Genomic DNA, 72,089 nt, shown 5'->3' with positions numbered 1-72,089 from the left:
TTTATTAGAGCTCACAAACCTCTAATAATAATAATAAATGTAATAATAATATATTATTACATAATAGTTTTATTTCCTGCTTTTATCTTAGGAACCAAGACCCCAGACAGCTCACAAACCTCTGATAATAATGATAACAATAACAATAACAATAATAGATTGTTTAATAGATAATAATAGATGCTTTTATCTTTGGAACCATGACCCAAAGTAGCTCACAGCCTTCTAATACTAATAAAAATAACATAAAATAATAATGACAATAATAATAATTAAAAATAACAATAATAGATTGTATAATAATAATAGGTTTAATAATAAAAATAAAAATAAAAATAATAATAGATGTATACCCTGCTTTTATTTTAGGAACCAGGAGCCAAAGCAGATCACAAACCAATAATAATAATAATAATAATAATAATAATAATAATAATAATAATAATAGATGTATACCCTGCTTTTATCTTAGGAACCAAGACCCAATGCAGATCACAAATCAATATTAATAATAATAATAGATTGTATAATAATAATAATAATAATAATCTTGTTTGCTGTGTCATAATAAAATAATAATAATAATAATAATAATAATAATAATAATAATAGGTTTAATAATAATAGATTTATGCCCTGCTATTATCTTTTAAAACAGATCACAAACAAATAATAATAATAATAAATCATATAATGGGTTTATTCCCTGCTTTTATCTTAGGAACCAAGACCCCAGGCAGCTCACAAACCTATAATAACAACAATAACAGCAACCGCAGCAACAACAACAACAGATGTAACAACAATAACAATTGCGTAATAGATCTATACCGTTTGGCGCCCCCAGTGGCCACATTGGGAATTGGATTCCTCTCTTTCAAGAAACCTCCCTTTGCACATGGACGGTACTTTGCTGCCCCCAGTGGCCACATCAGGGATTGCATGCATGCAAATTCCACACCAATGGAGAGAGTAAGGAACACCGGGATGTCTGTGGTGGAGAAAAAAACAGAGAATCTAGGATCCAATGACCTTGTTAAAGGCCTTGTTTCGCACCTGGTATTCAAAATCTAAGTGTCTAGGACTGTGTGATGTATTATTATTATTATTATTTTATTGTATGACACAGCAAACTAGATAGACATGCTGGATTTCGTATCACAAAATCACAAGTCAAACACGTCCCAAGCGTCTAGGACTGTGTGATGTATATTATTATTATTATTATTATTTTATTGTATGACACAGCAAACAAGATAGATATGCTGGATTTCGTATCACAAAATCACAAGTCAAACACTTCCCAAGCGTCTAGGACTGTGTGATGTATATTATTATTATTATTATTATTATTATTATTATTATTATTGTATGACACAGCAAACAAGATAGATATGCTGGATTTCGTATCACAAAATCCCAAGTCAAACACTTCCCAAGTGTCTAGGGCTGTGTGATGTATATTATTATTATTATTATTATTATTATTATTATTATTATTATTGTATGACACAGCAAACAAGATAGATATGCTGGATTTCGTTTCACAAAACAACAAGTCAAACACTTCCCAAGTGTCTAGGGCTGTGTGATGTATTATTATTATTATTATTATTATTATTATTATTATTATTATTATTATTATTATTTTATTGTATGACACAGCAAACAAGATAGATATGCTGGATTTCGTATCACAAAATCACAAGCCGAACACTTCCCAAGTGTCTAGGACTGTGTGATGTATTTTCGGATGATGCGCTCAAATCCCAGCAGGGTGGCCTTTTGCAGTTGGCAGATCATGATTTTGTCAATGTCTATTGTTTCCAAATGCCGGCTGAGGTCTTTCGGCATGGCACCCAGTCTGCCGATCATCACCAGGACCACCTGCACTGGTTTCTGCCAGAGTTTTTGTTTTGTTGTGCCAGCTGTCAGCTCTAGTTTGTAGTGCGGTTTTCTTGTACTTATGATGATGATGATGATGATTATTATTATGATTACGCAGAGGTTGGATGCCATCCATGCAATGTTTTGTTGCGCCAGCTGTCAGCTCTAGTTTGTAGTGCGGTTTTCTTGTACTTATGATGATGATGATGATGATGATTATGATTACGCAGAGGTTGGATGCCATCCATGCAATGTTTTGTTGCGCCAGCTGTCAGCTCTAGTTTGTAGTGCGGTTTTCTTGTACTTATGATGATGATGATGATGATTATTATGATTACGCAGAGGTTGGATGCCATCCATGCAATGTTTTGTTGCGCCAGCTGTCAGCTCTAGTTTGTAGTGCGGTTTTCTTGTACTTATTATGATGATGATGATGATGATTATGATTACGCAGAGGTTGGATGCCATCATGCAATGTTTTGTTGCGCCAGCTGTCAGCTCTAGTTTGTAGTGCGGTTTTCTTGTACTTATTATTATGATGATGATGATTATTATGATGATTATGCAGAGGTTGGATGCCATCCATGCAATGTTTTGTTGCGCCAGCTGTCAGCTCTAGTTTGTAGTGCGGTTTTCTTGTACTTATTATGATGATGATGATGATGATGATTATGATTATGCAGAGGTTGGATGCCATCCATGCAATGTTTTGTTGCGCCAGCTGTCAGCTCTAGTTTGTAGTGCGGTTTTCTTGTACTTATTACAGTAGAGTCTCACTAATCCAAGCTTAACGGGCCGGCAGAAGCTTGGATAAGCGAATATCTTGGATTATAAGGACCGATCAAGGAAAAGCCTATTAAACATCAAATTAGGTTATGATTTTACAAATCAAGCACCAAAACTTCATGTTATACAACAAATTTGACAGAAAAAGTAGTTCAATACGCAGTAATGTTATGTTGTAATTACTGTATTTATGAATTTAGCACCAAAATATCACGATATATTGGAAACATTGACTACAAAAATGGCTTGGATTATCCAGAGGCTTGGATAAGCGAGGCTTGGATTAGTGAGACTCTATTATTATGATGATGATTATTATTATTATGCAGAGGTTGGATGCCATCCATGCAATGTTTTGTTGCGCCAGCTGTCAGCTCTAGTTTGTAGTGCGGTTTTCTTGTACTTATTATTATGATGATGATGATTATTATTATTATGCAGAGGTTGGATGCCACCCATGCAATGTTTTGTTGTGCCAGCTGTCAGCTCTAGTTTGTAGTGCGGTTTTCTTATACTGGTTTTTTGTCTGCTGTGCTTTATTATTATTATTATTATTATTATTATTATTATTATTATTATTATTATGCAGAGGTTGGATGCCACCCATGCAATGTTTTGTTGCGCCAGCTGTCAGCTCTAGTTTGTAGTGCGGTTTTCTTATACTGGTTTTTTGTCTGCTGTGCTTTATTATTATTATTATTATTATTATTATTATGCAGAGGTTGGATGCCACCCATGCAATGTTTTGTTGCGCCAGCTGTCAGCTCTAGTTTGTAGTGCGGTTTTCTTGTACTTATGATGATGATGATGATGATGATTATGATTACGCAGAGGTTGGATGCCATCCATGCAATGTTTTGTTGCGCCAGCTGTCAGCTCTAGTTTGTAGTGCGGTTTTCTTGTACTTATGATGATGATGATGATGATGATTATGATTACGCAGAGGTTGGATGCCATCCATGCAATGTTTTGTTGCGCCAGCTGTCAGCTCTAGTTTGTAGTGCGGTTTTCTTGTACTTATGATGATGATGATGATGATGATTATGATTACGCAGAGGTTGGATGCCATCCATGCAATGTTTTGTTGCGCCAGCTGTCAGCTCTAGTTTGTAGTGCGGTTTTCTTGTACTTATTATGATGATGATGATGATGATTATGATTACGCAGAGGTTGGATGCCATCATGCAATGTTTTGTTGCGCCAGCTGTCAGCTCTAGTTTGTAGTGCGGTTTTCTTGTACTTATTATTATGATGATGATGATTATTATGATGATTATGCAGAGGTTGGATGCCATCCATGCAATGTTTTGTTGCGCCAGCTGTCAGCTCTAGTTTGTAGTGCGGTTTTCTTGTACTTATTATGATGATGATGATGATGATGATTATGATTATGCAGAGGTTGGATGCCATCCATGCAATGTTTTGTTGCGCCAGCTGTCAGCTCTAGTTTGTAGTGCGGTTTTCTTGTACTTATTACAGTAGAGTCTCACTAATCCAAGCTTAACGGGCCGGCAGAAGCTTGGATAAGCGAATATCTTGGATTATAAGGACCGATCAAGGAAAAGCCTATTAAACATCAAATTAGGTTATGATTTTACAAATCAAGCACCAAAACTTCATGTTATACAACAAATTTGACAGAAAAAGTAGTTCAATACGCAGTAATGTTATGTTGTAATTACTGTATTTATGAATTTAGCACCAAAATATCACGATATATTGGAAACATTGACTACAAAAATGGCTTGGATTATCCAGAGGCTTGGATAAGCGAGGCTTGGATTAGTGAGACTCTATTATTATGATGATTATTATTATTATTATGCAGAGGTTGGATGCCATCCATGCAATGTTTTGTTGCGCCAGCTGTCAGCTCTAGTTTGTAGTGCGGTTTTCTTGTACTTATTATTATGATGATGATGATTATTATTATTATGCAGAGGTTGGATGCCACCCATGCAATGTTTTGTTGTGCCAGCTGTCAGCTCTAGTTTGTAGTGCGGTTTTCTTATACTGGTTTTTTGTCTGCTGTGCTTTATTATTATTATTATTATTATTATTATTATTATTATTATTATTATGATGCAGAGGTTGGATGCCACCCATGCAATGTTTTGTTGCACCAGCTGTCAGCTCTAGTTTGTAGTGCGGTTTTCTTATACTGGTTTTTTGTCTACTGTGCTTTATTATTATTATTATTATTATTATTATTATTATTATTATGATGCAGAGGTTGGATGCCACCCATGCAATGTTTTGTTGCGCCAGCTGTCAGCTCTAGTTTGTAGTGCGGTTTTCTTATACTGGTTTTTTGTCTGCTGTGCTTTATTATTATTATTATTATTATTATTATTATTATGATGCAGAGGTTGGATGCCACCCATGCAATGTTTTGTTGCGCCAGCTGTCAGCTCTAGTTTGTAGTGCGGTTTTCTTATACTGGTTTTTTGTCTACTGTGCTTTATTATTATTATTATTATTATTATTATTATTATGATGCAGAGGTTGGATGCCACCCATGCAATGTTTTGTTGCACCAGCTGTCAGCTCTAGTTTGTAGTGCGGTTTTCTTATACTGGTTTTTTGTCTACTGTGCTTTATTATTATTATTATTATTATTATTATTATTATTATTATTATTATGATGCAGAGGTTGGATGCCACCCATGCAATGTTTTGTTGCGCCAGCTGTCAGCTCTAGTTTGTAGTGCGGTTTTCTTATACTGGTTTTTTGTCTACTGTGCTTTATTATTATTATTATTATTATTATTATTATTATGATGCAGAGGTTGGATGCCACCCATGCAATGTTTTGTTGCGCCAGCTGTCAGCTCTAGTTTGTAGTGCGGTTTTCTTATACTGGTTTTTTGTCTGCTGTGCTTTATTATTATTATTATTATTATTATTATTATTATTATTATTATGATGCAGAGGTTGGATGCCACCCATGCAATGTTTTGTTGCGCCAGCTGTCAGCTCTAGTTTGTAGTGCGGTTTTCTTATACTGGTTTTTTGTCTGCTGTGCTTTATTATTATTATTATTATTATTATTATTATTATTATTATTATTATTATTTCCCTAACCCAGAAGCACTGCAGGGCCCTTCTTTGCCCCTTCCTGGCCCAAGAGAAGCCGTGCTGCGTATAATCCTTTCCTTTTTACGCAGCAGGTTTTTGCACCCCAGGGACTGTGAGTTGGCCCTGGTTGTGCAAGAGAGAAGCTCCCCTTGCTTTCCTTTCCTTTCCCGTTGGTTGCCTGGCCCTTCCTCCTCCTTCCTTGGACGTGGGCCAGGGAACAAGGCCACCCCTCGAAGGGCGGGCGGTCCAGGGCGAGGCCACAAGGAAACGGTTCTTCTTTGGTGGCCTGTTGTGGAAAGACAGCAGCCGACAGGTGAGAAGCAGAGAGACCAAGGAAGGAGAGGCAGGTAAGGAGCCCTTTTCGCTTTCTTTCCCTCTAGGCCAGGCATGGGCCAACTTTGGCCCTCCCTCCAGGTGTTTTGGACTCCAACTCTCACAATTCCTAACAGCCGGTAGGCTGTTAGGAATTGTGAGAGTTGGAGTCCAAAACACCTGGAGGGAGGGCCAAAGTTGGCCCATAGGATGACATTATTTATGATCTATTTACTATTCACAGTAGAGTCTCGTTGATCCAACATACATGTGCCAGCAGAACGTCATATAAGCAAAAACATTCGATAATAAAGAGGGATGAAGGAAAAGCCTATTAAACCTCAAATTAGGTTATGATTTTACAAATTAAGCACCAAAACATCATGTTTTACAAGTCCGCCAGTTGTTTTGGAGCATGGCTGCACTTGCGTCGTTGTTGGGCATGTTGCCTAGCAAAACAGCTGTGGATCCGGGCAGAAGGCAAACTGCGTTGGATAATACAGAACGTTGGATAATACAGAACGTTGGATCAGCAAGACTCTATTGTACTCTATTTCTACCCCGCTCGATCTCGCCCTGACGAGGACTCAAGTGGTTTCCAGTTTTGGCAATTATTCAATGCCACATTATAACATAAAACAAATACACAACACACAGAACTTTTACATTATAACACTATGTAACAAAACTTTTGTTCCTGAGTTATACAGAGTGTCTCTTGTTTGTAACTTAGGGGCTGCTTGTAGCTTTCCATTACCCATGTTTTTGGGTACAGTAGAGTCTCACTTATCCAACGTTCTGGATTATCCAACGCATTTTTGTAGTCAATGTTTTCAATATATCGTGATATTTTGGTGCTAAATTTGTAAATACAGTAATTACTACACAGCATTAATGTGTAATGAACTACTATTTCTGTCAAATGTGTTGTATAACATGATGTTCTGGTGCTTAATTTGTAAAATCAGAACCTATTTTGATGTTTAATACGCTTTTTCTTAATCTCTCCTTATTATCCAACATATTTGCTTATCCAATGTTCTGCCGGCCCATTTATGTTGGATAAGTGAGACTCTACTGTATTTATTTATCATGTGAGAAGTAAACCAAGGGTACAAGTTGTAATGTATTTGGAAACACAAAGTTAAAAAAAACAACAACAACTTGGCATGATACTAAATGTCCTTTGTATCTACACAAACACAAGATGGTCTATGTCAATGATGGGCAACCTTTTGCACTTGGTGTGTCAAAATTCACGAAAAAACCTAGCATGACTTGGGTGGTGTGTCACTTTGAGAAAAAAACCATAATTTCACAATACAGTAGAGTCTCACTTATCCAAGCCTCACTTATCCAAGCCTCTGGATAATCCAAGCCATTTTTGTTGTCAATCTTTTCAATATATTGTGATATTTTGGTACTAAATTCGTAAATACAGTAATTACAACATAACATTACTGCGTATTGAACTACTTTTTCTGTCAATTTTGTTGTATAACATGAAGTTTTGGTGGTTAATTTGCAAAATCATAACCTAATTTGATGTTTAATAGGCTTTTCCTTAATCCCTCCTTATTATCCAAGATATTCGCTTATCCAAGCTTCTGCCGGCCCGTTTAGCTTGGATAAGTGAGACTCTACTGTATATATAGTTTAAATAACAAAAATATATAATTGTAATATATAACTGTATTTAATAAATCAAAAATTATTTACTACCATTATTTCCATGTACAACAATCAATGGTACCTCTTGCAGTTTCCACGCTGATTTCTCTCTATTGTAGTTTCAATGTAGTCATGAATAATATAATAATAATATAATAGTAATAATATAATAATATACTACAATAATAATAGAATAATAATAGAATGATTTTGTGTGTGTGTGTGTGTGTAATGTGCATAATTCCCATGGAGTAAACAACATAACCACTGGACCAAATCACACCAAATTTGGCCACAAAAGACATTAGTCATCCAATCAATCTGCATTTAACAGCGTGTCAGCAAAAATGGCTAGGCGTGTCGGTGCTGACACGCGTGTCATAGGTTGGCCATCACTGCTCTATATACAAAGAAAATATGTCCAAATAGCATATAGTATTGTTAAAGTTCCCCGTACAAAGCTCAATTTGGCAGGACCAGACAAAATGAAAAAGAGCAACAGCTCTAACACAAAAGTGATCCAAGTCTGATATTCGTTCCAATGTATATAGGCTTCAGGGATACATAATCAATGAAAATATCTTCCAAACAAAGTAAACAGATGGTTGGTCATGTTGCTGTATACAGAATGAAGAAAATAAAGATGGAGCACCCACCGCTCTCAAGGAAGTCTTTGCAAGGAAAGTCCAAATAAAGTATCAAGTCTACAGGGGTTCTCGGGTATTTTTGTACCCGGTTTCGGGGAGAAAATCCCCTTCTCTGGAAGCGCCCTGAGAAGAACCTTTGCACAATGATGGTCTTTTCCAAGCCTTGTTGAGATCTCCTGCCAGGCCTGAAAAGTCATTTCGGAGGGGAAAAAAGTTTCAAGACTTTTCTTTTTGAAGGTGTGATGAATGTCCGCCTCCCTTTCCGCTGCCGAGATGGCAGAGGAGATGGGGACTGGTGTCTGCCGCCTCGCCTTCTGCAACCCTTGCCAAGCCGGCCGGCCCTTCGCGTGGGACGTGGGACCGAATGCCACAAACAAGTGCCGGCAGGAGAGAGTCGGCGTGGCATTTCCCAACCAGAGAGAAGGAGCCAAACCCAGTTTGCTGCTACAAGTACAGGCCACCCCGGACTTGCAATTTTTCAAAATCAGTTTGCACCGGGACAGAAAGTGGAGTGAAATCTTCTAAACAGGAACAGACAGCAAAGGAAACATGTTGCAAGCCGCTTCTGGTTGTGTAGATGCACCCAAAGCATCACATTGGTTTGATTTCTTTGGGAATTTGCTTCTTCTCGGATACAAAACAGAGAAGGCTAATAAATATTTCCAGCCCGCAGTGTAAACAAGGACCAGTCAAGCAACTCCAGGCTTTTGTGAATTTGGATTAAATCCAGTTGCTAGTAAACTTGAGTAAACCCATTGACTCTGTGGGCTTACACCAGTATAGGCTTACTACATGATGATGATGATGATAATAATAATAATAATAATTATGCAGACTGTGCAAGGAAACCGACGAAACCATTGATCATATCCTCAGCTGCTGTAAGAAAATTGCACAGACAGACTACAAACAGAGGCACAACTGTGTGGCCCAAATGATCCATTGGAACTTATGCCTCAAGTCCCACCTCCCAGCAGCAAAGAACTGGTGGGATCACAAACCTGCAAAAGGCTTGGAAAATGAGCACGCAAAGATACTGTGGGACTTCCGAATCCAGACTGACAAAGTTCTGGAACACAACACACCAGACATCACAGTTGTGGAAAAGAAAAAGGTTTGGATCATTGATGTCGCCATCCCAGGTGACAGTCGCATTGACGAAAAACAACAGGAAAAACTCAGCCGCTCTCAGGACCTCAAGATTGAACTTCAAAGACTCTGGCAGAAACCAGTGCAGGTGGTCCCGGTGGTGATGGGCACACTGGGTGCCGTGCCAAAAGATCTCAGCCGGCATTTGGAAACAATAGGCATTGACAACATTACGATCTGCCAACTGCAAAAGGCCACCCTACTGGGATCTGCAGCATCATTCGAAAATACATCACACAATCCTCGACACTTGGGAAGTGTTCGACTTGTGATTTTCTGAAACGAAATCCAGCATATCTATCTTGTTTGCTGTGTCATAACATAAAATAATAATAATAATAATAATAATAATTTAAAAAGGTAAAGATAAAGGATTTCCCTGATGTTAAGTCCAGTCGTGTCCGACTCTGGGGTTTGGTGCTCATCTCCATTTCTAAGCCGAAGAGCCTGCATTTTCCGGAGACACCTCCAAAGTCATGTGGCCACAGGCATGACTGCATGGATCGCTGGAGTGGTACCTATTGCTCTACTCGCATTTGCATGTTTCTAAATGGCTAGGTTGGCAGAAGCTGGGGCTAATAGTGGGTGCTCATTCTGCTCTCTGGATTCAAACCTGCGACATTTTTGTCGACAAGTTCAGCAGCTCAGCACTTTAACATGCAGTCCCACCGGGGGCTCCAATAATAAATCCCAATAATAATAATAATAATAATAATAATAATAATAATAATAATAATAAAGATAGGGATTGATTCCAGGGGTTGCTGGGGAAATTTTCCATTGACGTTTCTTGCAAATCCTGACTTGGAATGAATGGCCCTTTTTTCCTCAAATCCCAATGCAGACCTAATAGAAACCAGCCCTTGACGGGGAGATGCCGACTTCCTTTTTCCAAATATAAACGGGACTTCCCTGCTACGTTTTTTTCCACTTGCGGTGATTTGGAAGAACAGCCTTTGCAAAACAAGATGGAAAGTAAACCAGGGCTGATCCTATTTCTGTTTCCATCGCCGGAGCTCCGATACGGATGGTTTGCATTCCAAAGGGTGCGCCTACACGGTAGGATTAACGCAGTTTTGGCACGGCTTTTAAGTGCCGTGGTTAAGGCTACGAAATCCCGGGAGCTGTAGTTCTGCAAGGCCTTGATCCTTCTCTTCCAAATAGTGCAAACTGCAATCCCTGAGGAATTCCTAGCATTGAGCCATGGCACTTAAAAGTGGTGACAAAACTGCATTAATCCTACCGTGTGGATGCACTCATGCCCTGCTTGGCTGGTGATGGAGAATGATGGGAGTTGCAGCACATTTGCTTTGCTTTGCATTGCTTTGCCTGGGACTGATGCTTGTAAGGTTTGAAGGGTTTGAAGTCATCTTTATAAACACCGTTATACTGGAAAATAAATGAAGATGATGATAATGATAATGTACTGTATATACTCGAGTATAAGCCTAGTTTTTCAGCCCTTTTTTTAAGACTGAAAAAAAAACCCCTCAGTTTATACTCGAGTCCTGGTTGTCTTATATTTGGGTCAGCTTATACTCGAGAATATATGGTACATTTATTATTTTCCTCTATTATTATTGGTATTATTGCATTTATTATTTTTCTCTATTATTATTGGTATTATTGCATTTATTATTTTTCTCTATTATTGTTGCTACTATTACATTTATTTTACTTTATTTTTTATTATTAATACATTTATTATTTCACTCTGATATTATTATTATTATTATTGCATTTATTATTTTACTCTATTTATTATTAAATATATTATTGTCTTGTATTTGTTGTTATTATTATTATTATTACATGTATTATTTTACTCTATTATTATTATTACATGTATTATTTTACTCTGTTACTATTAAAAGGATGCATAAGGGCATTTACATTGAAGAAGATGAGAATAAGGATTGGATCAGAGTTGGACAGTCTTATCTTAAATTTGGGCTTTATGTAAATATTCAAAAACATTTAAACTACTGATGTCTCATTAATGTCATTTTATTGGTATCTATTTTTATTTCTGAAATTTACCACCCTCGGCTTATACTGGAGTCAATGTTTCCCCAGTTTTTTTTGTGGTAAAATTAGGTGCCTCGGCTTATATTTGGGTTGGCTTATACTCCAGTATATATGGTAATTTTATTGGTCTCTCGGCTTATACTGGAGCCAATGTTTCCCCAGTTTTTTTGTGGTAAAATTAGGTGCCTCGGCTTATATTCGGATCGGCTTATACTTGAGTATATACGGTATATTTATGCTTTGCTTTTGCTTTGTATAAACAAGACTCGGAGCAGATTGCAAACTGGGAATCTCAATGCAAAAATGGCCAGCGTTTGCATCTCCAATTTGTCTCCTGTTTATAGAAAATGCAAAGAGACAGTGAAAATAGCAAAAATAGGGATTTGCATTGTACATTTTGTTGAAAATATGTGGCTGGGGTGTCCACTTTCACAGACAAGCTCCCACTTCCACAAATAGCTATTATAGTTCCCACTGCTCAGGAGACACCAATGGCCTTCCTTCCAATGACATTGGAGGTTATGGCGAGTGCCGTGAACATGTCCAAGAGCCCGGCCAGTGTCCTCCACAAATACCATCCTGCCCAACACCCAAGGGAAGACTTTCAGACAGGGAAATTTTTCTGTTTTTCCTCCACCACAGACACCCCAGTGTTCTTTTCTCTCTCCATTGGTGTGGAATTTGCATAACCCCGCCCACTGCCTCTCCCTTAACCCTTTCCTACTCTTTTCTATGGCACAAAGCAAACAGAGGAATTGATCAGCAACGGAGAAGTTTGGGGAGAATTCACCATGTAGGGGTTGTGAATACTGGGATGTATAGTTCACCTGCAATCTAAGAATCTTCTGAACCCCACCATTGATGGACCTGGGACTCACTTGGAACACAGAACCCCCTTGACCAAGAAACAGTACTGGAGGTCTTTGGAGGGATTGATAGGAGTTGTAGTTCACCTCCATCCAGAACTCAAACAATGATGGATCTGGACTCAAAAGATCTGGACTCTGGGGACTCAAAGCGGCTTACAATAAATAGGCAAAAATTCAATGCCTAGAAACAATGTAAAAACAACAATTCGTATAAAACCATCTACAAAACAACAATTCACATAAAACAGATACCATTACGAAATAAAATCACATTATATGAAATTTTAAGTTGGGTCAATCTTGCAGTTAGTTCCTGGGCTTCATTTCCCTTTTGATTAATGACCGGGAAAAATATTGCAGAGTCTTCTTTGCCGGGAAATGACCCGTGGACGTTGTTATGTGTCATTTCCGACTGGCTCCAGGAGACGGACTGTTTGCCCAAACAAGAGCCAAGGAAGGAACGGGTTTTATGGTCCCTTCGCCCTTATCATCGAAGCCCGTTATTGTTTGAAGTCTGTTCAATATTAATATCATCTTCCTCTTTTCCTTGCAGAGATCCATCCCATCGATCGGACATCAGGAAATTCCGCTTTGAGCTTCTCATGGTGAGCGAGTGCCATGCGGCGCCTGGCACAACCGGGGTCATAAAGATAAATAATCTTATCTTATCTCGGGAAACACTATCTGATTGCGCTGGAAGACTTTGGCCTCACATCTGAGGGTTGGAAGGGGCCCACAAAGGCCATCCAAACCAGCCCCGTTTTTCCCATTGTGCATGAAAAGCACAACTGAATCGCTCCCGACAGAGGGCCATTCAGCTTCTGTTTAATAATAATAATAATAATAATAATAATAATAATAATAATAATAGAAGTATAGGATCCTAGAATTGGAAGGGGCCCACAAAGGCCATCCAAACCAGCCCCGTTTTTCCCATTGTGCATGAAAAGCACAACTGAATCGCTCCCGACAGAGGGCCATTCAGCTTCTGTTTAATAATAATAATAATAATAATAATAATAATAATAATAATAATAATAGAAGTATAGGATCCTAGAATTGGAAGGGGCCCACAAAGGCCATCCAAACCAGCCCCGTTTTTCCCATTGTGCATGAAAAGCACAACTGAATGTTTGCTGTGTCATAATAAAATAATAATACAACAACAACAACAATAATAATAGAAGTATAGAATCCTAGAGTTGGAAGGGGCCCCCAAAGGCCATCCAAACTAGCCCCATTTTCCCATTGTGCATGAAAAGCACAACTGAATGTTTGCTGTGTCATATTAAAATAATAATACAACAACAACAACAACAATAATAATAGAAGTATAGAATCCTAGACTTGGAAGGGGCCCCCAAAGGCCATCCAAACCAGCCCCGTTTTTCCCATTGTGCATGAAAAGCACAACTGAATGTTTGCTGTGTCATAATAAAATAATAATACAACAACAACAATAATAATAATAATAGAAGTATAGGATCCTAGACTTGGAAGGGGCCCACAAAGGCCATCCAAACTAGCCCCGTTTTTCCCATTGTGCATGAAAAGTACAACTGAATCGTTCCCGACAGAGAGCCATTCAGCTTCTGTTTAATAATAATAATAATAATAATGATAATAGAAGTATAGGATCCTAGAGTTGGAAGGGGCCCTCAAAGGCTATCCAAACCAACCCCTTTTCCCATTATGTTAGGGAAGCACAATCAAAACCCTCCCGACAAATGGCCGTCCAGCCTCTACATAATAATAATAATGATGATGATGATGATGATGATGATAGAAGTATAGAATCCTAGAGTTGGAAGGGTCCCCCAAAGGCCATCCAAACCAGCCCCGTTTTTCCCATTGTGCATGAAAAGCACAATTGAATCACTCCCAACAGAGGACCATTCAGCTTCCGTTTAATATTATATTATTATTATTTTTATTATTATTATAATTATTATTATTATATTATTATAATATTATTATTATAATTATAGAAGTATAGGATCTTATGGTTGGAAGGTGCCGCCAAAGGCTATCCAAACCAACCCCTTCTCCCATTATGTTAGGGAAGCACAATCAAAACACTCCCAACAAATGGCCATCCAGCCTCTAAATAATAATACAGTAATAATAATAATAATAATAATAATAATAATAATAATAATAATAATAATAGAACTATAGAATCCTAGAGCTGGAAGGGGCTCCCAAAGGCCATCTGGATCGACCCCTTTTCTGCCGTTATGCAGGAAAAAGCACAATAGAAACCCTCCTGGCAGAGGGCCATCCAGCTTCTACAGAATAATAATAATAATAAAAATTGAGTAAAATAAATGTAATAGTGGAAACAATAATAGAGAAAAATAGTAAATGTAATAATACCAATAATAATAGAGAAAAATAATAAATGTAATAATACCAATAATAATAGAGAAAAGTAATAAATGTAATAATAATAATAATAATAATTATTATTATTATTATTATTTTATTTTTGTACCCCGCCACCATCTCCCCAGAGGGACTCGGGGCGGCTTACAGATATAAAACCAGCATACAATAATATCAAATACAAAAATACACAAATAAATTTAAAAGGCATTAAAAATCACAATCATTATAAAACACTTAAGAAACACAGCAATAAATGTACCATATATTCTTGAGTATAAGCCGACCAGGACCCTCACCCGAGTATAAGCCGAGGGGGGCTTTTTCAGTCTTAAAAAAGGGCTGAAAAACTAGGCTTATACTCGAGTATATACAGTAATTTTACATTGAGATATTGGACCATGGGTTGCCATTCATTAACGAAGTTCTCCAAAAGTTCTCCTCTTAAGTGTGCAGTTATTTTGCCCATTATCAGCAATTCTGTAACACGGAGCTTTTCTTCCCTTTCAGGCCGGGAACCGGGGCACCGTCCGGGGAGCGTCGCACTTCGATGCCGGCGAAGACGCCCAGAAGCTGCGCAAAGCCATGAAAGGCCTGGGTGAGACCCCCGAGACCCTCGCCAGGCCCACCTGCCCGGGCCTTTGGTGCCTTTTCTCGCACCTCAGAATAGTTCACTTGCTATAGACACCCAGTCACACACGGGAGAAAGTCTTTTGCAGTTTTATTGAGCAAAAGCAGATATAAATCAAAGCAGGCAGTAAAAAAGTCAATAGGAATCCAATAGTTCATAAGCCATAACAATCCAATAATTCATAAGCCCAAACAGTAGACGATAGATCCCAAAGAACAAAGGCCCAAAGGTTTCAAAGATCCAGGAACAGAAATCTTCTCTTGGCATGAAGCAGAAACATCCACTCTGATGAAGCGAGAATTTGCTTTGACACAAATCTATTGCCAAGCACACACTTTTAAAAGCAACCCAAAAATGCATTTCTCTTTCCTGCGGAGGCCTCTCTCTTCCCCGCCAATCTCACACTCCTACGGGGCTGAACACCCTTCCACAACAACCGGTCCGCCCTAGATCATTCAAGGTCCTCGTTATCTTGCACCTGAACCGGGGCTGAAGACGCCCGGGCTTGAGACATCTCTTGCTCATTAATTCCCATGGGAATGTCATCCTGGCTGTTATCTATGGCCTGTGGGGTCAACAGTTCATTCTGCTCAAGCTGCATTTCTCGAGCCTCTGAATCAGCCTGTATCAGTTAATCAGTTAATCACGTTTTATTGATTAGCCCATCGGCCGTATCAAAACATTTAACACATAGACATACATACAACATACAACATACAACCCGCGGTAAAAAAAGAAGTTAAAATAAACAAGCTGTTAACAAGACCCCGTTCAGGTCAAATATCTGCATCACCTGCACAGTTTACCCCAATTGATTCCAGATATGCAATTCTCAGTTGTGTGGCTTTGAATAGGAAAAGGGCTGTTTTGTGTGTTATTTTAGGATTCTGGCCGGCCAACAAAAATGAAATTTTAATATGTGCATCCCAGTGTGTTTTGTGAATAATGTATGGCCCGAGGCATTGGTGTCTCTCTTTCTTATACAATTCACAGCTGAACAAAACATGTGCGATATCCTCCACCTCTGATGCTCCACAAATACAAAATCGTTCGTTGTCTGGAACTTGATTAAACCTTCCGTGTTTGACCATCGTATCCAGCTGCTCAAAACGGGCTCTGGTCAATGCCCTCCTGAGGTGTTTAGGCATTTCTGTCTTTAGATACCGGGCTGTTTGGAAAGTATGTTTAAAACGGCTTAACCATTTCAATGAGCCAGCTTTACTCAGGGTAGCCATGTCTTTTTGGCCTTCTATATCCAGGACTCGTTGAGCCACTGTTTTTGGGGAATCAGCCTGTATGATTCCCATGCCATCCTCCTGACATTCATCCTGCATCCCATCATCTAGTTCTTGTATCTGAAACCCAGAATCCCCTTCTTCATCCTCACTCTGGCTAGGCTGTGGCTGAGTCGCAGCACATTTGGACGCAAAACCCATGGCTTTCCTTTCTCTCCTGGACCAGGAACCGACGAGGACGCCATCATCGACATCCTCGCCCACAGGAACCTGGCCCAGCGGCAGGAGGTCAAGATGACCTACAAGGCCACCATCGGCAGGGTGAGCGGCACGCCCGGCATCGCTATCACTATTACTAGCCGTGCCCGGCCACGTGTTGCTGTGGCTTATGGGAATGCTTTGTTGCCCAGTGAATAGCCTTGCAGGGACTCCTTTGCTGGCCAGGTGGAATAGCAGTGAATAGCCTTGCAGCCTCAAAGCCTGGCTGCTTTCTTCTTACGGGAATCCTTGTTTGGTGAGCTGGAACACAACGGAATAATCTTGCTGCTTGGAAGGCTGGGGACTTGCATTCGAGGGGAATGTTTTTTTGGGCTGCTAGAATTGCAATGAATAGCCTCACTGCTTTAAAGCCTGGCTGCTTGCGACCTAGGGGAACTTTTGGTTCATCAGCTTCAATAGTATTTATTTTACATTTATTTACAGTACAGTAGAGTCTCACTTATCCAAGCTAAACGGGCCGGCAGAAGCTTGGATAAGCGAATATCTTGGATGATAATAATTCCTAATAATAATTCTTACTACTACTAATTCCTAATAATAATAGCAATAATAATAATTCCTTATAATATTCCTAATAATAATAGTAATAATAATTCTGTATAATAATCATTCCTAATAATAGTAATAATTCCTAATAATAGTTCCAACTACTACTACCACCAATTCCTAATAATAATAGTAATAATAGTAGTAATAATTCCTTATAATAATTATTCCTAATAATAAAAATGATACAATAGAGTCTCGCTTATCCAGCATAAACGGGCCAGCAGAAGCTTGGATAAGCGAAAATGTTGGATAATAAGGAGGGATTAAGGAAAAGCCTATTAAACATCAAATTAGGTTATGATTTTACAAATTAAGCACCAAAACTTCATGTTATACAACAAATTTGACAGAAAAAGTAGTTCAAAACGCAGTAATTGTAATTACTGTATTTACGAATTTAGCACCAAAATATCACGATATATTGAAAACATTGACTACAAAAATGGCTTGGATTATCCAGAGACTTGGATAAGCGAGTGTTGGATAAGTGAGACTCTACTGTATTTATATTCCGCCCTTCTTTCTCACCCCGAAGGGGACTCAGGGCGGATTACAATGAACACATATATGGCAAACATTCAATGCCAACAGACAAACAACATATATAGACAGACACAGAGGCATTTAACATTTTTTTCCAACTTCACGATTCCGGCCACAGGGGGAGCTGTTACTTCCCTGTCCACTAGTGGCTGTACTTCCTCATTCCTTTCCTCGTGTTTTGCTGGCAGTTTTATGATGTTGTAAATTAGTTAAATTAGCCTCCCGCATAAAGCGTACCTAAATTTCCCTACTTGACAGATGCAAGTGTCTTTCAGGGCTGCATAGGTCAACAGCAAGCCGGGCTATTTAATGGTCGGGGGCTTAACCCGACCCGGGCTTCGAACTCATGACCTCTCAGTCAGTAGTGATTTATTGCAGCTGGTTACTAACCACTTGCACCACAGCCCGGCCCAGAGTAGTATCACTGCTTCAAAGCCAAGGTTAATGTCGCACCTCAGAATAGTTCACCTTGCTGTTGACACCAAGTCACACACAGAAGATAGTCTTTTGTAATTTTACTGAGCAAAAGCAGAATATATAATATCAATAATATTCTTCTTCTCCTTCTCCTCTTCTTCCTCCTCCTCCTCCTCCTCCTCTTCTTCTTCTTTTTTTTCTTCTTCTTCTTCCTCCTCCTTCTTCTCCTTTTTCTTCTTCTCCTCCTCCACCTCCTCCTCCTCTTCTTCCTCTCCTTCTTCCTCTCTTCTTCTCCTCCTCCTCCTCCTTCTTCTTTCTCTTCTTCTCCTCCTTCTTCATCTTCTCCTCCTCTTCCTTCTTCTCCTTCTTCTTCTTCTTCCTCCTCCTTCTTCCTCCTCTTCTCCTCCTCCTCCTCCTCTTCCTTCTCCTTCTTCTCCTTCTTCTTCCCAACAGGATCTGATGAACGACTTGAAGTCGGAGCTGAGCGGGAAGTTTGAGAAGGTGCTTCTTGCGCTGATGACGCCCATCACCTTGTACGACGTGGAGGAGCTCAAAAGGGCCATGAAGGTCTGGAGAAACCCTAAGACCAGCATCCCATATAGAATAGTTACAAATATACAACCTGCAAATGACTCCTAGTTGAGAATAATAAGGCTGAGACAACAAGACGGGAGAGGAACCTCGTATATTATTAGTATTAAAGTAGAGTATTATAGTAGAGTCTTACGATGAAGTTTCTGGAGCAGAACGACTACTTTCAGAGGAACGTCTGCACAATTAATCAGGAAATATTTTCAAAGCAGGAATGTAATCAATGTTGTGACATTGTGTTGCCTGTCTTATTAGGGGGCCGGGACGGATGAAGGCTGCTTGATCGAGATCCTGGCGTCTCGCAACAACGAGGAAATCCGGCGGATCAACGAAACCTACAAACACCGTAAGTCTGATCCCAATGTTCTTCCCAGACATTCAAAGAAGGATATTTTGCAAAATCCAATAAGAAGAGGTGATAATAATAATAATTCCTAATAATAATAATTCCAACTACTACTACTAATTCCTAATAATAATAGTAATAATAATAATTCCTTATAATAATATTCCTAATAATAATAGTAATAATAATTCTGTATAATAATCATTCCAAATAATACTAATAATAATTCCTAATAATAGTTCCAACTACTAATTCCTAATAATAGTAATAATAATTCCTAATAATAATTCTTACTACTACTAATTCCTAATAATAATAACAATAATAATAATTCCTTATAATATTCCTAATAATAATAGTAATAATAATTCTGTATAATAATCATTCCTAATAATAGTAATAATAATTCCTAATAATAGTTCCAACTACTACTACCACCAATTCCTAATAATAATAGTAATAATAGTAGTAATAATTCCTTATAATAATTATTCCTAATAATAAAAATGATACAATAGAGTCTCGCTTATCCAGCATAAACAGGCCAGCAGAAGCTTGGATAAGCGAAAATGTTGGATAATGAGGGATTAAGGAAAAGCCTATTAAACATCAAATTAGGTTATGATTTTACAAATTAAGCACCAAAACATCATGTTATACAACAAATTTGACAGAAAAAGTAGTTCAATACGCAGTAATGCTACATAGTAATTACTGTATTTATGAATTTAGTACCAAAATATCACGATATAATGAAAACATTGACTACAAAAATGGCTTGGATAATCCAGAACCTTGGATAAGTGAGGCTTCGATAAGTGAGACTCTACTGTACATATAATACTCATAATATTATATTGTAATATGATATAATACTAATAATACAATATAATAATATTAATTATATATTATATTTTACATGTAATGTTATTAATAACATTACAATATATAGATATAGTACAATATGGTAATTTATTGCCAGTATTGTGCTATGCTAATAATATAATATTGTATGTAAATTTAATTAGTAAGCCGCTCTGAGTCTTCTTCGGGGTGAGAAAGAAGGGTGGGAAATGAATGTAGCAAATAAATTAAAGAGACTCAAGGCTGTGTCCAGACTTTTCTTGGGTGAGGGGGATCCGTTGGGTTTGGTCTTGTGGTTGGAGTTGAGTTCGAGTTGCGTAACCGCGAAGAGTTGCCTCTGGGTCACGCTCTGCTTCCGCCCTGTCTCCGCGCAGAATACGGGTCCACGTTGGAGGAAGACATCGTGTCGGACACCTCCTCCATGTTCCGGAGAGTCCTGGTCTCCCTGGCCACCGTAAGTCACGGCAAAACGCCACAAATGGGCAGCCAGGACTGGGGTGGGCGGAGTTACGAGCTCTGAGTCAGGGCTGAGCTTCTATCCCAGGATACAGGGGGCGGGGCTAGAGGAGGGGGCGGAGCCTCTTCCCAAGTGCCTGACGGGGCTGAACCTCTATACTCCGCCCCTGTGTTCTAACAAGCACCTCAAGGGAGATATAGAGGCTCAGCCCTGTCTCATGCTCTTGGAAGGAGGCCCCGCCCCCTCCCTTAGCCCCGCCCTTTAGTCCTAAAAGGCCTCTCAGGAGAGATATAGAGGCTCAGCCCTGTCTCATGCTCTTGGAAGGAGGCCCCGCCCCCACCCCTAGCCCCGCCCTTTAGTCCTAAAAGGCCTCTCAGGAGAGATATAGAGGCTCAGCCCTGTCTCATGCTCTTGGAAGGAGGCCCCGCCCCCACCCCTAGCCCCTCCCTTTAGTCCTAAAAGGCCTCTCAGGAGAGATATAGAGGCTCAGCCCTGTCTCAGGCTCTTGGGAAGAGGCCCCGCCCCCACCCCTAGCCCCGCCCTTTAGTCCTAAAAGGCCTCTCAGGAGAGATATAGAGGCTCAGCCCTGTCTCAGGCTCTTGGGAAGAGGCCCCGCCCCCACCCCTAGCCCCGCCCTTTAGTCCTAAAAGGCCTCTCAGGAGAGATATAGAGGCTCAGCCCTGTCTCAGGCTCTTGGAAGGAGGCCCCGCCCCCTCCCTTAGCCCCTCCCTTTAGTCCTAAAAGGCCTCTCAGGAGAGATATAGAGGCTCAGCCCTGTCTCAGGCTCTTGGGAAGAGGCCACGCCCCCACTCCAGCCCCACCCTTTAGTCTTAAAAGGCCTCAGGAGAGGTATAGAGGCTCAGCCCTGTCTCATGCTCTTGGGAAGAGGCCCCGCCCCCACCCCTAGCCCCGCCCTTTAGTCCTAAAAGGCCTCTCAGGAGAAGTATAGAGGCTCCGCCCTGTCTCAGGCTCTTGGAAGGAGACCCCGCCCCCTCCCTTAGCCCCTCCCTTTAGTCCTAAAAGGCCTCTCAGGAGAGATATAGAGGCTCAGCCCTGTCTCAGGCTCTTGGGAAGAGGCCACGCCCCCACTCCAGCCCCACCCTTTAGTCTTAAAAGGCCTCAGGAGAGGTATAGAGGCTCAGCCCTGTCTCATGCTCTTGGGAAGAGGCCCCGCCCCCACCCCTAGCCCCGCCCTTTAGTCCTAAAAGGCCTCTCAGGAGAAGTATAGAGGCTCCGCCCTGTCTCAGGCTCTTGGAAGGAGACCCCGCCCCCTCCCTTAGCCCCTCCCTTTAGTCCTAAAAGGCCTCTCAGGAGAGATATAGAGGCTCAGCCCTGTCTCAGGCTCTTGGGAAGAGGCCACGCCCCCACTCCAGCCCCACCCTTTAGTCTTAAAAGGCCTCAGGAGAGGTATAGAGGCTCAGCCCTGTCTCATGCTCTTGGGAAGAGGCCCCGCCCCCACCCCTAGCCCCGCCCTTTAGTCCTAAAAGGCCTCTCAGGAGAAGTATAGAGGCTCCGCCCTGTCTCAGGCTCTTGGAAGGAGACCCCGCCCCCTCCCTTAGCCCCTCCCTTTAGTCCTAAAAGGCCTCTCAGGAGAGATATAGAGGCTCAGCCCTGTCTCAGGCTCTTGGGAAGAGGCCCCGCCCCCACCCCTAGCCCCGCCCTTTAGTCCTAAAGGGCCTCTCAGGAGAAGTATAGAGGCTCCGCCCTGTCTCAGGCTCTTGGAAGGAGGCCCCACCCCCACTCCTAGCCCCGCCCTTTATTCCTAAAAGGCCTCTCAGGAGACACATAGAGGCTCAGCCCTGTCTCGTGCTCTTTGGAAGAGGCCCCGCCCCCTTCCCTAGCCCCGCCCTTTAGCCCTAAAAGGCCTCTCAGGAGAAATATAGAGGCTCAGCCCTGTCTCAGGCTCTTGGAAGGAGGCCCCGCCCCCTTCCCTAGCTCCGCCCTCTGGGTCCCAACAAGCGCCTCAGGAGAGGTATAGAGGCTCAGCCCTGTCTCGGGCTCTTGGGAAGAAGCCACGCCCACTCCTCTAGCTCCGCCCCGTGTCCTAACAGGCGCCTCGGAGCTCAGCCCTGTCTCCGGCACTTGGGAAGAGGCCCCGCCCACTCCCCTGGCCCCGCCCCCATGTCCTAATAGATGCCATCACCGCCCCCCTGGGTCCCTCCAGCGCCCACATGTGCTTCTGGCACTCGACTATATTTTTGGTGGAATCACCCCAAGAAAGGGTTATTTTCAGTCTAACCGCTCAATAGATTCCCATCAATAATAATAATAATGATAATAATAATAATAATGTCATAACAAACCTAACCTTTGCTTTCTGTTTGTCAGGGCAACCGGGACGAAAGCAACTACGTTGACGAAGCCCAAGCCAAGCAAGATGCTGAGGTTGGTAGGACGGAAATCCTCTAAATTTATACAGGAAGAATCTGTGTGTGCCTACACTGGAGAATAATAATAATAATAATAGTAATAATAATTTTATTCTTGTACCCCGCCTCCATCTCCCCCCATGGGCCTGGCGTGGCGTACAATGCAAAACAAACATACATCCAATAACATCAATAACATATTTATTGTTATTATTATTATTAGTGCCTTTATGAAGCAGGGGAGAAACGGTGGGGGACGGATGAGGCCCAATTCATGACGGTCCTCTGCACAAGGAACCGGAACCACCTGCTAAGAGGTAAGGCTTATGCAATGGAAGTCCCAACCCCCTGGCCATCTGTCGGGAGGGCTTTGGTGGTGCTTTTCCTGCATAATGGCAGAAGCAGGTTGGACTAGATGGCCTTTGAGGGTCCCTTCCAGCCCTAGGATTCTTTATTATTATTGAGTAGAGGCTGACTTGAGGATCCCTACCAAGAGTGCATCTAGATTGTGGAATGAGTGCAGTTTGCCACAACTCAATGCAACAGGCTAATGGGAGTTGTAGTTTGACAAGGCCTTTAGCTTTCTCTGCCAAACTACAACTCCCAGGACTCCACAGCCTTGAAGTGGCATCAATCTGCTAGTGTAGATGCAACCCATAGGTCATTTCGGGTCCCATTCATTTGCACAAGCCGATTTGAGTGCAAATCCGCTCGGTAGATGTGTTGATATATCCGCTTCTTTTGCATTCCCATTTTCCATGCATATCTATGAAAAGTACGGGCAGTTTGCTTCCTCCCTGCAAAAAACACTTCTATTTTTAACTCTTTATTTTGCGGGACTCCCATTCAAAAAGCTTAGATGTTGGAAGAACAATAACAAGTTTATTTAGGCACAAAGCTTAGTGGTTTCAATGTTGTTTCTCACTTAGAGGTATTTTTTATTAACAGTTACAATACTAGAATGAGATGAGTCAAACTCCCTAAAGTGTCACTTCTCTTACTTAAAGTAGTTAGAACTTCTTCCTCTGCTACTTTTAAACCACGGTCACCCCTGTGATATACGATCACAGACTCTCTGTCCCTTACCAGGGCACAGACTACATTAAATAAGTCACCAAACTTATTTTAAACCGACTCAAAATGAACAATTGAGTCTCCTTGATCCCATCAACCTGGAATCAATCTTCCCTGTGCCTCATCAGAGCACAGACTGACCCTCTTTTTTAAACTCTGCACTTCTTCAACTAAACAGCAGTTGGCTCCGCCTACTTCTCCATGGCAACCAGCCTCTGAGTACTGAGAGGCAATAACTGTAATACTTACCCTTTTAAAACACAAACACACAATTAAACATAACATCTGTAAACCAAAAATTCGTACTTCATTACACCTTCCTTTCTCCTTCCCCAGTGTTTGACGAATACAGGAAGATTGCCGACAAGGACATTACGGAGAGCATCAAGTCCGAGATGTCCGGAGACCTCGAGGACGCCTTGCTGGCCATCGGTGGGTCCTGGATTTATTCATCTTCTTAGGGTGGAATTAACCCCGTTCGATGCCACTTTGACTGCTGTGGTGCAATGCTAACAAATTCTACCAGTTGTCACCAAACTACAACTCCCGGGATCCCACAGCTTTGAGCAATGGCAGTGAAAGTGGTGCCAAACCGGGTTGATTCCACAGTGTGGACGGGCTTATCCGTTGCTAATTCGGCTTCCTTTTTTTCTCCTTTTCTTCCCACAGTCAAATGCATGCGGAGCAGGACCGCCTACTTTGCCGAAAGACTCTACAAATCCATGAAGGTAAATGAGCCTCCCAAAAAATAATAATGTGCAAATAATTATCCCTTTAAAAAAGAAAATAAATGCAAAGCGATGCGATGCTGGAACGGCAAAATATTGCCAATGGGGCTCAAAATGTAAGAATGCCTAGGACGCCTTATTCAAAGCACTCGTTCATATATTGATGACAGGATTCTTATTTTGGGAATTATAGGCATTCCTCCAAACACGAGATCATGTTGCAACTTGTGGATTTTAATCTGCATTTATCAGGGAGTTTTAATTAGGCATTTCTTGTATTTTAATAAGTGTTCTTATCTCTTTGTTTTAATGATGGTGCACCCTGCCTTGAATCGTAAAGGGAGGCAGATAATACATTATTATTATTATTATTATTATTATTATTATTACTATCTATATATATAAAAGGAGAATGGCATCGCTCCACCGGGAAAAACAACAAAACTAAAGGCCCCCCAAAGACAAAGTATGACATAGCAAACAAGATTATTATTATTATTATTATTATTATTATTATTATTATTATTATTATTATTATTTCTTCTTCTTGTTTTTTTCTCCCCACAAAGAAGAACTCAAAGTGGTTTTACATTAAAAGCATTTCAATACCATTTAAAACATACAAACGTTAAAACAGAATTAAATGTCAACAGTATTGATTGCAATCTGAGCCCGCTCAAACTGCAATGGCTCAATGCTGTGGGATGCTGGGAGTTGTAGTTTCCCAAAGTCCCGGGCACCTCGGCAGACTACAGCTCCCGACCTCCTCTCCGTGGCTCAATGCTATGGGATCCTGGGATTTGTAGTTTCCCAAGGTCTCACCCTCCTCCTCGGGAAACTACAGCTCCCGACCTCCTCTAAATGTCTCAGTCCTATGGGATGCTGGGTGTTGTAGTTCCCCAAGGTCCGGGCCCTTCCCTGCCCCGGGGGAAACTACAGCTCCCCCCGCGCTCTCCCCGCAGGGCCTGGGGACGGACGACGACACGCTCATCCGCCTGATGGTGTCCCGTTGTGAGATCGACATGATTGACATCAAGGCGGACTTCAAGCGGATGTACGGGAAGTCCCTCTACGCCTTCATCAAGGTAGGGCGTTGGCTGTCTCTCTCTAGCTATTCATCCATCCATCTCTATCAAGGGGTTGGACTGGATGGCTTGGCCATCTCTCTCTCTCCATCCATCCATCCATCCATCCATCCCATCTCTATCTTAAAGGGTTGGACTGGATGGCTTGGCCATCTCTCTCTCCATCCATCCATCCATCCATCCATCCCATCTCTATCTTAAGGGGTTGGACTGGATGGCTTGGCCATCTCTCTCTCCATCCATCCATCCCATCTCTATCTTAAAGGGTTGGACTGGATGGCTTGGCCATCTCTCTCTCCATCCATCCATCCATCCATCCATCCATCCATCCATCCATCCCATCTCTATCTTAAAGGGTTGGACTGGATGGCTTGGCCATCTCTCTCTCTCTCCATCCATCCATCCATCCATCCATCCCATCTCTATCTTAAGGGGTTGGACTGGATGGCTTGGCCATCTCTCTCTCCATCCATCCATCCCATCTCTATCTTAAAGGGTTGGACTGGATGGCTTGGCCATCTCTCTCTCCATCCATCCATCCATCCATCCATCCATCCATCCATCCATCCATCCCATCTCTATCTTAAAGGGTTGGACTGGATGGCTTGGCCATCTCTCTCTCTCTCCATCCATCCATCCATCCATCCATCCCATCTCTATCTTAAGGGGTTGGACTGGATGGCTTGGCCATCTCTCTCTCCATCCATCCATCCATCCATCCATCCATCCATCCATCCATCCATCCCATCTCTATCTTAAAGGGTTGGACTGGATGGCTTGGCCATCTCTCTCTCCATCCATCCATCCATCCATCCATCCCATCTCTATCTTAAGGGGTTGGACTGGATGGCTTGGCCATCTCTCTCTCCATCCATCCATCCCATCTCTATCTTAAAGGGTTGGACTGGATGGCTTGGCCATCTCTCTCTCCATCCATCCATCCATCCATCCATCCATCCATCCCATCTCTATCTTAAAGGGTTGGACTGGATGGCTTGGCCATCTCTCTCTCTCTCCATCCATCCATCCATCCATCCATCCCATCTCTATCTTAAGGGGTTGGACTGGATGGCTTGGCCATCTCTCTCTCCATCCATCCATCCCATCTCTATCTTAAAGGGTTGGACTGGATGGCTTGGCCATCTCTCTCTCCATCCATCCATCCATCCATCCATCCATCCATCCATCCCATCTCTATCTTAAAGGGTTGGACTGGATGGCTTGGCCATCTCTCTCTCTCTCCATCCATCCATCCATCCATCCCATCTCTATCTTAAGGGGTTGGACTGGATGGCTTGGCCATCTCTCTCTCCATCCATCCATCCATCCATCCATCCATCCATCCATCCATCCCATCTCTATCTTAAAGGGTTGGACTGGATGGCTTGGCCATCTCTCTCTCTCTCCATCCATCCATCCATCCATCCCATCTCTATCTTAAGGGGTTGGACTGGATGGCTTGGCCATCTCTCTCTCCATCCATCCATCCCATCTCTATCTTAAAGGGTTGGACTGGATGGCTTGGCCATCTCTCTCTCCATCCATCCATCCATCCATCCATCCATCCATCCATCCCATCTCTATCTTAAAGGGTTGGACTGGATGGCTTGGCCATCTCTCTCTCTCTCCATCCATCCATCCATCCATCCATCCCATCTCTATCTTAAAGGGTTGGACTGGATGGCTTGGCCATCTCTCTCTCCATCCATCCATCCATCCATCCATCCCATCTCTATCTTAAAGGGTTGGACTGGATGGCTTGGCCATCTCTCTCTCTCTCCATCCATCCATCCATCCATCCATCCCATCTCTATCTTAAGGGGTTGGACTGGATGGCTTGGCCATCTCTCTCTCCATCCATCCATCCCATCTCTATCTTAAAGGGTTGGACTGGATGGCTTGGCCATCTCTCTCTCCATCCATCCATCCATCCATCCATCCATCCATCCATCCATCCATCCATCCCATCTCTATCTTAAAGGGTTGGACTGGATGGCTTGGCCATCTCTCTCTCTCTCCATCCATCCATCCCATCTCTATCTTAAGGGGTTGGACTGGATGGCTTGGCCATCTCTCTCTCCATCCATCCATCCATCCATCCATCCATCTCTATCTTATAGGGTTGGACTGGATGGCTATCTATCTCCCCTATCTATCTATCTATCTATCTATCTATCTATCTATCTATCTATCATCCATCCATCCATCCATCCATCCATCCATCTCTATCTTGGGGGTCGGACTGGATGTCTATCTGTCTATCATTGGTTCATCCATCCATCCATCCATCTCTATCTTAGGGGGTTGGACTGGACCTCTCCCCCTCTCCCCCCCCCCCTCTCTCTCTCTTCACTCACCCATCCATCTCTATCTTAGGGGGTTGGCTTTCTATCTCTAGCTATTCATTCGTCCATCTTTATCTTAAAGGGTTGGACTGGATGGCTTGACTATCTAAATATCAATCAATCATCCATCTCTATCTTAAACGGTTGGACTGGATGGCTTGACTATCAATCAATCAATCAATCAATCAATCATCCATCTATCTTAAAGGGTTGGACTGGATGGCTTGACTATCAATCAATCAATCAATCAATCATCCATCTCTATCTTAAAGGGTTGGATTGGATGGCTTGACTATCTATCTATCTATCTATCTATCTATCTATCTATCTATCTCTCTATCAATCATCCATCTCTATCTTAGGGGGTTGGACTGGATGGCTATCTATCAGTATCTATCTATCTGTCTATCACTAATGATCATTCATCCATCTATCCATCCATCTCTCTTATAGGGTTGGACTGGATGGATGGATATCTATCTACCATATCTATCTATCTATCTATCTATCATCCATCCACTTGTATCTTATAGGGTTGGACTGGATGGATGTCTATCCATCTAACGCATCTATCTATCTATCACCCATCCATCCATTCATTGATCCATCCATTTCTATCTTAGGAGGTTGGACTGGATGGCCATCTATCTATTTATAACTATCATCCATCCATCTCTATCATATAGGGTTGGACTGGATGGATGGCTATCTACCTATCATCCATCCATCCATTCCCCTGTATCTTATAGGGTTGGACTGGATGGATGTCTATCTATCTAATCTATCTATCTATCACCCATCCATCCATTCATGGATCCATCTATTTCTATCTTAGGAAGTTGGACTGGATGGCTATCTATCTATCTATCTATCTATCTATCTATCTATCTATCATCCATCCATTCATCGATCCCTTCACCTGTATCTTATAGGGTTGGACTTGATGGATGTCTACCTATCTAACGTATTTATCTATCTATCACCCATGCATCTATCCATTCACTGATCCATCCATTTCTATCTTAGGAGGTTGGACTGGATGGCTATCTATCCATCCATCTACTCGCCTATCTCTATCTTTGGGGGTTGGACTAGATGGCCCTTGGGGGTCTCTTCCAGCTCTGTGCTTCTAGGACTTCTTCCAGTCCCTCAAACCAGGGCATGGCTCAATACAACACACCAATGGGGAGGACTGCAGTCCCCAGCATTGCTCCCCATGGGGGGTTTTGTGCAGAGGCTGGATGGCCATCTGTCGGGAGGGCTTCGCTGGTGCCTTCTGACATACCAGGTTGGACTGGATGGCCTTTGTGGGTCCCTTCCAACTCTGTACAGTAATTACAATGTTCCTTCTCTTTCTTTTTCAGGGAGACACTTCGGGGGACTATAGAAAAGTTTTGCTCCTTCTTTGCGGAGGGGACGACTAAACCTTCAAGCCGTCGCAGCAACGCTTGCAAATCACGCAATGTCTGCATCATGCAAGGAATGAATGGCAGCTTGGTGTGCAATATATACAAGAGTAGAAATAATTTCTAATACAAGATAAATGAATGGTAGGAATCCTCTAAACATTGTGGTTTTTTGCAAATCCTTTTTGACCAGGATTGGAAGCAATTCCCATTTATGTCTCTCATTGTTATTGTTATTTAACAAGTGCTTTTGGGGTGAAAAATAAAAATAAATTTCTACAAAGTTCTTAAGGGGAAGTTTGAGGAAGGGAACTCACTTGTGAATAGCGCTGAGTCTAATATCCTTTGGATCGTCTCCATATTTTAAGCTTTTTACCAAAACAATGGAAGTGTTGCAGAGGGATATATTCTTCACGACACTTATTTGTAGAATATTTGTAGTTCTCTGAAACTGTAAGCAATGGATGTTGGAAAACCAAAGGATTTCTTAGCAACAGTACTAGGATTCATAGTTTGCAAATAGCTTCATTTGCAGCCACTGCAGATGCCAATTTGTGCCTTTCCTAGAATACAATGGAAATTTTTATAGACTTCAGTGCCATGTCTATATGCTAAGGTTTTGCTTTCCAAAAAATAAAATTCGCTTTGGATTGAAACTGAATTCGAGACTCAGAATTTGTTCTAAATCGTTGAGACAGCTAATGCATTGTTGTGCATTTTCCGGGCTGTCTGGCCATGCTCCAGAAGCATTCTCTCCTGAGGTTTCACCCACATCTATGGCAGGCATCCTCAGAGGTTCTGAAAAAGATCACAATTAAAATGCCTATCTCACAACCTCTGAGGGTGCCTGCCATAGATGTGGGCGAAACGTCAGGAGAGAATGATATTATATTATAGAATTATATTACTAATAATATTACCATATAATGATATAGTACAATATCGTAATTTAATGCTTATATTGTGCTATCCGAATAAGATATTGTATGTACATTTGATTTGTAAGCTGCTCTGAGTAAATCGTAAATACTGCATATATTCGAGTATAAGCCTAGTTTTCAGCCCTTTTTTTAGGACTAAAAAAGCCCCCATCGGCTTATACTCAGGTGAGAGTCCTGGTTGGCTTTTATTTGGGTCAGCTTATACTTGAGAATATATGGTACATTAATTATTTATCTCTATTATTATTATATTTATTATTTTTCTCTATTATTGTTGCTTCTATTACATTTATTTTACTCTATTTTTATTAATAATACGTTTATTATTTTACTCTGATCTTATTACTACATTTATTATTTTATTTATTACTACATGTATTATTTTCCTGTATGTATTATTATTATTACATGTATTATTTTACTGTTATTATTAAAAGGATACATAAGCACAATTACATTGAAGAAGATGAGAATAATGATTTAATCAGAGTTGGACAGTCTTATCTTAAATTAGAGCTTGATGTAAATATTCAAAAACATTTAACCTACTGATGCCTCAATTAATGTAATTTTATTGGTACAGTAGAGTCTCACTTATCCAAGCCTCGCTTATCCAAGCTTCTGGATTATCCAAGCCATTTTTGTAGTCAATGTTTTCAATATATCGTGATATCTTGGTGCTAAATTCGTAAATACAGTAATTACAACATAGCATTACTGCGTATTGAACTACTTTTTCTGTCAAATTTGTTGTATCACATGATGTTTTGGTGCTTAATTTGTAAAATCATAACCTAATTTGATATTTAATAGGCTTTTCCTTAATTCCTCCTTATTATCCAAGATATTCGCTTATCCAAGCTTCTGCCGGCCCGTTTAGCTTGGGTAAGTGAGACTCTACTGTATCTATTTTTATTTCTGAAATTTACCACTCTCGGCTTATACTTGAGTCAATATTTTCCCAGGTTTTTTGTGGTAAAATTAGGTGCCTCGGCTTATATTCGGGTCAGCTTATACTCGAGTATATACGGTAGATCCCGTGTCGGTGAAATAAACCTGCATTTATTGACTTAAGGCACCGTAACGCCAGAAAGAAATGGAGTTCAGGGTTTTATTAAGCGGAGATAACGCCGCTCCTTTGAATCCAAACCCCGCAAGAGGTTGCTTAGTATCCAAGACGTCGTGGTGCCGTCTTTCATAGCAACCAGTCCCTACTGGGATGAACTGGTCCCCAGCTTATCCCTTCTCCCTGGGAGTTAGATTGTCAATAAATAAAGGCAAAGGCATCTCTTGGAAAGGATATTTTCAGGCCATGTCCTCCTCCTCTTCGCAAGGCAAGGAGCTTGCGTTTCTCTGGCGCGGCTCCGGCACAAACGGGTCGAAGGTCCACTTGGGGAAGACCCGCTTGTAGAGGGTCATGAGGACGGTGTCCTGAGACTTCAGCTGCCCGTCAAACTGGCACTTCATGTGGCCGTGGGTCCCTGGCAGGAAGAGAGGGAGAGACAAATGAATGAATGAATGAAATTCTACGACTGGGTTTGGCTGGGGTCTAAAGGTCTAGCAAGACTGGAGACACCATCCCAAAAAACCTGAAACGGGCATTATGGAGACCAATAATATATAATATTATAATATATTGTATATGCATACTCGAGTATAAACCTAGTTTTTCAGCCCTTTTTTAAAGACTGAAAAAGCCCCCCTCGGCTTATACTCAGGTGAGGGTCCTGGTTGGCTTATATTTGGGTCAGCTTATACTTGAGAAGATATGGTACATGTATTATTTTTCTTTATTAATATTGGTATTATTACATTTATTATTTTACTCTATTATTGTTGCTACTATTACATTTATTTTACTCTATTTTTATTATTAATACATTTATTATTTCACTCAGATCTTATTATTATTACATGAATTATTTTCCTGTATTTATTATTATTATTACATGTATTATTTTATTCTATTATTAAAAGGATACATAAGCACATTTACATTGAAGAAGATGAAAATAATGATTTGATCAGAGTTGTACAGTCTTGTCTTAAATTAGAGCTTGATGTAAATATTCAAAAACATTTAACCTACTGAAGCCTCAATTAATATAATTTTATTGGTATCCATTTTTATTTCTGAAATTTCCCACCCTCGGCTTATACTGGAGTCAATGTTTTCCCAGTTTTTGGTTGGTAAAATTAGGTGCCTTGGCTTATATTCGGGTCAGCTTATGCTCGAGTATATACAGTATTTTGTAATACGATATAATACTAATAATACAATATTATAATATCAATTATATATTATATATTACATGTAATATTATTAATAATATTGCAATTTATAGATATAGTACAATATGGTAATTTATTGCCACTATTGTGCTATGCTAATAATATAATATTGTATGTAAATTTAATTTGTAAGCCGCTCTAAGTCCCCTTTGAGGTGAGAAGGGCGGGATAGAAATGTAGTAAATACATAAATAAATAAATAAATAAATAAAGGAGGTGAAGACTCGATCAACTGTGTCGTGAAAAGTGACAATGAGAAATCCAGATGTGATGCATAAAAATATACGATGTATGGTTTGAATGGAATTGTATGAAAAGTGTATGGATGAGGCCTAATTGCGATGAAGACACAATTCTAAAACATTGAGGCCTGGAAAACAACTACACTCAGGAACTGTAATTAAAAGGTGCAGATGAGAACTGTGACAATGAGTAGCTGTTGAACTTTGGGGGAAATAATAATAATAATAATAATAATAATAATGTAAGTTTATTTATATCCTGCCACCATCTCCCCCGGAGGGGACTCGTGCAGCTCACGGAAATATCAGATACAAAACAAAACAATGTACAGTACATCAATAAACAATAACATACACAAATCATAATATTTAAACATTAACCCCCCCCCCCCCCAAAAAAAAAAAAAGAAACACTTATGTCCTTGACATCTCTGGTCGGCTGACAAGGAACAGATGCCAGCCATAAAATGGGTCAGCCATAAAACTTCAATGACCCTCTGGTATGTGGGAGCCCCTATATATGTGGGCCAAAGAGAAGGTTCTGGCATTCGGTACAATAAAATCTGTTGGAATCTACGAGCGTGTCTTGGTGCTTTTTCGATGGAAGACTGACCCACAGCACAACTGGGAGAAGAGGATCCGACACCCACCGCCTGCCCCACTTACCCAGAGGTTCCTTGATGTGCCCTCGCCTGCCCCACTTGGTGCGCAGCTCCACCGGCTTGAACCACGTCACATCCTCTGCAAGGAAAGAGCAAACATGAGTTGCCTCCTTGGGCATCGTGCACCCCGCTTCCCACCCCAGGGTTCAGTTTAAGGGACCTCGAGTTAGACGTGGCCCCAAGGGCCGTCCAGTCCCACCCTCTTCTAAGCAGGACGACACCATCCAAACCCTCTCAACAGATGGCCATCCAGTCTCTGTTTAATTAGGAGTCATTGGAAAGTCGGATATTTATAACTTGGGGGCGGCCTGGACTGTATTTGGGGGTCCAGGGTCTCCCTCGACGCAAAGCCCACCTCTGTTGAAGAACATGTAGCGCACCACGGCCATCTTGCGGTGGATTTTGAACGGGTGGCCGCTGAGCACGATCCGCTTGATGACCAGCCGGTCGGGGTCGACGCTGAGCAGGGAGCCGGTGGCCAGGAGGCTGTGCGGCCCTGGAGAGGAGACACCGCTGGGTCAACAACAATACTGACCACAACATCATTCTCATATCTTCTACTAGCTGTGCCCGGCCACGCGTTGCTGTGGCGAAGTCTGGTGGTATGGGAAATAAAGTATTGAGGAATTGGTGGTAGTTAAGGTCAAGGGTCAAGGTGCCGGCCTGTTTATGTTGGATAAGTGAGACTCTACTGTAGATTTATAATCTTATATTATCTGCTTAGAACTGGATTATATGAGGCCCCTTCTACACACCTCTATAAAATGCACACTGAAGTGGATTATATGGCAATGTGGACTCAAGATAATCCAGTTCAAAGCAGATAATATAAGATTATAAATGGGTTATAGAGCTGTGTGGAAGGGCCTTGAGTCTACACTGGCATATAATCCAGTTAAAATAAGATAATCTGTATTTTATAGGCAGTGTGGAAGAGGCCTAAGTGAGGCCTAACTCTGCCTGTCCACTGGGCTGAGTGGGTTGCTAGGAGACCAAGTGGGCGGAGCTTAGCCTTCTAACTGGCAGCAATTGGATAAAAACAATTATTCCTCTCCATCTAATTAGGACTTTATTTTTCTTTTCTTTTGGTTGTATGAACGTAGAGGCATGGATGAGGGGTTGTGCTGCCAAGTTTAGTGTTTCTGGGATGTGTAGTTTTGTTGTTTTGTCCTAGGCCAAAATTTCATTACCCTTTTATATATATAGATATAGCTATACACACACACACACATATATATCATACATACACACACATACATATACCACACACAAATATATACATACATATGAATGATAGCATAGAATGAGAGCCTGTGCTTAAATTTAAAACCCACAGCCATACAACCTATGGGCAACTAGGCCTTTGGATTTTATTTTATTTATTTATTTACAGTATTTATATTCCGCCCTTCTTTCTCACCCCAAAGGGGACTCAGGGCGGATCACATTACACATATAAGGCAAACATTGGGCCCGGGCTGTGGCACAGGCTGGAGAGCAAGCCAGCTGCAACCAGCTGCAACGAATCACTCTGACCAGGAGGTCATGAGTTCGAGGCCCGCTCGGAGCCTATGTTTGTCTTGTCTTTGTTCTATGTTAAAAGGCATTGAATGTTTGCCTATATGTGTAATGTGATCCGCCCTGAGTCCCCTTCGGGGTGAGAAAGAAGGGCGGAATATAAATGCTGTAAATAAATAATAAATAAATAAACATTCAATGCCTTAACACAGAACAGAGACAGAGACCAACGCAGGCTCCGAGCTGGCCTCTTGGTCAGAGTGATTTGTTGCAGCTGGTTGCTCACCAGCCTGCGCCACAGCCCGGCCTCACAACCGGGAGCCTGCCACAAAGCCCAACCCCACACTCACCTTCTTTCTCCTGTTTGAAGAGCAACACAGAAGCCGGAGGGAACGTGATGGGTCCGTAGAGGGAGGCCACGGCGGCGGCATCGGCACGGAGGAAGGGCTCCAGCTTGTGCTTGTCTCCTAAAGGGGAGAAGAGCTTGTTTACGAGCCACGTTGTTTCCATGGAATCACAGAATCCGAAGGGACCCCCAAGGGCCATCTAGTCCACCCCAGAAAGACACCATCCAAGTCCCTCTCATTAAAAGACTCCATTGGACTCTACTGCACTCAGGTTTCTAGATCAGCAGAAAACAAGCTTTGTCCTTTCTCCTCAATGAGACATCTCTTCAAATATTTAAACACGGTTCTCGTGCCCCATCTCTCAACCTTCTCTTCTCTGATTTAAAGAGACCCAGCTCTCTTCTTATGGACCTTGGACCACTTTGGTAGTCCTTTGGTAGCCCTTCTTAGACACTACTACTAATATTGTTATTATTTTCTAGGTTTTTTTTTGCTTGAAAGACATATTTTGGATGACTATGTCTTTTGTGGCCAAATTTGGTGTGATTTGGTCCAGTGGTTTTGTTGTTTACTCCATAGTAAACGCCACATTACATTTTTTAATATATATACGGTAGAGTCTCACTTATCCAACATAAACGGGCCAGCAGAACGTCGGATAAGTGAATATGTTGGATAAAAAAGAGAGATTAAGAAAAAGACTATTAAACATCAAAATAGGTTATGATTTTACAAATTAAGCACCAAAACATCATGTTATACAACAAATTTGACAGAAAAAGTAGTTCATTACACATTAATGCTATGTAGTAATTACTGTATTTATGAATGTAGAACCAAAATATCATGATATATTGAAAACATTGACTACAAAAATATGTTGGATAATCCAGAACGTTGGATAAGTGAGACTCTACTGTAGATGTATATTGCATGCACCTTAGAGCACCCCATGGGGAGGCGCATCTACATTATATACATTTTTATATACCGTATATACTCAAGTATAAGCCGACCCGAGGCACCTAATTTTACTACAAAAAAACTGGGAAAACATTGACTCCATTATAAGACGAGGGTGGTAAATTTCAGAAATAAAAACAGATACCAATAAAATTACATTAATTGAGGCATCCGTAGGTTAAATGCTTTTGAATGTTTACATAAAGCTCTAATTTAAGATAAGATTGTTCAACTCCGATTAAATCATTATTCTCAACTTCTTCAATGTAAATGTGCTTATGTATCCTTTTAATAATAATGAAGTAATACATGTAATAATAATAATAATAAATACAGGAAAATAATACATGTAGTAATAAATAGATTAAAATAATACATGTAATAATAATAATAATAAATACAGGAAAATAATGCATGTAGTAATAGAGTAAAATAATAACTATAATAATAATAATAGAGCAAAATAAATGTAATAGTAGCAACAATAATAGAGAAAACAATAAATGTAATAATACCAATAATAATAGAGAAAAATAATACATGTAATAATAAAAATAAATACAGGAAAATAATACATGTAGTAATAGACTAAAATAATAAACATAATAATAATAGAGTGAAATAATAAATGTATTAATAATAATAATAAAAAAGAGTAAAATAAATGTAATAGTAGCAACAATAATAGAGAAAAATAATAAATGTAATAATACCAATAATAACAGAGAAAAATAATAAATGTACCATATATTCTCAAGTATAAGCTGAACCAAATATAAGCCAACCAGGACCCTCACCCGAGTATAAGCCAAAGGGGGTTTTTTCAGTGAAAAAGCTGAAAAACTAGGCTTATACTCGAGTATATACAGTATATAGAAGCTGTAACATGGTTATAAATGCCATCACTAATTGCTTCTGTCATAAAACAGAACCAATTAGGAACCGTCTGTTAGGAACTGTAGGAGTTGAAGTCCAAAGCCCCTGGAGGGCCCACCTTGGCCCAGGCCTGTTCTCGATCAATAAATCCGGCCTCTCCCACCTGTGCTGTGCTGCGAGTAGAGCGGCGAGGCCCGGAAGCGGCGGAACCCGCAGTGGACGATCACTTCCTCCTTGGAGCGGATGGGCTCGCTGTAGCCGGGATGGCGCCTCACCAAGAGGTTCAGCACAGACATCTGCAGGCACAAAGCGAAAAGCGCGAGGGTCAGGTGTTAATGTGGGATTAGTGTATTGATAGTGTTTAAATGCAATTTGTGCCATGCTTGTATTGCAACTGATTGTATCATCCAGAATGTACCATAGTGTGGAAAGAGTTAATTGCCAAGAAGCTAGGATGACCTTGATGTGTGGCTGGAACTAGGGAGTATCCAGACACAAGTGTGTGCGCATAACGATTGCATCAGTTCAGTTCTGTTTAGTTGAGTTCTGTCTGCCTAGAGTTCGAGTCAAGTTCTGTTGGAGAACAGAGCAGCCCTGTGTTCGTCTGTCGTCAGCAAGTCTGTTTGTGTTGATTATTGCTGCATACAGTAAAATTTTGCAAATAGTTTTACCAACATCTCTGAGTGTCTCTTCGTTCTGCGTTCCACTGCTTCCATCCAACTACTCAAGGTGGCTTACCCATGGCAACCATTCAAGGCCATTAATATATACAAATTAAGCTTAAAATAGATTGAGTTAAAAATTAATACATATTAACACTTAACAACATTATATGAGATATAAAATCACGCCATCCAAAAATCATAGTTTGAGGTCATTGCTAGCAGATCAGAATCCGATGATAACAGTAACAACAAATGACATCATAGACTTGGGGGAATTTGTACCTGTATTTAATAGTGTTTGTTTTTATGTGGTCTTGTTATTGATACTCTCTGTCTGGTTCTACTCGTTTTGTCTGATCTGTTGATTATAATACATTTATTCAAACAACTATTCAATATCATGGTGGCTTCCAGGCACAATAAGGTTTCTGCTTTCAAAAGCAAGGGGTGAAGTGTCCCCATCAGACTCACCTTCTGCTCATAGGGAAGCAACGCGAAGAGCACTAAGGGGCCCCCTTGCTGGAAGCTCTTCATGACGGCGAGGGGCACGTGGCAAATGTGGAGCGTGACGTACCACCCGACCTGAGGAAAGTCAGAGCGACGGAAGGAGTGAGCAAGGAGAGCTTGCCAACAGGCATCTCAGGACATTTGGAGGCGTATTACAGCATGGAAAACAGGAGCAAAGAGCACTATGTAACGTAACCTGTGTCTGCTGCAGAACCCATCCCAGGCCTCTGTATAATAATAATAATAATAATAATAATAATAATAATAATAATAATAATAATAATAATGGAACTTCAAAGACTCTGGCAGAAACCAGTGCAGGTGGTCCCGGTGGTGATGGGCACATTGGGTGCCATGCCAAAAGATCTCAGCTGGCATTTGGAAACAATAGACATTGACAAAATTACGATCTGCCAACTGCAAAAGGCCACCCTACTGGGATCTGCACGCATCATCCGAAAATACATCACACAGTCCTAGACGCTTGGGAAGTGTTCGACTTGTGATTTTGTGATACGAAATCCAGCATGTCTATCTTATTTGCTGTGGTCATAAAATAATAATAATAATAATAATAATAATAATAGTTTTATTCTTGTACCCCGCCTCTATCTCCCCGCAGGGACTCAGGGCGGCTTACAAATGCAAAAGAGTATACATACAAAAACATCAAATACCGAAAACGCACAAATGAAAAATTAAAACATACGATTGTATGTCTCTCTCTTTGGGTTACCTGAAAGAGAGTGGCCCACTAGCATATACTAATGCATTTTCAACTCAAAAGCACAACTTGGAAGAGACCAGAAAGTCAACACAAACCAGCATCACTTAAGGAAGTGTTAACAAGACTCCTTTCCAGGCCTCCATATTTTAGAATTGTGTCTTCAGCCCAGTTAGGCCTCACTCGTTCTTCTTTCATACAATAATATAATATAATAATAAAACTTTTTATACTGCTCTATCTCAAGAGGACTCAGGGTGGTTTCCAACATTTATGCCAAAACAGTCAATTGTCAAAACAACACACAACAACTTGAAGCACAGTTCAAAACATAATAAACACATCATAACAAGGCATACATTCAAACCAAACGTCCTATTTATCTATCACACGTGGAGTTTTTCCCATGCCTGTTCTAGAAAGCCAGGACACTGGAGTTGCCAATGGAGGTGCAAAAGGGGAAAATATCTGAGCCAAACGGAGATGACGACAAGGCCTCACCTCGGCTCCGTCGCCTTCCTCTTTCTCCGTCTGCCGGAAGACGTGTTTCCTGGACCGGGAGAAGTCTCTGAACTGGAAGATCCGGGCGTAGTCCATGGGCAGGTTCTCTTTGGGGTCCCACGGCGAGGTCCGGAAGCTCTTCAGACCTCGGTACTTCTGGAACCTACCAGCCAAAAAGGTATACATATATATATCTATATATATAAAAGAGTGATGGCATCACGGCGACCCACAAAACAACAAAACTACAGGCCCCCCAACCTCGAAATTTGACAACACAACCCATCATCCACGCCTCTAGGTTGATACAACAAAAAGAAAAGAAAAATAAAGTCCTAATTAGAGGGAGAGGAATAATTGCTTTTAGCCAATTGCTGCCAGTTAGAAGGCTAAGCTCCTCCAACTTGGTCTCCTAGCAACCCAATAAAAAAATTAAAAACACTAAAAAAAATTAAAAACACTAAAAAATTAATACAATAAAATACTATAATAACAGAAAATAACTAAAAAGAATACAAGAAAATAATAAAATATAATAAATAAAAAGATAACTTACGATAAAATTAATTAAAAAATACAAATAACGTCAAATAAAAATTACACAACAATTTTTAACCAATACCACCACCACTTTGCCACAGCAACGCGTGGCCGGGCACAGCTAGTATATATATATATACACACACACACATACATATATACACACAATATAATTTACAATAATATATAATAATTATAATATATTGTGTATACATATAATATTAATAATATTATTATTATTTAGTTATTACCCTGCAATAGCACGGATCCCACATTCTTCAGAGCAGCGGCGGGAAAGCGCTGAGGGTAATAACTTTCAAAACTTACTAATCGTTATGAAACGTGCCTAATTTTGAATGGGGACTATGTTTAAAAGTACTATTGCAGTGTGCCTTTCAAATGTATATAATAAATATTTTTTCCTATACGTTGTTAATTATTAATTCCAAAACGTAATTTACTTTGTGGATAGCCCTCGTACAACACACAAGGATAGGATCAATGGTTTCGTCAGCTTCCTTGCACAGTCTGCATTTTGGGTCATCAGCTGATGATGATGATGATTATTATTATTATTATTGTGCTTATTTATATTTATTTGAGTTGAGACTCAAAGCAGCTAACAATACAATAAGAACATACAATTAAAAAACAGAAGCAAATTGAGAACACAGTTATAATGTATAGAAAAACCACAAAGTTAAGAACTTGGCATTATACTAAATGTTCTTTGACCAGAATCTGTCCACTTGTTGTGCCTCAGGTGTGGCTGTGAGAAGGTCTTCCATTCATTGTGCCTGTGTCAGGGCTCAGGCTGCCTTGTAGTCAGTGGTCTGTGGTTTTGTTAATTTTTAATTCCAAAACGTAATTTACTTTGTGGATAGCCCTCGTAATACACACACTCTGAGACCTTAGCTTCTGACAGCCTTGCTCCTTTTCTATCCTCCTTTCTTTCCAACCCTAAATGCAGCACACTGGTGTAAATATACTTGCTCCTCCTAGCCTTCTTGTAGGAAAGTGAGGGTCTCTTACCGGACGCGTGCGGCCACGTCCCGAGGGGTGTCCACCTCGTCGGGGAACATCTCCTGCTGCCGCTCCTGCCGGTACTTCTCCAGCATGGCCTCCTCTTCCTCCATCTCCTCCTCTTCCTCCTCGGCCTCTGGAAGAGTCATGGTCTCACACTCTTCTTCCTCGCTGCCGGACTCCTCCTCCTCCTCCTCCTCACTGCTCCCATCCTGGCGCATGAGAACATATAAACAATTTGGAGAGACTGGAAGAACAATACAGCACCAGCTCCCTATCAATGGGGACATGTGTCTACATTAACAATGGATATGTAAAACCATGGAAGATAAAAAAAAATCTATCAAGAGTTATTGACAAGGTGGGAAGTGTCCAGAGGGCAACTAAAAGGATCAAAGGTCTGGAGACCACAAATACTCCCTCTGAGGAGTGTCTTAAAGAGCTGGGTCTGTTTAGACTAAGGAAGAGAAGGTTGAGAGAAAGAAAGATGAGAGTCATATAATAATAATAATAAAACTTTATTTATACCCCGCCACCATCTCCCCGTGGGGACTCGGGGCGGCTCACAATGTTACAAAAGTAACAGCGCCAATACACCAACAATATACACAGTTTAAAACACAAGAAGATAATAAAACAGAAATTAAAACAAAGGTTTATACAACAGTAATGTCAAACAACCACCACCATATATAAAGATGTGAATTGATGTCCTAAGGAAGAAGAAGCAGGCTTCCATGTAAATAAATACATGGAAATCTCTGGGTATCTATATGTATATAGGATTTGCAAAGACCTGCAAACATATGAGGGGAAAGTTCATATATAAAATTAATGTATTTAGATAGATAGATTTATTTATTTAATACATGTATATCCCGCCCTTCTCACCCCAAAGGGGATTCAGAGCAGCTTACAAATTAAATTTACATACAATATTATATTATTAGCATAGCACAATGCTGGCAATAAATTACCATATTGTACTATATTTATATATTGTAATATTATTAATAATATTACATGTATTATATAATATATAATTAATATTATTATGTTGTATTATTAATATTATATGCATATACAATAAATTATAATATTAAAGTAGAGTCTCACTTATCCAACATTTGCTTATCCAACGTTCTGGATTATCCAACGCATTTTTGTAGTCAATGTTTTCAATACATTGTGATACTTTGGTGCTAAATTCGTAAATACAGTAATTACTACATAGCATTACTGCGTATTGAACTACTTTTTCTGTCAAATTTGTTGTATAACATGATGCTTTGGTGCTTAATTTGTAAAATCATAACCTAAGTCTTGACCCCGTTATAAACCAAGGGAGGCCTTTTCAGCTCAAAAAAAGGGCTGAAAAACTCTGCTTATTTTCGAGTATATATGGTACATTACCTGGGAGAAAGCCTCTTCCATTAAATCGTTGTGGTCATCCTCTTCTTCCTCCTCTTCGTCCTCACTGCCATTCTGTAATTCCTCCTCATCCAGGATCCAGGCAGCCTGGTAGGCAGATGTGCCTTTCGGGACCTTCCTGGAGATCTTCTTGCTCCGTTGAAGCGAATCTGCCGATGTTTGCATGGGAAAGGAATCACTTAGCACCAAAACACATGCACACAAAGCATCAAAACCGGCCTTTCTTTAGCCAGATTGACATTATACTCCAGCCTGCTTCCAAGTACAGTAGAGTCTCGCTTATCCAACATAAACGGGCTGGCAGAACGTTGGAGAAGCGAAAATATTGGACAATAAGGAGGGATTAAGGAAAAACCTATTAAATGTCAAAATATGTCCTTTGGTCTTTTTTCCCTCTTTCTTTGCAGATTCATGTTATTTGAGTGATTATATTCCTTCTGCTTATGTGATTGTTTTAGTCAATTGTTATGTTTTGTTTTTGTTTCTAATTCTTATAGCATTTTATAGTGTTTTCAGTGTTTTATTGTACAATGTTTTATGCTGATTTTATATTGGAAACCGCCCTGAGTCCCTTTCGGGAGAGAGGGCGGTATACAAATAAACTTTTACTTACTTATTTACTTACTATGTTATGATTGTACAAACTAAGAACCAAAACATCATGTTTTACAACAAGTCTGTCACTTGTTTGGGAGCATGGCTGCACTTAATAATAATAAATAATAAACTTTATTTTAATATCCCGCCCCATCTCCCCGAAGGGACTTGGGGCGGCTCACAACAGGGACAAGCCCGAACAACAACAACATATTTAACATAAACTTAAAACATTCCAACAATACACAAAATAAAACAATGGACAAATACATTAAACACTTGCGTTGTTGTTGGGTGCGTTGGCCCGCTGCGCGCTACTGCTAGAGAAACAGCGGTGGGTCCGGGAGGGAGAAAGATTTATGTTTTAAATGTATTTATGTGATTGTATTTTATTGTGTATTGCTGGGCTTGGTCCCCATGTGAGCCGCCTTGAGTTCCTTCAGGGAGATGGGGCGGGATATAAGAATAAAGTTGTTGTTATTATTATCATTATTTGTTGGTCTGTGTTTCATTGCCCAAATGTCCTTGCTGCTTGCGTAGAGGTAAACTGGGTTTACCTTTTGACTTAGAGTCTTTTGAATTGTTATACGGCATTGAATGTTTGCCTTTCTATTTGTTGTAAGCTACTCTGAGTCCCCTCTGGAGAGATATATAATATAATATATATATAACTTTATTCTTATACCCCACCCCATCTCCCCGAAGGGACTCGGGGCGGCTTACATGGGGCCATGCCCAGACATAACAATATAATAATAATAATAATAATTAAAAAAAATAAAAATTTTATTCTTATACCCCGCCCCATCTCCCCGAAGGGACTCGGGGCGGCTTACATGGGGCCATGCCCAGACACAACAGTATAAAAGCAAATGCAAAACAATAAGCAAATCAATCAACAATAAAACATCAACATCGATAAAAACAGTCATAAAAGATCAACATACAAAAATAAAATGTTAAAATCATGGGTTGAATTCATGGATTCGTAATACTGATAACATTATAATGTAATACAATATAGTAATAATAATACACTCTTATAATTGTATATTTATATTGCATGTAATAGTACTAATAATATTGCAATATAGTGGTAGATAGATAGGGTGGGATAGAAATAGTCTACATTCATTCATTCATCCAAAACCCAAGAAGTCTGTAAAGAGAGCATGGGTGCCTCCTACAAAACTGTTACCCCGAGAGCTGGAGACTGACTTAGACCAGATCCAACTCCAAGCACAGCCCAGCAAACGGGAAGAAACCAAGACCCCAGGACTCCTTATCTACTGACCTTGGGCCTCCTTGAGCTCCTCCTCGGTGGGCCAGGTCTGCTCGCCCTCCATGGGGTCCGGCACGGCTTCCGCCTGGAGCGGCTCCTGCTTGCTGGGGTCGGCCTTGCTCAGCACCTTCACCTCCTCCTCCATCTCGGCTGCTCCGTCCACCAACTCATCCTAAGGACCCAAAAGAGACACACAAAACAATGGGAGAAGGTTTGGAGGAGAAAGACTATGGAGCTTACCGAGTCATGATACGGAAGAAAATGTGAGCTGCATCATTTGTTTTGTCTTCTCTTCTTTCTTAATCCAGACACATAATAATAATAATAATAATACTTTATTTATACCCCGCCACCATCTCCCCGTGGGGACTGGGGCAGCTTACATGGGGCAGAGGCCCAAACAACATAGAATAAAACATAAGCAACATAATACAAATCACACTATAAAAAGATAAAACAGTAATACAATATACTAATTAAAACAAAAATACAGGATAAAAAATTGCATTTAAAACACATAAATGGTAAAATCGTAATAAAAACGGGATAGATTATTAAAAACCCTCTGGGGCTGATTAATGAATGACTGTATCTCCAAAGGCCTGCCGAAACATCCAAGTCTTCAGTTGTTTCCTGAAGGAAGGTAGAGAGGGAGCCAACCTCTCTACCTTTCATAAAAGTGAAATTGTGTATGTATGTGTGTGGCTGGGGTGTCCACTTCCACAAATAGCTGTATCTCCCACTACTAAGGAGGCACCAATGGCCCTCCCTCCAATGACATTGTAAGTTATGGCGAGCACCGTGAACATGTCCAAGAGCCTGCCCATGTCCTCCACAAACACCATCCTGACCACCACCCAAGCCAAGACTTTCCTACAGGGACAATTTCATCCTAGAGTTTCTGTTTTTCCTCCGCCACAGACATCCCAGTGTTTCTTACTCTCTCAATTGGAGTGGAATTTGCATGACGCCGCCCACTGCCTCTCCCATAATCCTTTCCTATTCTAATCAGAGGATAATAATAATAATAATAATAATAATAATAATAATAATAATAAAATAAAACTTTATACCCCGCCACCATCTCCCCACGGGGACTCGGGGCGGCTCATATGGGGCAAGGCCCAACTAGCACAATTTACAAAAACAACAGCAGAAATACATTGAACAATATACAAAAAAATAATAAAACACAGTAAGAAAATAAAACAAGAGTTAATAGAGCAGTAAATCAATCAACCACCAAGTACAATTCAGTCGACTTCATTGGTGGGGGGGGGGGGGGGGGGCTGCAGCAGCAATATAAAAATAACATCATCACTTAAAATACCAGAATAAAAGGGACCTAATAAAATTCAGGATAGAGTTATAATGCCAACTGATGCTATGGTTTTTAACTTTGAATATGTTTGATGGATATGAACATATTTTTTAAAATCCCTTTTTTGTTTAATTCAGTTTTAATGTTTGTATATTTGTATATTTAAAATTGGACACCAGTGCTTTTATGTCAAGCAGCTTTGAGTCCCCTTTGGGAAGATAAAGAGGGTTATGAATAAATATCTATACATATAATAAAAGTGAAAATCTGCATGTGTGTATGTGGCAGGGGTGTCTATTCACACAGAGAGCCTCTGGCCTCCACACTCAAGCTCTAGTTCCCAGTGCGATGGATCCACCAATTCATTCTCTCCGAGGACATTGCAGGTTACAGTGAGCACACCCTTTCCCTGTACATTTGCATGATCCTGCCCATTGCCTTTCCCTTAACCCTTTCCTACTCTTTCCTATGGCACACAGCAAACAGATGAATTGATCAGCAATTGAATAGACTGGAGGTTTGGGGAGAATTTGTTAATTTGGGATTTGTGTATTGGTAGTGTTTAAATGAAATTTGTGTCTTGCCTGTATTGCATACTGATTGCATCATCCAGAGTGTAACATAGTCTGGAAAGAGTTAATTACTAAGAAGCTGTGATGACCTTGATGTGTGGCTGGAACTGGGGAGTGTCCAGACACAAGTGTGTGTGCATTACTGATTGCATTCAGTTCTGTGCTGAGTCGAGTGCTGTCTGCTGAGAGTCAAGTCCTGTGTCCATTGTCTGCAAGTCTGTTTGTCTTGATTATTACTGCTTTCAGTAAAACTTGTATATAGTTTTACCATCGTCTCTGATGTCTCTTCGTTCAGCGTTCCACTGACTCCATCCAACTGCTGCTGCGCTACTTAAATTACTCTGACAGAATTCACCATGATTTAGAGCAGTGGTTCTCAAAATTATTTGGCCTACCGCCCCCTTTCCAGAAAAAATATTACTCAGCACCCTGGAAATTATATATTTTTTAAATTTAATAGCAATTAAACAGAAAGATATACAGTAGAGTCTCACTTATCCAACACTCGCTTATCCAACGTTCTGGATTATCCAACGCATTTTTGTAGTCGATGTTTTCAATAAATCGTGATATTTTGGTGCTAAATTCGTAAATACAGTAATTACTACATAGCATTATTTCGTATTGAACTACTTTTTCTGTCAATTTTGTTGTATAACATGATGTTTTGGTGCTTAATTTGTAAAATCATAACCTAATTTGATGTTTAATAGGCTTTTCCTTAATGCCTCCTTATTATCCAACATATTCGCTTATCCAACATTCTGCCGGCCCGTTTATGTTGGATAAGTGAGACTCTACTGTATATACCTGTGGCCATCTCTGCTCCCCTGGATTGCTGCAGCGCCCACCAGGGGGCGGTAGCGCCCACTTTGGGAATCACTGATTTAGAGGAATTGTAGGGACTGGGATGTATAGTTCACCTGCAATCTAAGAGCCCTCTGAACCCCACACTTGCCACACAGACTCAACATGGCCAACTGTGAATCCAACTGACATTCAGGAGCCGGGGGGGAAGGGATTCCCTCAGCCTAAACCTAACTAACTGCTCCTCATTGAGGACTGCAAACTTGGGCTGTGTGGGGTTGAATTCCAACAATATTAGCAGTATCTATTATAAACATTTTTAAAGAAGAGCCCACCTGGTCTTCGATGCTCCTTGGTGGCCCTTTGGTGACTCTGGGGTTCAGGGCAAAGGGCTCTGGGGGGGCGTCCATCTGGCTCATGAGGAAGTCCCCGTGCCCTGCGATGTGCACCACGGCGTTGACATTCAGGCGCCGGCCCCGCAGGTATCCAGACACCTTCAGGGTGCCCACCGAGGGACTCTCGGGGCCGGGCACAAACTGGGCCGCCTCCGCCATCAGGTGCGGGCGCCGGTCCCGGAAGGCCAGGTGCCGCTGCTTCTGCCCGGCCAGGTGCTGGAGGAGCGAGGCCGACTCCTGCTCCGTGTCGAGGGCAAAGAGCCTGGCTCCGGGGAAGCGCTTCTCCGTGGCTTTGCTCAGCTTTTTCCGGCACTCGCTTTGCTTCTTTGGCGGCTGCCCAGACAGGCCCTGGACGGCGAGGCCTGGAGGGAAGAAAGAATCGGTTGGGGCCCAAGGTTTAATCCGCTGCGCCACCAGGGGCTCCAAGGGTCACGAGAAATTGTTTGGAGCGGGGTAATAATAGGAATAATAAACTTTATTTTTATATCTCACCCCATCTCCCCAAAGGGACTCAGGGCGGCTCACAATAGGGACAAGCCCAAAACAACGACACAGCATATTTGACAAAAACTTAAAGCATTTCAACAATACACAAAATAAAATAATGGACAATACATAATAATAATAATAATAATAATAATAATAATAATAATAATAAAAACTTTATTTATATACCGCCCTATCTCCCAGATGGGACTCAGGGCGGTTTACAGTCATAAAAGCAAACACAAACATTACATAACAACATAATACACATTATTAAACAAAGTAAAATAGTACAATTTTAACAATAAATCACACTTACATGACCAGATCAAGGGGATGGGAACCATAAAACCAATATATTAAAATGTATTATTTTAGGCTAGGGAAATCTTGTGCAAAATATTCAGGCCCATTTAAATCCAAGCAGATAAAATCAGAGTAATTAAAAGCAAACCAGTGGGGACAGGTTTCATAAAGTGCTGTATCATGGAAATGAATAACAGTGATAAAGTGCCATACGCTTTTAAAACATAAAGAAGTACTCTTTATTATTTATTTATAGACTCATTATTAGAACACATAGAGCATTTTGCAGAAGTTTTCCAGAAGTGATTAGCTTTTGAAGATTTTAATTTTATTAATCATATATGACACCTGTTAAAACAGCCGAAATTTAGCCACAATTGAAAAATACTTTTTGGAAATGTAAACAAGCAACAGGATCCTTTTTCCATATTTGATGGTTTTGCAAAAAAGTAAAAAAAATGGACCATAAAACCACTGAAAAAAATATTAAAGCTAAAAATACCCATGCACCCAGAAGTATTCCTACTAGGAATAACAGACAGATCACTCCTGAAGACACATGATAAAACTCTTCACTTGGATCTATGAGCAATGAAACTGTACTCCAGAGACTTTTGAATGTACGTTTACTTATTGTATATTAGTTTGTTTGTGTTAAATAATTAATAAAATTATTTTTTAAAAGCATTGAACAAAGATTAAAATACAGTAGCAATAGAATGTAAATTCAAAATTCCTGGTTTAAGGTGTGCTGGGTAGGCCTGCCAGAAGAGATGGGATTTTAATTGTATTTTAAATTTTAACCGTTCATTTAGTTGTCAGATCTCTGAAATATAGTTTTCCCTTTCACATTTGTAGGTTTGGACTTTTGCGGATTTGATTACAAATTTTCCTCTAGGAATTTCAAGGTCCTCCAGCGGGATTGTATAAGGTGACCCAATGCTTTTGACATGATTCTTTAAGGTGACCCAATGCTTTTGACTGGGGAGATGGTGGCGGGGTACAAAAATAAAATCATTATTATTATTATAAATAAATAAAGCGGAAACTGACTCAAGAGTCACACTCAAGAAATGAAGTTTTCTCCCATGTTAAAAAATAGATTGTGGTGGGCAGGCTGTAGTCATAGAAATCAAACCATTAATGTGACAAAAAATTGCTGCTTTTGCTGACGGTTCCTAAAAGGCATGTCCCACCTCTTCCTCAACATCTCAGGTTTTAGGATTGGCACCTGCCTGGCCAGGAAAGTAGGAACAGCCCTGCCTTCCCAGCCTTCTTTGGCGCAACACTCACCGTAACTGGGGAGGCCCTGGGCAAAGATGCAGGAGAGGCAGAGATCCCCGGCCGCGTCCCAGCCCTCCGTGGGGTCCAGCAGGAAAAGGAGCGTGTCGGCCACCTTGGCCAGGTCCAGCACAGTATGAAGGTTCCCTGGAAGATAAGGACAGTAATCTCACTTATCCAACATTCGCTTATCCAACGCAGTCTGCCTCCCACCCAGATCCACAACTGTTTCTCTAGGAAGCAAGGACTGAACATTTTACGGATTTAATTTTCGACAATGTTGTTACTGTAAGTTCATTTTATGCAATTCTATCTTTATTTGTAGTCAATTTGTTAGTAGCCAATGTTTTTGTAGTCAATGTTTTCAATACAAGTGCTGGCTTTAGCCTATAAAGTGCTAAACGGTTCCGGCCTGTGGCGGGGTGAGCACCTGTCAATTAAAAATAAAAAATAGCCCCTGCTCATTACTTTAAAAAGAACTGCACATGTGCAAAAGCTGTCTCCTCCTCACCTGTGTCAGCTACCACAAAACGCCACCGCAGCTTGAATCGGGGGCAGAGCAAAGCGTAGCCTTGTGGCCCCCCCTCGGTTCGGCATACGGCGGAGGCCCCATCGCTCTGGAACAAGCCCAAGGCGCTCTGGGCGGCAACGCTGGCATGCAGCGGCACCACCACCACCAGGTGCGGAGGCCCATCCTTGCGGCCCAGGTTCCGCTTCTCTTCTAACACCTGCGAGGAAAGAGCTATGTCTGTTTTTATTGTTGCTTTTATTGTTTTTATTGTTATTTTAAAGCTAAGTGTATGGTTTTAATCTATTTCTGTAAACCGCTCCGAGCCAAACTGGGAGTAGTGGTATACAAGTCTAATAAATAAATAAATAAATTTGCAATGTTATTCATGTTCCCACTAGAAAATTCATTATTATTATTATTCAAGATTGAAACCAGAGTCTTTTGCAATGTTATTAATGTTCCCACTAGAAAATTCATTATTATTATTATTATTCTTATTATTATTATTATTATTCAAAGCCCCCGGTGGTGCAGCGTGTTAAACTGCTGAGCTGCTGAAGTTGCAGACCAAAAGGTCGCAGCACAGCAACCCAATTTATTCACCAATATCAATGACTTACAGCCTCTCTTCGCTGCTGGCGGAGCTGCCAGGCCCGGTTCTTGCGGTCCAACTTGGCCAATGCGCGGCGTTGCTGCTGGCTGAGGGTCTTGGCAGGGATGCGGCCTGAGAAAGAGGAAAGACAGCTTGAAAGGCACTCTCTACTTAACATGCTGAGCCACGGGAGGCTCCACTAGTATAACATATTATTATTATTAGCATAACATAATAATAATAATAACATAATTCTTATATTCCACCCCATCACCCCAATGGGGACCAAGCCCTAAAAACAGCAATGATCCATAGCATAAAATTACATTACAAAATTAATTAATACATAAAATATATAAAAACATCGAACAACGTAATACTATAATCCAAACAATGACCAGTACCGTGAGTTGGGGCAAGGCATAAAATCGGTGTATAAAGGCCGTTGGTAAGAAGAGGCATGAATCAGTGCAAAGCTATAGGTGAGGTAGAGATGTGCCGATTAAATCGAAAGCACATTGAAATAGCCAGGTTTTTCCAGAAAGAGTCCAATGTGCATTTTGCTAATCTACCATGACAACCTCACTGTTTTTAATTCTATGTTTTTAGTAAGTTTGTTTCTTTTTTGGTTAATGTTTAAATATTATAATTGGTGTATGTTATTGTTTATTGATGTACTGTACATTGTTTTGTTTTGTATCTGATATTTCTGTGAGCCGCCCTGAGTCCCCTCCGGGGGAGATGGTGGCGGGATATAAATAAACGTATTTTATTATTATCATTGTAAACATAACACGACCAGCATAAATTAATGTTAAATTACCATACACCTCACTTTGGCCTAATAATGACACACCAATTATATACAGTAGAGTCTCACTTATCCAAGCTAAAAGGGCCGGCAGAAGCTTGGATAAGCGAATATCTTGGATAATAAGGAGGGATTAAGGAAAAGCCTATTAAACATCAAATTAGGTTGATTTTACAAATTAAGCACCAAAACATCATGTTATACAACAAATTTGACAAAAAAAGTAGTTCAATACGCAGCAATGTTATGTTGTAATTACTGTACAGTAGAGTCTCACTTATCCATGCCTCTGGATTATCCAAGCCATTTTTGTAGTCAATGTTTTCAATATATTGTGATATTTTGGTGCTAAATTTGTAAATACAGTATAACATGTTTGGTGCTTAATTTGTAAAATCATAACCTAATTTTATGTTTAATAGGCTTTTCCTTAATCCCTCCTTATTATCCAAGATATTCGCTTATCCAAGCTTCTGCTGGTCCGTTTAGCTTGGATAAGTGAGACTCTACTGTGTGTGTGTGTATATATACACACACACACACACATATATATAGTAGAGTCTCACTTATCCAAGCTTCACTTATCCAATGTTCTGTATTATCCAAGGCAGTCTGCCTTTTAGTAGTCAATGTTTTTTGTAGTAAATGTTGCAATGTTTTGTTCCTAAATTCGTAAATACAGTAATTACTGCATAACATTACTGTGTATTGAACTCTTTTTCTGTCAGTTTGTTGTTAAACATGATGTTTTGGTGCTTAATTTGTAAAAGCAACATGTAATTTTATGTTTAATAGGCTTTTTTCTTAATCCCTCCTTATTATCCAACATATTCGCTTATCCAATGTTCTGCCGGCCCGTTTATTTTGGATAAGTGAGACTTTACTGTATATTGATTTCCTCCATGAGGGACATTTACTGAGGGGAAAATGCACGAACACGTGTCTGTTTTGCATATATCTGCATACGCCACGCCCCCTTTCCCGGCCTATCCTGCCCTCACCGGCCTGCCTCCGGGCGTTGCTCCCGCGGTGCTTCCCGGCCTTGTGCGGCTTGTTTTGCTGCTTCAGGAGCCCCGCTCGGTGCCTTCCTCCTCCGGCCTCCTTCGCCATCGCCGCTCACGTGCCGACTCCGTGAGAGGGGAGGAAAAAAAAACTCACTTCCTGTTTCCGGCCCAAACCGCTAGCTTGGCCGCTTTTCCGCAGGGCGCATGCGCTCCGAATTGGAAGGAAGCACGCATGCGCAATTCGGAATCGCAATTTGCGTTGTATGCTTTCTTTTCCAGAGGGCGAGAGGGAAGGAGCCACGCATGCGCACATTAGAAGAGCGGTTTGTGGGCTTTTTTATAGGTAGACGGAACCACGCATGCGCAACTCGGAATCGCAATTTGCGTTCTAGGCTTTGTTTTCCAGAGGGCGAGAGGGAAGGAGTCACGCATGCGCACATTAGTAGAGCGGTTTGTGTGCCTTTTTATAAGTAGACGGAACCACGCATGCGCAACTTAGAGGCACTGTTTGAGTGCCTTGTTTTTTATCCGGAGGGCGAGTGGAAAGGAACCACGCATGCGCACATTAAAAGAGCTGGGGGTTTTTTTTCCTCCGCCTGAACTACTATGACGCGAGGAGGCACCCGGCACTCAACGCGCATGCGCCCCGGGCTGCCTCAACTGTCATGGCGGCGCAAGATGGCGGTGGTGGAGACCGTTGGGAGCCGTTGAAGGCCCGATGAAGAGGAGAGACGCGGCGGCGGTGGCGCCGGGAGGGCATGGGCCTGGTGGGGAGCCGCCTCTGGAGGGGCCGGGAGGCGTCGGGAAGGGGCCCCGCTGAGGGCGGGCGAGCGGAGGGGGGCTCCCGGCGGAGCGGAGCAGGAGCCGGAGCGGGCAAGCGGAAGCGCGGGCGGAGGAGGGAGCGCGCCTCGGAGAGCGACGACGAGAATGGCGAGGAGGACGACGACGAGGACGACGACGAGGAGAGCAGCCGCAGCCAGGAGAGGCTCCTCAACACCCCCCGGAGGTCGGTCAAGGGGACCCCAGGCACCATCAAAGCCCTCCCCACAGATGGCCACACAGCCTCTGCATCACAATAATAGTATAGTAGAGTCTAGTCTCTCTTACCCAACATAAACGGCCGGCAGAACGTTGGATGAGCGAATATGTTGGATAACGACATTACTAATAATGTTACCATAAAATTATATAGTACAATATAGTACCCTATATACTTGAATATAAGCCGACCCAAAAATTAACCCTAGGCATCTAATTTTACCACAAAAAATTGGGAAATCAGTGACTCAAGTATAAGCCGAGGGTGGGAAATTTCAGAAATAAAAATAGATACCAGTGACTCAAGTATAAGCCGAGGGTGGGAAATTTCACAAATAAAAATAGATACCAAAAATTACGTTAATTGAGGCATCTGTAGGTTAAATGTTTTTGAATATTTACATCAAGCTCAAATTTAAGAGAAGACTCTCCAACTCTGATCAAATCATTATTCTCATCTTCTTCAATGTAAATGTGCTTATGTATCCTTTTACTAATAACAGTAAAATAATACATGTAATAATAAATAGAGAAGAATAATGTAATAATAATAATAAGATCAGAGTGAAATAATAAATATTATTAATAATAAAAATAGAGTAAAATTCTTCCAAGAGCCTTGTGGGTTTTGTATTAAATACGTATTGTATTAAAATACAATATAAATTATGATATATAATTTTTAAACATAAAATCAGATCCGTTCATCCACATTGAGAACTTTGTTTCATTTTTTTCTTTAATGCAGGAAAAAGCTAAAGAGCACTTCAAAGTATGTCTATCAGACTCTATTTTTGAATGGCGAAAACAGCGATATTAAGATTTGCGCTCTGGGAGAAGAATGGAACTTGCACAAGATATACTTATTTCAGGTAAGAGCACACAACTCTTCCCCCTCCAGCAGTATTTTAACGCTGTTCGTAATCATATTTATTAGTGCAAAGGTGGGAAGAATTCAGACTTTCAGTGTCTTCCATGTCTGAGCAAAGAAATCTAGAGTTGTGTCTCACAATATGATAAGCGAATATGATAAGAACATTGGATAAGCAAATATGTTGGATAATAAGGAGTGATTAAGAAACAGCCTATTAAATATCAAATTACATTATGATTTTACAAATTAAGCACCAAACCATCATGTTTTACAACAAATTTGACAGAAAAAGCAGTTCAATACACAGTCATGCTATGTAGTAATGACTGTATTTACGAATTTAGCACCAAAACATTTTTCTTTCTGTAGTCTGGCTACTTCTCCAGTATGTTCAGTGGTTCTTGGAAGGAATCGGGAATGAGTACGATAGAACTGGAAATTCCTGATCAGAATATTGATATAGAAGGTAAGCAAGACTGTTGTGTCCTGCTTTCTTTTTAAAAAATGTTGTGTCCCTTATTGGGTTAGATGCAGGTTTAATCATGTGTAAAATAAACCCATTGATTCGTGGGCTCTCTAGGAAGCTGCTCTCCCTGTACTTTTGGCTGCCCTGATGGGTCGTTTCTTTTTTAGCTTTGCAGGTGGCATTTGGTTCGCTTTATCGAGACGAAGTTCTGATCAATCCAAGCCGAGTCATTGCTCTCCTGGCTGCGGCCAGCATGCTGCAGTTGGTAAGTGGGCACAACAGCCCTTCTTTAACAAAAGCCCATTCGGTTTGTGAATTGTGAAGAGGGGATATAGGGTCCAAAAACAGCAAGTTTGTCCACTCTTGTCCACTCTTGCTCATGAGCAGCAGAGCTTTGAAATAGTCTCTTCTCAGTGCTCCCCATAGCGTAAATAAATTGTATTCAATCTGCCGACTGATCACTTCCAGGCAAGTAGCATCTATCTGTAGGTAACTAGTGGTTCGGCTGGAGATCAAAGTGAACAGCAACATAGAGCTAGCATTTTGTTCTATTCTGATTTGTTCTGTATGCCTGTGTATTGACAGGATGGCTTAATGCAGCAGTGTGGAGAGACCATGAAGGAAACGATCAACGCGAAAACTGTCTGCAGTTACTATAATTCTGCAGGGACATATGGATTAGAGTCCTTGAAGAAACGGTAAGTATCCCTATATAGCATATACACAACAACAAGCTATACGTAAGGAGAAGACCCGGGATGTGTTTAAAATGTTTTGCCTCGCTGCTCTGTTGCTTAAGGGTTTTAGCTATTTGTTTTTACACTGTTAATATTTAATTCTATTTTAATGTGTCCATTTCGGAGAGCTCCGTGAGTTTCATCATCCATTCTTCCACTGTAGGTGTTGTCTGTTTTCTCCAATATTTTGAAGCTGCTGATAGCATTTGCTGAAAGATTATCTCATGTTCTTTTGACAATATTTTATGGATGAGACTTAATAAGAACGTTTTTGGATCAAAAATAATTTTAGCGTGTTTCCCATTATTTTGTAAAGTTTTGTCCGATATTTTTTAGTTTGTGGACATCGCCACCGCATATGATAAAAGGAGCCAACTACTTTATTACATTCCCAACAAGTATTTTTTTTTCTCTTAGGCTGGATTTTTGCTAGTTGTTCTGGGGTTAAATATCAACAGTACATTATCTTGTAAAAGTTCTCTTGGCAGCCATAGTTGCAGGTGAATTTTATCTCCCATTTCCACATGTGTTCCAATGTATTCCTCTCAACATTGTGTCCAATATTTTGTGCCTAGCAATCAACTTAGAATTTCTTTGTAGATGTAATTCTGTATCTACTTCTTGTATGCCCACTTTTTGATCATCTTGCCAACTCTGATGTGTTTGAAAATATTTAAGTTGTATCATGTTGGTTTTACTGTAAGCTGCTTTGCATATCTTTTTAGAGAGAAAAGTGGGAGCATCTGACATGGTTCTTTAATAGATGTAATATTCTTGCATGACTGTATCACTTTGAGAAATATTGGATAGATGTGCAAAGTTGATTTTAGGCAGATTTTTTTTGGTGCCCTGTGAAAATGATTTATTTCAAACTTAGGTGTCTGGAATGGCTTTTGAACAACCTGATGACTCACCAGAGCATAGAACTCTTCAAAGAACTCAGGTACAGAGATTTGGGTCTCTGGGAGTGACTCTGGGTTGGATAATGATGATGATGATGATGAAGATTATTATTATTATTATTATTATTTCTTAACATAAGGAAACTTCGTAAACATTTCCTTTACTTTTCCTTAACTTAAAAGAGCCATTGTCTTTGGAAATACAGTAGAGTCTCACTAATCCAAGCCTCGCTTATCCAAGCCTCTGGATAATCCAAGCCATTTTTGTAGTCAATGTTTTCAATATATTGTGATATTTTGGTGCTAAATTCGTAAATACAGTAATTACAACATAACATTACTGCGTATTGAACTACTTTTTCTGTCAAATTTGTTGTCTAACATGATGTTTTGGTGCTTCATTTGTAAAATCCTAACCTAATTTGATGTTTAATAGGCTTTTCCTTAACCCCTCCTTATTATCCAAGATATTCGCTTATCCAAGCTTCTGCCGGCCCGTTTAGCTTGGATAAGTGAGACTCTACTGTACAAACATGTTTTTCCACCAAAAGTTCATCAAGTTAGCAAATGCTGACAGATGTAAACATTTCTCTTATCACTGTCACATATCTTACCACAGTTCAGGCAGGTCAACCATTTCAGTTCTCATTAGCAAATTTAAATTACAGTCCATGCAAGCAGGTAGTTAGTCATTGCAGGCCTTAATTCCTTAGAATTGTGTCTTCAAAATTATTAGTTCTCATCCATACACCTTTCATACAATTAATTCATACTCACACATATCAAATCCACATTTATCAATTCTGCACATCATATTTTGTAATATACACTAAATCTAGATCAATTCTTATGAGTTACAGCTTCTAGTGAGTCAGTTCTCATGCCATAATTTTTTGGTTTCCAGCATAGGCCTCATGAAACAGTTGATCAGCTCTTCTAACCTGTTTGTCATGCAAGTGGAGATGGATGTCTACACTGCCCTCAAGAAGGTACTAACCCGAGAGCCCCAAAGGCTGTCTGTCCCCAACTATTGATGCATACCAAATCTAATCTAGTAGTCAATTACTAGAATGCCTGTCTGCCCCATAATTTCCCAGTATAGTCGTCACTTCTTTAGTACTGCTATTCCCAGTAAAAATTGCATGTTTGTGTTTTGTCTTAAAACTCAGTTTCTCTTGTGGATAAGTTAAGCTGACAGTTTTCTTGTTTCAAACTAGTGGATGTTCCTTCAGCTGGTGCCTTCTTGGAACGGATCACTAAAACAACTCCTAAGTGAAGCAGATGCCTGGTTTTCTAAGCGCAGAAAAGGTATTTATTCTGTGGGAAAATCTCAAGTTCTCTGTGTTCTTTGCATGCGTCATGAGCAGGCTGCTCTGTGTGAAACAAATACAGGTCCTACTCTACTGTTTAATCTTCCATGTCTCCATTTGTCAGTGAAAAAAGTACTTATAGCTCAAAAGGACTTATGGTTCTGACATCCATGTAGTGTGTCTAATATGTCCACCGAACTCCACCGATTCATGATGCCATTGCAGAGTTTGAGGACGGCGTTTCGTTCTTGGAAACCGAACAAGGCAGTGCGTTTTGGATGGTGTTCCGGCACCTGAGGCTGCAGTACATTGTCAGCGACCTGGCATCCGCACGGATTGTCGAGAGGGACAACCTGATTCCCGCAGGTGAGAGCGGAGCAGCTCCCCTCCTCTCCCCTCCCCGTCTGCACAGGCCTCGCCCTCCAGTTCGATCACATGCAGTCGAAATCGCATCTCTGTACATATCTGAGCGAGTGGCCTCACTTGGTCAAGCCCAGTTTGACAGTATGGGCATTTCTCCAGTCTAGTGTAGCATCCCTTGTGCTTCTTCTAGCTAGCTTTGGGAATTGGACTCATCCCACAAGTGCAGGAAATCATGAAAATAATTGGAGCTGGGCTCTGCTGCTCTCCCAAATGACACATGGCCAAGATCCAATTACAGATGTTGGTATCTGATCAGAGCAGAGTTGGGATTTTCTTCCCTTCCTGTGACACCATTCTGTGATTTAGATTCCTTTCATGAATATACGTGAGGACCTATAGATTTTTTTCAAGCACTTTACAAGACTGAAATTGATTACTGTGGCTTTTACCTGCAGCTATCACTGTATTTTATTGATTTCAAGCAAGGGGGTATTGTGAAGTTGTGATGTTTATGCTGGTGATTTATTATTTTATGTTACTGTTTTTGCACTTTTTGTATTTTGTGTATTTGAGTGCTTTGTGAGCCACCCCGAGTCCCTCTGGGAGATGGCGGTGGGGCATAAATAAATATTATTGTTGTTGTTGTTATTATTCTGTGGTTTCAAAAATCTTCCAGATTCCAACCCTTTATGGAAGGTTTTTATGGAAGGGGGGTGTCAAGCAGGGAAGGGAAAGCGACCAGTTCTAGCCAGAACAGTGGGATCCGTCAAGATGACACTTTGGATCCTGACCACATGTCTTTCATTTCTATTGCACTATGTAACACGTTTATGTTCCTGGGTTATCAATGTCATTTCTTAATTGGATCTGTCATAAAAAACATGGGGAAAGTTTATTAAACTGCCAAAACTTTGTTTTTGGGATCTACATAAACGGTTTAAAATGGCAACCATAAAAACAAAGTATTTGAAGTATAACAACTACCGTATATACTTGAGTATGAGACGAGTTTTTAGCCCTTTTGGAGGCTGAAAAAGCCCCCCTCGGCTTTTACTCAAGTGAGGGTCCTGTCCGGCTTTTATTTGGATTGGCTTATACTCGAGTATATCGATAACTAGAGTTGGACAGTCTTTTTTTATTAAAGTCTTATTATCTTAAATTACAGTTTTAGGTAAATATTCAAAAACATTTAACCTACTGATTCCTCAATTAATGTAATTTTATTGGTATCTGTTTTTCTTTTGAAATTTACCGGTAGTGGCTGCATTTCCCCACCCTCAGCTTATACTCGAGTCAATAAGTTTTCCCAGTTTTTTGGGGTAAAATTAGGTGCCTTGACTTATATTTGGTTTGGCTTATACTCAAGTATGTACAGTATTTGTACAGTAATACCGTACACTTAAACAGGAAATTACACTTTCAAACCAGGAACATATTTTTTTCAAATTTTGTTACATAGTGTTATTGATGTTGCATATGTTTGCAATTAAAAGGTTTTATGTGCGGCTTCACCTGTCATACCCCTGACTTTAAAGACCCCTTTGATTTCTTCCATTTTAGAGTGGCTGTCCGCTGTTTACAAACAGCAGTGGTTTGCCATGCTCAGAGCAGAACAGGACAATGACACTGGGTATGTATAGCCCACCCCACCTCTTTCCCCCCCAATAGTCTGGTAGGCATTCTTGCTTAACTTTCCTGCGGGGAGAGCCAATACTCGGGTCTAAATTTATAATTTGTGAGTCACCCCAGAAATGAGTGGATTAGTAATTGTTTTGTCAAAGGCTTTCATGGCCAGAAATCACTGAGTTGCTATGAGTTTTTCAGGCTGTCTGACCATGTTCCAGAAGCGTTCTCTCCTGACGTTTTGCCCACATCTATGGCAGGCATACTCAGAGGTATAGTGAGGTCTATTGGAAACTAGGCAAGATGGGTTTATATATCTGTGGAAGATCCAGGGTGGGAGAAAGGACTCTTGTCTGCCTGAGGCAGGTGTGAATGTTGCAATTGGCCACCTTGATTAGCATTGAATGTGTAACCAGCAAAGCAGAAGGTTTGGCCCATTGAAATACTGCCATTTGGTTAGCTGGTTTTGCATTCAGTCTGACAGGCTGCTTTTCTTGCCCTTTGGACCAAAACACCGTTTGACCCAAGGATCTTTTGTGTGTTCAAGGCCTCAAAAAATTAACAAGGAGGAGCTCGAGGAAAACAGCATGCGGTGCGGCAGAAAACTGGCCAAGGACGGCGATGTAAGCACTAATTTTTCCCTACGTAATGTGTCATCCATTTGTAGTTTTCGCAAACTATTGGCTTAAAAAGCTGTGGGGCGAGTTGTGTTTCTGGTCACGGATCAGTTATCAAATTTCCTGGGCTGACCTGGCAATTTGAATAGTCAAAGTAGGCCAGGGACCATCCAGAGTAAGGGTATGTTAGAAAAACAAACGTCTTTTTGTATTTCCAAGTATTGCTGGCGATGGACAGGCTTCAACTTTGGCTTTGACCTGCTGGTGACCTACACCAACCGCTACATCATCTTCAAGCGCAACACCCTGAACCAGCCCTGCAGCGGCTCGGTCAGCCTCCAGCCCCGGAGAAGGATCGCTTTCAGGTTGGTGGGACCTTACGTGCGTATATACCTCCCCTCTCCCACTTGCCTTCTTTCAGCCACGCTGTGCGGCTTGGGTCGTCTCCCACCTCTTTGCAATCTTAGATGTCCCTCATTCAAGGAAAGTTCTTCAGAGCAGGAGAGTTTTGTTGGGCGAGTGGGCTTGTTAGCAAAAGACCCTCCCCATAAATGTACCACAGAGTAACCTATTAGCAGCAGCGTGACCCAGCACCAGTAGCCAAAAATGATAGAAAGAACACAAACACACAGGCCATTGCTATATCTGCCTTTGGAGGCTTTTCTTTGTAGCAAAATAATATGGTTGCACTGTTTACAAAAACAAGGTTTCCATAACACAGATAAAGTTATTTATACTTCCTTCTTTGCTTCCACGCTGGGCTTCTTTCTCATGCAGATGAACAGCTTCTAGCTTCGCTCTCACAGAGCCTCCTCTCACACTGAACGTGCACAGGAGCTTCACACAGGAGCTTTACACGTGAGGCCTTCTCTCACTGAAGCTTCTCACACTGAGGCCTACTAAGCTACAAGCACACCTGCTTATATTGAACTACCGCTTTTGCTGAGTCATTGCATCAGTTTAACCCTTTCACTACTTGATTCACATTTTTGTAATTAAAAATACCTAGTTCAGTTGGTGGCCCCTCCCCCCAGCAACAACATAGTACTATATAATATAATAATATTGTGCTATGATAATAATATAATATATTGTATACGCATGTAATATTGATACTAATATTATAATGTAGTGCAATATATTACTAATAATAATACAATATAATAATATTAATTATATATTAAATGTAATATTACTAATAATATTACAGTATAGTGGTATAATGCAATGTAGTAATATATAATGCTTATATTGTGCTATACTAATAATATAATATATTGTATGTAAATATAACTTGTAAGCCGCTCTGAGTCCCCTTCGGGGTGAGAGAGGGCGGGGTATAAATGTAGTAAATAAATAAATAAATAAATTCCTCACAAGTTTTGATGGCAGCAGCTACCTGTCTGTGCAGGGGGGGGGTCTCCTTGCTCCCCAGTTGTGCATTGTGTGGACACACTTCCCTCATACCATTGAACAGTATTTTGGCAATATTCTGGCTCTTCATCCTGAGCCTTGATCGTAATGAGTGTTGCAAAAGGGAAGGCTGAGCCCCTTTGGTTCCTTGTCAGATTGAAGAACTTTCCGTTGGAGAAAGGAAAATATTTCCAGGGCATAGACAGTGGAGTCCAAACACAAAAAAGAAAAAAAATCAAACAAGGGTGAAAACAACTTTGAATTTCGCCCATCTCTTCTGCTTTCCACATTGTATGTGTGTGCATGTGTGTGTGTATTTTGCCAGATGCGTTGACTGGTGCACATATTCAGCATTAAAATGCTTGCCAGTTCTAGTCTGTATGTGCAAAATGCTGTAGTATGGCAGCCATCAGAAGCTAAATGTCCCTCAAGCATTAGAAACATCCCTCACATTGATGTACATGACATCTGCTCAGAGCCTTTGGAGGAGAGGCAAGGTTTTGTAGGCAGCATGGAATATTTTATGGCAACTCTTTTTCCCCTTTCACCTCTCAACATGCTGGAAGAGCCTTTGCGGGTCCTGGGCAGCAAAATAGAAGCTGCTCTGCCTTTTCTCTTCTGTTTTCTGTCCCTTGGCCCCAAGCGGGGAAAATCCAATGAAACTTCCCACCTGTCTTTAGGTTGCGCCTGGCCTCGTTCGACAGCAGCGGGAAGCTTATCGGCAGCAGGACGGTGGGATATCAGATTCTGACCCTTGAAAAAGATCAGGTAGGTGCCCTCTTATTCCTTACAGGCAGCGACGCACAAAAGGCGTGATTGTTCTTCTCTTGAAGATCTGGTTTCATTTGGAGGCAGCAGGAAGGAAAGCGGGCCAAGGGACAGCAACAGTGGCTGTTGTGGCCTTATTACAGGGGCACCGCATTTGAATGTTTTAATACATTTCTTAGCTTCTGTAGCATCTGTGGGAGCCACTGATCCTAATTGCAGAAGCTATTCTTTCTGGTCAGCAGGGAAAATACAGTGAATGCTGGGTCAGGATAGTATTTTAAGATGCACCAGACTTTATAGATAGTGTGATGTTGGAGTTAAAGAGGCCACATGGAAATTGGGTTTGCAGGGCAAAGGTAGAAAGTAGAGTACGGCCCAAATCCTGTTTCATCGGTTTCTTTTGTAGCTTTACCGTTTCATGCATTTGGATTGCACGGAGCGGTGCAACTCCCCGGGAACAAAGGAAACAGTGAAACAAAAGAATGATGGGAAAGTTAGCCGTTTGGTTGGCTGACTCTTGTCGCTTGGCTATAGACCCTGGCTCACAGGGCCTTCAGCCAAGTGCCGGGTCCAGCAGGCAGGGCCTACGTCAATCGAGCATTCAGTGTCTCATAGACTCAGCTCAGAGGACCTACAGTCGAGCGCCAAACCCTCAAAGCTCATAGGCCCGGCAGGCAGGGCCTACGAGCATTGAGCACTCGATGTCTCCTAGACCCAGCTCACAAGGCCTTCAATTAGTCCCATTGTTGTTGTCTTGCCATTTCATACCGCACTTTATTGTCCATTCAACTGTGAAATTTCCTTTTCCCATTTCGTAACACTCTGCACTTCGCGTGGGATCTACGAATTAGTCTCCTGTTTTTAACACTGTATCCTGCTTGTTGATTTTAATGATTGTTTTTATTGATGTTGAGGTTTTTTACTGGGATAATTGTTTTATTGCTTTGTTACTGTTATTTGTTTGTTTTATCGGGCCAGGCCCCATGTAAGCCGCCCCGAGTCCCTTCGGGAGATGGGGTGAGGTATAAAAATAAAGTTGTTATTATTATTATTATTATTATTATTATTCAAGCAAGCGCCGGGTACTCGATGCCTGTAAGCCCTGCCTGCCGGGCCTACGAGCATCGAGCTTTCAATGTCTCATAGATTTGGCTCACAGGACCTACAGTCGAGCGCCGAACACTCAACGCCCAGCTTGCAGGGCCTACGAACATCAAGCGTTTGGCGGTTGCCTGTAGGCCCTGTCAGCCGGGTCTAGGAATTATCGAGTGCTCAGTGTTCATAGGCCCTGCCTGCCGGGCCTACGGTTGAGCGCTCGACGGTAGTCCCGGCTCACAGGGCCTGGCGCTTTGTCGGGTCCCCAAGCTAGTGGTAATAGTCATAATAGAATAAGCATATGTAACAATATGACATCGTTATTTACAGATATGCAATGCTTCCTCTTACAAACCTTGGCAGAGCTGGACACTAAACTTCTCTTGAATGTTGGCCAGACAGCCTTCCTGAAGCTGCTCCATCCTGGCTAAAGGGAGTGGCTTTCAGGCCCTAAAAGGGTTCTTGTCTGTTGGCTTTTCAGGAGCAGGTGGTGATGAACCTGGACAGCCGGCTGCTGACCTTTCCTCTCTACATCTGCTGCAACTTTCTGTACACTTCTCCCGAGAAGAGGAAGGAGAACGAGGAGTTGCCGGAAAACCCCGAAACCTGAGGCCGGTCCCCTTGGGGGACTTCCTTTGCATATCAGATTCGGATGAGCCTCTGGAATTCTGTGAAGTTGGGAAGACTGTATTAGAGAAGTATTTTATCTTTCTTGCCCAGTAGAGAAAGAATTTAACTTGAGCTAAAGCTACGTTTGAAATGCGAAAAAGCCTATCTATAAAGTCAAGGATACATGTTAGCTTGATTGTAAAATGATCATTCCTCTTCCTCGTTCATGGGGATTGTTTTTGTTTTTCCCCTTTGTATTACTTTGTGTTATTCAGCAGACTTCTTGGTGAAGTATCTGACTCCGGGGGTTGGTGCTCCTTTCCATAGACACCTCCAAGGACATGAAGGCACGGAGCACCGTTACTGAATCCCTCGTGTAATATATTCTGTTTCGTTTCGAGGTGTATATTTTGCGAACAGAGGAGACGTCGGAAGTTTTTGGTTTTTAAAAATTTGTTTCGTGGGATGTGCAGAAGCAAAGGCAGAGGTCACGTAATACGTGGGAAGGCTCTTCATGTGGGAGCATGGTTTTGACATGCCATTCAAGGCATGTATATCCCCCATAGAGAAATTTGCCAAGTCTCAACCTCTTGAAAAAGCCTGAAAAGCTTTTATTTAAAACCGTTGGATTCTGTTTGCTAAGGTTCCACTCTATTGTGCAAAGAACTATTGGTGTTAAATTCTGGATTTTTGGAAATCTGGGTTCCTCTGTTTTCGTCTCTGGAGAGGAATGTTGGACGGAAAGCCTTGCATTGAGACTCGTATCTCCGCGATGTGTCTCGTGTGCATTAGAAGCACACAGCATTGGCGTATCGTTTTGCCTTCACGTTTTTCCCAGAGCCAAACCCAAAATAATAATAATAACAACAAAACAAAAGGGCCTTTCAGCATCGATTCACCTTGTATCTCCATCCTGGTTCCGCTCAGGAACCCGCACACTTCAGAGTGCCTTTTTTTTAAAGTTGCCTGCACATTCACACCTTTAAAAAATTTATATTGTTTTAAAATAATACTTGAGATAAGTTTTACCCTCCCAAAATAGCTACCAGAATTTAAAAAAATGGTCCATTAAATTGCAATGTACATAGCTGTACATAACTGGCTGGGGGGCTTGCTATTCAGTTTCTACCGTTTTATTTGTCGGCAGCCGATTTTGTAAGATCCGATTCTATACCGTTTGTATGCCATGTAGATACAATAACATGTTAAGAAGGCTGTGAATAAACCCTGTGCCAACAGGAGCACATTGTCCTCTTTTGACTTTTGTGGATCCGATATCTCTATGGCTAACGTCCGGAGGTCTTGCAGGAAAAACTTAGAAATTGGGTTGAGTTTTCTGGCCTGTCTGGCCATGTTCCAGAAGCACCTCACAACCTCTGAGGATGCCTGCCATAAATGTGGATGAAACATCAGGAGAGAATGCTTCTGGAACATGGCCAGACAGCCCAGAGAAGTCACAACAACCCAGTGATTCTGTCCGTGAAAGCCTTTGACAACCTAGAAAATCCTGGAGATGTGAAAAATATATAGGTTTTCCACTCGTGGTGGAGTGGCTGTACACACAACCAGAGACTTGCAACATGAGTAGGCTTTTACCAGAAGATGGCACTCGAGTCCCATCAGGAGATGCACTCGCCAAGCCTGAGAACTATATACAGTATTCCTATATAGCAGACTTAGTAAGCTCCCAGGACCCCATAGAATTGAACCATGGCAGTCAAAGTGGAGTATTGCTGCTACTACTACTACTGCTACTACTACTACTACTCAGCTCCCAGCATTGAACCATGGCAATCAACGTGGAATATAATTTCTTCTTCTTATTATTATTATTATTAAGCTCCCAGGACCCCATAGCTTTGAATCACGATAGTCAAAGTGGAGTATTATTATTACTATTACTACGACTACTACTACTACTACTACTACTACTACTACTCAGCTCCCAGCATTGAACCATGGCAATCAAAGTGGAATATAATAATAATAATAAGCTCCCAGGACCCCATAGCATTGAATCACGATAGTGAAAGTGGAGTATTATTATTACTATTACTACGACTATTACTACTATTCAGCTCCCAGCATTGAACCATGGCAATCAAAGTGGATTATTATTATTGTTGTTGTTGTTGTATGACACAGCAAACAAGATAGATATGCTGGGTTTTGTATCACAAAATCACAAGTCGAACACTTCCCAAGTGTCTAGGACTGTGTGATGTATTTTCGGATGATGCGTGCAGATCCCAGTAGGGTGGCCTTTTGCAGTTGGCAGGCCATGCCAAATTATTATTATTATTATTATTATTATTATTATTATGACACAGCAAACAAGATATATATGCTGGATTTCATATCACAAAACCACAAGTCAAACACTTCCCAAGTGTCTAGGACTGTGTGATGTATTTTCGGATGATGCGTGCAGATCCCAGTCAGATGGCCTTTTGCAGTTGGCAGGCCATGCCAAATTATTATTATTATTATTATTATTATTATTATTATTATTATTATTATGACACAGCAAACAAGATATATATGCTGGATTTCATATCACAAAATCACAAGTCGAACACTTCCCAAGTGTCTAGGACTGTGTGATGTATTTTCGGATGATGCGTGCAGATCCCAGTCAGATGGCCTTTTGCAGTTGGCAGGCCATGCCAAATTATTATTATTATTATTATTATTATTATTATTATTATTATTATTATTATGACACAGCAAACAAGATATATATGCTGGATTTCATATCACAAAACCACAAGTCAAACACTTCCCAAGTGTCTAGGACTGTGTGATGTATTATTATTATTATTATTATTATTATTATTATTATTATGACACAGCAAACAAGATATATATGCTGGATTTCGTATCACAAAATCACAAGTCAAACACTTCCCAAGTGTCTAGGACTGTGTGATGTATTATTATTATTATTATTATTATTATTTATTAAGCTCCCAGGACCCCATAGCATTGAACCATGGCAGTCAAAGTGGAGTATTATTATTATTATTATTATTATTATTATTATTATTATTATTATTATTATTACTACTACTACTACTACTACTATTCAGTTCCCAGCATTGAACCATGGCAAACAAAGTGGAATATAACAACTGCCGTTGTTGTTGTTTGTTAAGGTCCCAGGACCCCATAGCATTGAATCATGGCCATCTAAGCAGGGTATTATTGTTATTACTATTAATAATGATAGTAGAGGAGGTGAAAGGCCTTGGGAAAGTACAGCTCCCAGGATCCTATAGCCTTGAGCCACAGCACTTCCAATGTGAATGCTTGCATGCATGCACTTTCCAACTGGATTCTGGGCTCCGTTTCTGGTCCATCCTTTGCATTAAATCGGGCGGAAACGTGGGCCTGTGTGATGCTCCCTGTGCAGCCTCCTGGCCGTGCCTTTGCAGTGAGCGAATGACTGAACAAATGGAATGTATTGATCCAGTTCATCGGTCTCATAAAAGAACTGGTGCAAATGGCGCTTGACCCACAAAAGCCAACCTTGGCCAAATCCCTGGAAGACCGAACCCGCCTCCGTCCAGGGAAGGGAGCTGCGTGTCCTTCCTTTCCGCTTGTCATCTTCCTCGGGATAATTGGGTTTATCAACAGACCCTCTGAGTCAGACAAGTGGGGCACAAGGGGGTCTTTCCGGATATAAAGCAGCCAGAAGATTGCGATAAGGGAAAAGTCGCTTTTACGGCATTTGTTTTGCCCAAAACACAAAGATGAAGTCTCCAGTTCATTCCGATTTATGGCAGGCATATTCTAGATTCCCTCTGATCTTGGAAACGGCTAAAGGCATCAGATCCCATTGGATTTTGGAAGCTAAGCAGGGTCACTCGTGGTTAGCCCTTGGATGGGAGGCCACTTAGGAAAAACAGGCAATGTTTCAAAGGAAGGTATTGGAAAGAAATGCCTCTGAACCTTCTTTACCTAATAATATCCTATTTAGGGCAGGGCTAAATATGCTAAAGGCATCCAATCCCATAGGATTTTGGAGGCTAAGCAGGGTCAGCCCTGGTTGATACTTGGATGGGAGACCGTGAAGGAAAACCAAAGGAAGAGCCTGGAGAAGCCACCTCTGAGCCTTCCTTGTCTTAAGAATATCCTATTTAGAGCAGGGCTAAATATGCTAAAAGCATCAGACCCCATAGGATTTTGGAGGCTAAGCAGGGTCAGCCCTGGTTGGTACTTGGATGGGAGACCGTGAAGGAAAACCAAAGGAAGAGCCTGGAGAAGCCACCTCTGAGCCTTCCTTGTCTTAAGAATATCCTATTTAGAGCAGGGCTAAATATGCTAAAAGCATCAGACCCCATAGGATTTTGGAAGCTAAGCAGGGTCAGCCCTGGTTGGTACTTGGATGGGAGACCGTGAAGGAAAACCAAAGGAAGAGCCTGGAGAAGCCACCTCTGAGCCTTCCTTGTCTTAAGAATATCCTATTTAGAGCAGGGCTAAATATGCTAAAGACATCCAATCCCATAGGATTTTGGAAGCTGAGCAGGGTCACTCGTGGTTAGCCTTTGGATGGGAGGCCACTTAGGAAAAACAGGCAATGTTTCAAAGGAAGGGATTGGAAAGAAATGCCTCTGAGCCTTGCTTGTCTAAGAATACCCTATTTAGAGCAGGGCTAAATAAGCTAAATACATCCAATCCCATAGGATTTTGGAGGCTAAGCAGGGTCAGATCTGGTTGGTACCTGGATGGGAGGCCATAAAGTTGTGCATTAGGATATCTTAGTTCGAATCCCCAATCAGCATGGAAATCCATTGCATTGCCTTGCAAATAGTCAGGCTACACAGAGAAGCCACTGAAATCCACAAGAAGCATGTGGACAATGTCAACAAAAAGGAGGAAATCATGAAAAGTAACACTATCTGGCTACCAGTACAGTAGAGTCTCACTTATCCAACGTTCTGGATTATCCAAGCCATTTTTGTAGTCAATGTTTTCAATACATCGTGATATTTTCGTGCTAAATTCGTAAATACCGTAATTACCACTTAGCATTACTGCATATTGAACTACTTTTTCTGTCAAATTTGTTGTATAACATGATGTTTTGGATAAGTGAGACTCTACTGTATTAAAAGAAAACTCTAAAATTAGGAAAATAAATAAAGAACAACACTCAGAAAACAATCAGGGCCAGCTAACACCTCCTAGCCTAGGATTCCCCAGGCAGAAAGCACACAACAACAAGCAATATAACCCATCTTTGGCTGGACTTCCTTGGCTTCCACCGAACAGCCAGGCTCCAGCTAAGCCTCCATGAGCGAATGCAATGTTTATAGTTGTTTATTAGCTCAGCGGAAAGTCAAGAGGAGGAGGAAGGCTTGCAAATTAAAGGTGTGCGACCCGTGAAGGCCTCAACGAAGGTGGGAGAGATCCCAATGAATTCCAGAACGTGGGAAAAGGTTTCGTGAGAACGTGGCCCAAAGCGCTCTCCATCTCTGACCACGAGGAACAAATGGGACACGGTGGGCCCTCTCGGGCACATGATGGCTATCCAAACGATTATAACCAAAATGTAATCTAATACTATCTATGCTTCATTTGTAAAATCATAACCTAATTTGATGTTTAATAGGCTTTTTCTTAATCCCTCCTTATTATCCAACATATTCACTTATCCAATGTTCTGCTGGTCCGTTTATGTTGGATAAGTGAGACTCTACTGTACATTTATTATTTCATTCGGATATTATTTTTGTTATTGCATTTATTATTTTACTCTATTTATTCTTGTTAATACATTTATTAATTTACTCTATTATTACATTTATTATTTTACTCTATTATTATTGGCATTGTTATTAATACATTTATTATTTCATTCTGATATTATTATTGTTATTGCATTTATTATTTTACTCTATTTATTCTTGTTAGTACATTTACTAATTTACTCTTATTACATTTATTATTTTACTCTATTATTATTGGCATTGTTATTAATACATTTATTATTTCATTCTGATATTATTTTTGTTATTGCATTTATTATTTTACTCTATTTATTATTGTTAGTACATTTACTAATTTACTCTATTATTACATTTATTATTTTACTCTATTATTATTATTATTATTATTAAAAGGATACATAAGCACATTTACATTGAAGAAGTTGAGAATAAGGATTTAATCAGAGTTGGACAGCGTTATGTTTAATCACAGTTTTATGTAAATATTAAAAAATGTAATTTTATTATTATCTATTTTTATTTCTGAGATTTACCGCTCTTGGCTTATACAGTACATTTATTATTTCGTTCTGATGTTATTATTGTTATTGCATTTACTAATTTACTCTATTATTACATTTATTATTTTACTCTATTGTTATTATTATTAAAAAAATACATAAGCACATTTACAATGAAGAAGTTGATAATAAGGATTTAATCAGAGTTGGACAGCCTTATCTTAAATTACAGTTTCATGTAAATATTTAAAAATGTAATCTTATTATTATCTATTTTTATTTCTGAGACACTGCTCTCGGCTTATATTTGAGTCAATGTTGGTCCAGGTTTTTGTGCTAAAATTAGGTGCCTTGGCTTATAGTCGGGTCGGCTTATACTCGACCTTGGTACACAAGGAAAACTAGAGCTCCCATTGCTGGCGTTTAGACACCAAAGCCTGGGCTCCAAGTGGGGTGGCCTTGTGCCGCTTTCCTCCCGTTTTCTGTCTAGGAACGAGCCTGTCGCCTGAAAGGAGGCCTTTTCCAGGGGAGTTTCCAAAGAGCCAGGAGCAGAACAAGGGGAGCTTTTCAAAGCCGACAGCAAAAAGAAGCCGGAGCAAAAAGACGGAAAACTCTCTGCAGACTCCGTGGCCGGGCTCAAAGGCCTCCTGAAAGCGGAGTGACCTCATGCACCAGCGCATGGCTTGGCCTCCCTAGGAAGCCATCGCTTCGGAGACACTAAATCTCGTGGCTTTATCAGCGGGATTCTATTTCGTTGTTTTTGCAATATTGCGCAAGGAGGAATCTTTTCCAGACTTTAGTTCCGCGTTCAACACAATTTTCCCACTTGTAATATTGTGCAAGGAGGAATCTTTTGCAGACTTTAGTTCTACGTTCAACACAATTTTCCCATTTGCAATATTGCGCATTCAACACAATCCTTCCATTTGCAATATTGCGCAAGGAGGAATCTTTTGCAGACTTTAGTTCTATGTTCAACACAATTTTCCCATTTGCAATATTGCGCATTCAACACAGTCCTTCCATTTGCAATATTGCGCAAGGAGGAATCTTTTCCAGACTTTAGTTCCGCGTTCAACACAATTTTCTCACTTGTAATATTGTGCAAGGAGGA

The 72,089-nt window shown here is 40.8% G+C and overlaps 3 protein-coding genes across 4 annotated transcripts; 2 read left to right on the top strand and 1 right to left on the bottom strand.

Moving 5' to 3' along the window:
- Positions 1 to 5,805: 5,805 nt before the first annotated feature.
- On the top strand, positions 5,806 to 30,392 carry anxa4 (annexin A4). Of its 2 annotated transcripts, XM_062961206.1 has the most exons (13): positions 5,806 to 6,098; positions 12,981 to 13,032; positions 15,323 to 15,410; positions 16,905 to 16,999; positions 18,920 to 19,033; positions 19,313 to 19,403; positions 20,642 to 20,721; positions 23,053 to 23,109; positions 23,317 to 23,410; positions 24,504 to 24,599; positions 24,837 to 24,895; positions 25,858 to 25,980; positions 29,690 to 30,392. In XM_062961206.1, the coding sequence occupies exons 2-13, from the start codon at positions 13,030 to 13,032 to the stop codon at positions 29,747 to 29,749; spliced, it is 960 nt and encodes a 319-aa protein (XP_062817276.1). In that variant the 5' UTR covers positions 5,806 to 6,098; positions 12,981 to 13,029; the 3' UTR covers positions 29,750 to 30,392. The 2 variants fall into 2 exon arrangements, with proteins under 2 accessions (XP_062817276.1, XP_062817275.1); XM_062961205.1 differs by lacking the exon at positions 29,690 to 30,392 and having other exon boundaries at positions 25,858 to 27,259.
- Positions 30,393 to 31,769: 1,377 nt separating this feature from the next.
- On the bottom strand, positions 31,770 to 53,119 carry tsr1 (TSR1 ribosome maturation factor). Its single transcript, XM_062961204.1, has 15 exons — positions 52,926 to 53,119; positions 51,142 to 51,245; positions 50,522 to 50,738; positions 50,023 to 50,157; positions 47,878 to 48,299; positions 44,855 to 45,014; positions 42,946 to 43,112; positions 41,542 to 41,744; positions 39,970 to 40,132; positions 38,709 to 38,819; positions 37,736 to 37,868; positions 35,737 to 35,853; positions 34,224 to 34,364; positions 33,873 to 33,947; positions 31,770 to 32,153 (listed from the first exon to the last, which is right to left on the bottom strand). Exons 1-15 carry the CDS (start codon positions 53,032 to 53,034, stop codon positions 31,978 to 31,980), a joined length of 2,433 nt encoding a protein of 810 aa, XP_062817274.1. The 5' UTR covers positions 53,035 to 53,119; the 3' UTR covers positions 31,770 to 31,977.
- A 414-nt stretch (positions 53,120 to 53,533) lies between these two features.
- gmcl1 (germ cell-less 1, spermatogenesis associated) lies at positions 53,534 to 65,984 on the top strand. The gene is made up of 14 exons (XM_003230344.4): positions 53,534 to 53,934; positions 54,715 to 54,838; positions 55,210 to 55,306; positions 55,474 to 55,571; positions 55,892 to 56,004; positions 56,921 to 56,986; positions 57,850 to 57,934; positions 58,163 to 58,253; positions 58,481 to 58,621; positions 60,179 to 60,248; positions 60,789 to 60,864; positions 61,078 to 61,223; positions 62,952 to 63,039; positions 64,616 to 65,984. The coding sequence occupies exons 1-14, from the start codon at positions 53,687 to 53,689 to the stop codon at positions 64,742 to 64,744; spliced, it is 1,572 nt and encodes a 523-aa protein (XP_003230392.4). The 5' UTR covers positions 53,534 to 53,686; the 3' UTR covers positions 64,745 to 65,984.
- The last annotated feature ends 6,105 nt before the right edge of the window (positions 65,985 to 72,089 follow it).

Source organism: Anolis carolinensis, unplaced genomic scaffold (genome assembly GCF_035594765.1).
Source record: "Anolis carolinensis isolate JA03-04 unplaced genomic scaffold, rAnoCar3.1.pri scaffold_8, whole genome shotgun sequence".
Lineage (NCBI taxonomy): Eukaryota > Metazoa > Chordata > Lepidosauria > Squamata > Dactyloidae > Anolis > Anolis carolinensis.
The sequence above is the reverse complement of the archived record's forward strand: the minus strand, read 5'-3'. Positions and strand labels throughout refer to the sequence as shown.

Coding starts and splice junctions, on each gene's coding strand:
- anxa4 (XM_062961205.1), top strand. Junction 17,000..18,919: donor ACAAGGCCACCATCGGCAGG/GTGAGCGGCACG, acceptor TCTTCCCAACAG/GATCTGATGAACGACTTGAA. Junction 19,034..19,312: donor AGCTCAAAAGGGCCATGAAG/GTCTGGAGAAAC, acceptor CTGTCTTATTAG/GGGGCCGGGACGGATGAAGG.
- tsr1 (XM_062961204.1), bottom strand. CDS start 53,034: ATGGCGAAGGAGGCCGGAGGAGGAAGGCACCGAGCGGGGCTCCTGAAG. Junction 51,246..52,925: donor CAACGCCCGGAGGCAGGCCG/GTGAGGGCAGGA, acceptor CCTCTTTCTCAG/GCCGCATCCCTGCCAAGACC. Junction 50,739..51,141: donor GCCAGCAGCGAAGAGAGGCT/GTAAGTCATTGA, acceptor CTTTCCTCGCAG/GTGTTAGAAGAGAAGCGGAA.
- gmcl1 (XM_003230344.4), top strand. CDS start 53,687: ATGGGCCTGGTGGGGAGCCGCCTCTGGAGGGGCCGGGAGGCGTCGGGA. Junction 60,249..60,788: donor GAACAGGACAATGACACTGG/GTATGTATAGCC, acceptor TGTGTGTTCAAG/GCCTCAAAAAATTAACAAGG. Junction 61,224..62,951: donor CGGAGAAGGATCGCTTTCAG/GTTGGTGGGACC, acceptor ACCTGTCTTTAG/GTTGCGCCTGGCCTCGTTCG.